Genomic DNA, 72,089 nt, shown 5'->3' with positions numbered 1-72,089 from the left:
CGGAATAGCAGCATCCCGTATGTGATGGGTCAACTCCAGAGGCACTGGGTGTGGCTATTAGGGGACTCTGGTTACCCCAACCTGTCATGGCTATTGACCCCAGTGAGGAATCCCAGGACAAGGGCAGAGGAACGGTACAATGAGGCCCATGGGCGGACTAGGAGGGTGATCGAGCGAACCTTCGGCCTCCTGAAGGCCAGGTTCAGGTGCCTCCATATGACTGGTGGATCCCTAATGTACTCACCAAAGAAGGTGTGCCAGATCATCGTGGCCTGCTGTATGCTTCACAACCTGGCTTTGCGACCCCAGGTGCCTTTTCTGCAGGAGGATGGTCCAGATGGTGGTGTTGTAGCAGCTGTGGAGCCTGTGGAGAGTGAAGAGGAGGAAGGCGAAGAGGACGACATACAGAACAGGAACACAGTAATACAGAAGTATTTTCAATGACACACAGGTAAGAGTACACACCGGCATATTACATTTACTTAAAGACTCCTACCTCTCTACTGTCTGACTTTTTCCCCCAGTGTATGGTAACTGTGTTGTTTCCCTTCCGTTTTCAGAGATGTGGGCCCCACTGCGTGACATCTGCTTTGTTTCCCCATGGACTACAGCTGTGTGACAGCGGTTTGTTGGCATCACAATGTGAATGAACATTTTGGCACGGTCATGTCTAATACATTTGTTCAAAATCACAGCCAGACTCCAGATTGTTTTGTGCAATAAGTGTGTTTATTCAAGTGCTCTAAATTGGATGGGTGGTTGCAATTCGGTGAGGGGTGATGGTGGAGGATTGTCCATGGCAGAGTCCAGACAATTAGTATCACAGGTGCATTGTCCAAATGCCTGTGGAAAGTGGAGCAGGGGCAGTTTAAGGTTGGACAGGGTGACAATGTGGGACAGTGGGATGACAATCAGGGCGGTATCCTTTGCTGGCGGGGGTCTTGACATCTTACTCTGTCTTCTTCCTGGATCTCAGGGCCCGCTTGCGGGGTGGTTCTCCTTCTGCAGGGGGTGGGGTTCTGGTGGCCTGTTGGTCTTGTGTCGGGGCCTCCTGTCCACTAGCGCCGGCCGAGGTGGTAGGCAGTTCTTGGTCCATGCTAGTGTCAGGGGCCCTTTGAGGTGCCACAGTGTCCCGCAATGTGGTGACTACCTGATTCAGGGCCACTACGATGGTACCCATGGCGGAACTGATGTTTCTTAGTTCCTCCCTGAACCCCATATACTGTTGCTCCTGCAGAAGCTGGATCTCCTGAAACCTGGCCAGGACCGTCGCCATCGTCTCCTGGGAGTGGTGGTATGCTCCCATAATGGAGGAGAGGGCCTCGTGGAGAGTGGGTTCCCTGGGCCTGCCCCCCCCCTGTCGCACAGCAGCCCTCCCAGTTCCCCTGTTTCCATGGGCCTTTGTCCCCTGGACTGTGTGCCCACTTCCACTGCCCCAAGGTCCCTGTTGTTGTTGGGGTGTTGGGTTAGCCTGGGTTCCCTGTAGTGGTGGACACACCGCTGATTGACGTGTCCTGGGGACAGAGGTATGGGCCCGCTGGGTGGGTGCTGTGCTGGTGTTTCCAGAGGGGGGAAGGTCTGCTGTGGCCTGTGGCTGTGTGAGGGGAACCGACTGTCCCGAGGTCCCCGATGGACCGGGCTGGTCATCTAGATCCAGGGAGACAGAGCTGCTGTCCTCACTGTGGGCCTCTTCTGGGGGTGGAGTGGACATTTGTGGACCCTCCTGCACGGTGACCTGGCGTTCGGGTCCTGCAGGGGTATAAAAGTATGGTTATTGCTTCTGTGTGTGCCATAGCGTGCAATGGGTGGGTGCCCGTGTACCCCAGTGCTGGCATTCCTTTGTGGGGGCTGTTGTGACGGTGGTTTGGGGGGGGGTTGTATGTGTATGTGCAGTGGGCATGCTTTGGTGATGGGTGTCCATGCTTTGTGGACGCATGCAGGGCTAGGTGTTGGGATGGGTGGGTTGTGATGGTGACACATTTGCAAGGAGTAGATGTGATGGGGTGGGGGTGAGGGTGGGGGTGGGGGTATGAGTCGGCATACAGGTGGGGTGGGGGGGATGAAGTAGTGAAGATGAGACTTACGAGAGTCCATTCCTCCGCCTACTCCTGCGAGGCCGTCAGGATGCAGGATGTTCAAGACCTGCTCTTCTCATGTTGTAAATTCTGGGGGAGGAGGTGGGGGTCCGCCGCCAGTCCGCTGCACCGCGATGTTGTGTCTGGATACCATGGAACGCACCTTCCCCCGTAGGTCGTTCCACCTCTTCCTGATGTCGTCCCGATTTCTTGGGTGCTGTCCCACAGCGTTGACCCTGTCCACTATTCTGCTCCATAGCTCCATCTTCCTGGCAATGGTGGTGTGCTGCACCTGTGCCCCGAACAGCTGTGGCTCTACTCGTACAATTTCCTCCACCATGACCCTGAGTTCATCATCAGAGAACCTGGGGTGTCTTTGCGGTGCCATGGGGTGGTGTGGGTGATGTGTAGGGTGGATTGTGTGGTGCTAAGTGTGGTGATGTGTATTGTTGTGTTGTGTGAAGTGCGTGCAAATATTGCTGGGTGACAGTGAATTGGGCGTCTGGGTGCTCGGATGTCTTTTCTCGGTGCGTGTTCACGAATCTCTAGGAGTGGAGGTTTGTGGGTGATGTGGGTGTGTATTTTATATTGTAATGGGTGTGTGGGAGTGGTGTGTGTATGTGTATCAGGTGTGTGTATTTTGAATTGTCCAATGTGGTAGTGTTTTGTACAAGTGTGTGTATTCTGAGCACAGCGGTGTGTATCGCCAATGGAATACCGCGGTTGAAAGACCGCCGCGTGGATTCGTGTGTCGTGATAGTGTGGGCGTATTTCTGTTGGCGTGACGGTGGAGGTTTGGTCATCGCCAGTTTCTCGCTGCCCTTTGGTGTGGCGGACTTTTGTGGATGTCTGTATTTTGGCTGTTTGCCTGTTGTGGGTCAGAATGACAGTGGCGGTTTACCGCGGCCGCGGCGGTGTTATGGCGGTCTTCTGAACGGCGGTAAGCGCCTTTTACCGCCGAGGTTGGAATGACCACCATAGTGTATTACATATTTTCAAGGCTAACATGCCTAGTCCAATTATATTCAAAACAGGGCACATAAAACATAACTTCTTCCAGCTGTAAAACAAATGTTCCAGCCATGAGAGTTTAAAAAGATAATGAATGGTGGTAGGGGTTATTATTTTGGAGTCCCCACTAAGGTCCCAGAGATGACGTAGACAGAAAGAGCACGTTGTGGTGAATGTTTTGAGGGTGGGCCCATTGTCCTAGGACCACCACAGACTGACTTATGAGCACAAATATTTTGTACAAGTAATGCCCTGCAAAGTATTATGGGGCAAGTTTCTGTGCCACAACTATTTTAGTATGTCTATATGATTGTAATGATTAGAACAGCCCCTAGAGGACACCACAATGAAAATAGCATTTGTAAGAAACATGGTCATGTAACTATAAAGTTAGCCCCTAGAGGGCATAACCACACAAAAAGAAAATGGCAATAAGTAATACAGTGTAACCGATATCTAATCCCCAGAGGTCATAGTGCATTCCACATTTTATGTCAAGACCGGAGGCTCTATTATGCGTTCTTTTCTTACTTTATTTTAAATAGCAGCAGTCAAGAACTACAGCTCCCAAGAGGAATAGCAACAGGCTGTCCTATGGGAGCAAAAACAGGAACTAAGTTAGGCGAATCAGAAGGAGCCCTCAACCATAGAGTATACCCTTGACTGCAAGCAGCCCTCTTTTCTTGCTGCTCGCAGTCAAGATAAGTATACTCTTTCGGTCTCTCTGTTTATTTAATGTGGTTTTTTTATAGTAGTATTGTATAATTTATTAATTCGTTACTTCTTTATTGCGATATTACTAGTAGTGCTTGCGGCGACCTACGGGGTGCCCCCCCTCTTTTTTCCTCACTCCTCCGTGTATCTGTTACTACTGGCTTTCGCGCCAACCGTTGCGAGTTCCATTTGGCTTGTTCTCCGTTTTTCCTGTCAGCGCACGTCTGAGCCTTCGCGCGGCTGACAACGGACCTCTCACCTTCTTAACCGCCGAGTGGCTCCCCTCTGGACGCTCTCCTGGAAAGCCGGTCCTCTTCGCTCTGGTGCCGGCTCATCTCTAACTCCCGAACGACTCTCCCCTTCGTCCCCGCCCTCGGGGAGGAGCCGGGCTCTGTCCTGAGAGCGTGTTGCTCTTGTTAACCCCTTCCTGCCTCACAGTCTCCATTTCTCCTTCTGGGTTATTGCTCTTCTACAATTTCACGATGGAACTTGATAGTTCACCTCTGAGGCCAGATTCCGATGAGGAATCATTCAAACAGGATTTAAATAATTTTATTCAATCCTCAGTAAAGCATGCATTAAAAGCATCAATGGATAAAATGTCTAAAAACATTGAGAACTCGGTTATGTCCATGGTGTCCAATTCTATGGCCCATTCTGCGGGGGAAGGCAGAAAACGAAAAATAACTACTTTCAAATCAAGTAAAGGCGCACAAGCAGAAAGTGAGCTTGCCTCACACCAGAATGAGGACTCGGTTCCTCTCAGGCGTCCTAAGAAGGAGGGGAATTCCGCCAAAAAACCGGCGTCACTTCTGAAATGCAAATCAAAAACTAAACACATTCCTGCGCCAAAAAAGATTGTTATATCAAAAATTTTGGACACAGATGATGAGGACATGGACGATTTATCCCAATCCGATAATCCGGATGATACGTTTTCCCCATCCTCTCCTCCTCCAAAACGTATCAAACTTTCTTCTAGTGGCCCCTCCACCAGTGTGGTAGATTCAGAGGGTATTCCCATGTTCGACCCGTCTTTGATTCATCATCCCAATTCAACCGAGTGGCTCCCGTTGGACCATGTGGGTGAATATATTTCTTCCCGATTGCGTCTACCTCTAGATAAACAGATGCGCTCCAAATTAAAATCTGAGTGTCCTAGACCTTCGTTGGACTCTAACATTACTGTCACTCCGGTTATTGATGAGTCATTCATTACGTTTTTTTACCAAATTCGGTAAAGATCCCCGTAAGGGGGTAGACAAGGCCTGGACCACGTGCCAGGATAAACTCCTGGACGTTGTCGGTCCTTCAGCAAGAATTTTTGACTTAGCGGAATCAGCAAGATTGGAGGATTCCCCAATCGACCCCTTGGACCGTTCCCTCTGGATACAAAGAGCCTTTTGCCTTTTAGGCAATGCGAACTCTGCAATTATTCATAAGAGACGCAAGGGTCTCCTTCTCAGAATGGACCCCAAACTGGCTAACCTAGCTACTCGAGATCCCGGCATCCAGGCTGATGGCAAACTCTTCGGGGATTCATTTATTAAGGACCTTAGTCGTTTCGTTTCTACCTTCTCGTCCCTGGATAAGGCCCAACAATCTTTAAAAAAGGTCTTCAACCAACGGGTTTTTGCCCAGGCCGGTAGAGGCAGGAGCCGCTTTACCGGCCGCGCATACCGAAATCAAGGCTCAAGAGGCTATCCCAACTCCTTCGGGTCCTATCCCCAAGAGTTTAGACCCCACTTTTACCCCCAAAGATCAAGGGGTTTCCGCAATCGTGGACAACGCTTCTCCAGGACGCCCAATAACCAAGGTAAGCCAACTTTCTGGCCTTCCCGTGGGAGGTTGTCTTCGTTTTTTCCTTCAAAAATGGAAGTCAATTACTTCAGACCCATGGGTCCTATCCACTATTCAGGGATATCATATCGAACTCCTTAATCCCCCTCACCAGTCCTATCTCCCGCCATTTCCGAAATTTTCTCTCGAAATGTCCTCTCTCATTTCCTTAGAAGTTCAATCCCTATTAAACAAAAATGCCATCCACTCTTGCACTCCAGATCCTACTGGCTTCCTCAGCTCTATTTTCCTCGTCCACAAAAAGAACAAGAAGCTAAGACCGGTAATCAACCTAAAAGCATTCAATCAATTTGTCGTCTATCGACACTTCAAGATGGAAACCATCATCCATCTCAGGGATATTTTACTCCAATTCGATTGGTTAGTCAGACTTGACTTGCAAGACGCATAACTGACAATTCCTATTCATCCTTCTCACAGAAAATATTTACAATTCCTTTGGGATACAAAAACGTATCACTTTTCCTCTCTTCCTTTCGGTCTATCGTCGGCACCTTGGTGCTTCACAAAACTTTTGAAACCGGTCGTGGCCTACCTTCGATCTCTGGGCATCAGACTTATTATCTATCTCGACGATATCCATATCATGCACCAGAGCAAGTCTTCCTTACTATCTCATCTCCAGATAACATCCACTGTCCTCACAGATTTTGGTTTCCTCATAAATCACGAAAAATCTGTGGTCATCCCTTCACAACAAATAGAATTTCTGGGCTTCCAGATAGACTCTGTATCGGCCTCTCTTTTCCTTCCTCCTGCCAAAGTCTCGGCAATCAAAAAAGAGCTGGTTCTGACACTTCAAAAAGATTCTATTTCCCTCAGAACTCTTGCAAGAGTTGTCGGCCTTCTCTCCTCTTCGATACAGGCCATTTTTCCAGGTCCACTTCACTACCGCGCCCTCCAGCGTCTCAAAATCCTTCATCTCCACCGAGGTTTGGCCTTCTCCGACCTTGTATCTCTAGATCAAGAATCTCAAATGGAGATTCAATGGTGGATATCCCATTTAGAGGCTTGGAACGGCAGATCCATCTTCCCCTCTGTGCCCGATCTTGTATTAGAATCAGATGCAAGTCTCACGGGCTGGGGCGCCCGCTGTGGTTCGATATCGACTGGAGGTATATGGTCCGCAGAGGAGTCCAGATTGCACATAAATTGTTTAGAGCTTCCAGCAGGCTCCTTTGCAATCAAAAGCTTTACAAAAAACAGAGCAAGATGCTCCATCCTACTCCGTATGGACAATATTTCCGCGGTTCGTTATATCAACCACTTAGGAGGCACAAGGTCCAGACCCCTGGCACTTCTGGCCAAGAGACTCTGGGAATTTTGTCTGTCCCACAAATTTTCCCTTCTAGCTGAATACCTTCCAGGCTCCCTGAATTCCAATGCAGACTGGCACTCGCACCATCTAACGGATTCCAGCGACTGGAAACTACACCGCTCAGTTTTTCTTCAAATCAAAAGAAAATGGGGTCCTTTGCAAATAGATCTCTTTGCATCCAGGCTCAACACTCAACTGCCACATTTCTTCAGCTGGCATCCGGATCCTCTAGCCATAGCTACGGATGCTTTCCTCCAAGATTGGTCCAGGACCTTCAATTATGCTTTCCCCCCTTTCATTCTAATCAACAGGGTTTTGAATCAGGTCAGACGTCAACAGGCGTCCCTTGTTCTGGTAGTGCCTTTCTGGCAATCACAAGTCTGGTTTCCACCCCTCCTCGAGCTAACGGTGGACTTTCCAATCTTACTCCTGATGTTTCCGTCCCTTCTCTTGGATCCTTTCGGGCGTCCCCACAATCTCATTCTCAACAAATCTCTAACCCTGACAGCTTGGAACATTTCCGGTCTTCCCAACAATCCTTCTCTATTTCGTCGGAAGCTTCAGAGTTCATCAACAACGCATGGGCGCCAGGCACAAGGCGAGCCTACAGATCAGCTTGGTCTCTTTGGTCAGGCTGGTGTGTGGGAAAACGTGCCAATCCCTTTTCAACAGATTTAAATTTAATTATCAATTTTCTAGCTGCCCAGGCGGGTATAGGTAAATCCTATCGGACAATAAACCTTTATAGATCTGCTATATCCATGAACCACGCGAATATTGATGGCAAACCAATCGGAAGCCATCCTTTAATATGCCGTCTCCTAAAAGATGTGAAACTATCGAGACCTCCGACTGCCAAATATTCCCATGTCTGGGATGTTTCTCTTGTCTTAAATTTACTCCTTTCCTGGCCAGACAATTCGAACCTATCTGTTAAAATGCTTTCTGGCAAGCTTACGATGTTACTGTGTTTGATTTCTATCAAAAGAGTGTTGGATGTCAGGGCTGTAGACGTGTCTGCCCGTCAGTTTTTACCCTCAGGTGTTTTGTTCCATATTTCTAAACGCACCAAAACTAATTTACATTCTGTCTTCTATCCTTTCTTCCCTGACAAACCAAAACTGTGCGTAGGTCTTTGTTTAAAGGAATATGAAAAAAGAACTGGTGACCTGAGAACGTCCTCTTCCAATCAATTGTTGATCTCTTTTCGCAAACCACACAATCCAGTGTCTTCTGCAACTTTGGCTTGTTGGGTTAAATGGATCATGTCCCTGGCGGGGATTGATACCTCCGTTTTCGGAGCCCATTCTTCCAGGGTAGCGATGGCCTCCAAAGCCTTCGCCCTGGGGTCCAGTTTAGAGGACATTCTCAGGTCAGCGGATTGGTCTAACGACAATGTTTTCAAAACTTTTTATTGTAAACCTGTTAGAACTGCATCTTCTTTGGTTATTGACAAGCTTTAAACTCGCATAATAGAGCCTCCAGTCTTGACATAAAATGTAGATTTTCCTAGTAATTTATGACGGAAAGTCTTAATTTTATTAAAGACACGGAGGCGAATATTATCCCACCGCAGTACCTTTATTAACATGTACTTTCTGTCTCCCTCCCAGCGACTCCTGCATTGCCTCCAGCTTCCGGATAACGCCACTGGCTCCATCCTATCCGTCTTCAAAAAGAAACCTCCGGACTTCTCCTGGCAACTTCCTCAGGATCATCTTCCTTCTTCAACGACCTCTCGGTTCATAGCTGTGGTTCAAGACTTTTGTTCTGTTTCCTTGGCTTTGGCAATCGTTGGTCTGATTTACCCACTACTTTATGACTCCATTTGACTAGCTCGCTCAAGAAAAGAGGGCTGCTTGCAGTCAAGGGTATACTCTATGGTTGAGGGCTCCTTCTGATTGGCCTAACTTAGTTCCTGTTTTTGCTCCCATTGGACAGCCTGTTGCTATTCCTCTTGGGAGCTGTAGTTCTTGACTGCTGCTATTTAAAATAAAGTAAGAAAAGAACGCATAATATTCGCCTCTGTGTCTTTAATAAAATTAAGACTTTCCGTCATAAATTACTAGGAAAATCTACATTTTCAGGTGTAAAAGGCCTATAACAATGATATTTCAAACAAAGTCTATCAAGCTGTAAAACAAAACTTCCAGCCAAGAGAGCAATTAAAAAGACACTGAATGGTGGGAGGGGTTATTATTTTGAGGTCCCCACTCATCTAGTGTGGGGACCCAGAGATGACCTAGACAGAAAGAGTGTGCTGTGCTGAACATTTTGGTGATAGTCCCATTGTCCTAGGACCACCTCAGGCTGAGTTATAAGCAAAAAATTGTATAAAAGTAATGCAAAGCAGTATGGGGCAAGTTTCCCGAGTCGAATTCGCTTTAAGGATTTCTGTTTTACGCAAAGTATTTACCAAATTTAAGTGTTTTAAGGGGAAAGCCACAAGAAATTACTCTTATTGGGAAACTGTGAACAATAGCACCAGCGCTCCAATACCGCTGATCGAGTTCAAGCTGTTGTGCCTGTTCGCTGAGCACCATGGGCGCTATGCAGCACGAAGGGGAGAAAAAAATAGTTTGCCCACACTGAAGCATATCAGCAATCGTGCAATAATGCATGTAACAGGGGCAGTCTACAAGGCGTGACAAAAACAGCCTCAAGGCGGGACAAACATAAAGCATTTACCAATGGCCTCAAGTGATTTTTGAAAGGCAAGCCTGGGAATGAAAGTATGTGATGGGTGTGAGATGGGCGTGGCTAAAAGCCCACATTACTTACAGCAGGTCAAAGTGCTTGCGCGCTCAACCTAAAAATAGTAAGCCTGGCTAAACGTATTGGGGCGCTGGAAGCCACAGATGTGGCACTTAGCCCAGAGGTTAACACAAGTACACAAGAGCAGCAAAGTAAAGTGCTGGCTGATCAAGTGGAGAGGTTGGAAAATAAATGTAAGAGGAATAACATCAAAATATTAAATGTGGCCAAGGGAGATGAGGGGAATGATGTGAAGATCTTTGTAGTAAATCTTTTGAAAGAAGCCTTTCCTCAAATTACTTCCTCCACTGACCTCATGCTAGAAATAAGGGTGTGGAGACCTTTACAAGTTGAAGCCAGGGCACAAGAAACCTAGCAGAATTCTGGTTACCTTCTTGACGTACTCAGTAAAAGAGGAAATCTTAAGTATGGGCCTTAACCCCTTGGGCGCCCTGGACGTAACGGTTACGTCCTGGGCAGCACCGCTCGGGTGCCCAGGACGTAACCGTGGACGTAACCGTTACATCCAGATAAGGGCCCTTTGGGGAAGCGCTAGCGCTCCCCTGGGGGCCACGCACCCCCCTCCCCTGGGCAGGGATGGAAGGGGAATCGCTTCCCCTTCCACCCCGATCCCCCTCTGACCCCCCCGTGGCATCTGATGAAGTCAGCGCGTGATCGTGCGCTGACCTCAGCAGAGGCCTGCCCCTCTGTGCTGGAAGCTCAGCTTCCCGTACCGATCGGAGGAGAAATGCTTTTGCGTTTCTCCTCCGATCACACGGAGGGGCAGAGAAAGGCATCAAAGGAAAAGAAAAGCCTTTCCTTTCCTTTGATGTCTTTCTCAGCATTTCTGCTGCCCGATCGTCATGCGATCGGGCAGCAGAAATTCCACTAGACACCAGGGCAGGGTGACCAGACGTCCTGGATTTCCCGGACAGTCCTGGTTTTTAGAGGACCGTCCCGGTGTCCCAGCGCTTCTCTTAATTTTAAACAAATGTCCCGGTTTTTTGGACAAAGGTCAGATCATTACATAAATGTCCCGGTTTTTGGGACAAAGGTCAGATTATCTAGAGAAACCCAAGTTAAAGGTATGCTCTCCTTTAACAGACACCTACAAATTATGCAATAATTAAAGTAATTTATCTGTTACTGTCAGGCAACACAGTCCTCTGTCTGGTCCCAGCAGAGAGACTGAATGGGGAGCAGAGAGAGGTGGGAGGGGGACGGGTCGGGGTGCAGGGTGGGAGGTCAAGCCATAGCTAATAGTATATACGTAGTCTTGTAAATGTGTGTGGGTATATACACACATATGTATAGGCACACAGTCGCAGAGCTACTCTAAAAAACAGGACAGGCCAGATATAAAAGTGAGTGTAAAGTCTTTAGTCCTTATTTTATGTCTGACCTGTCCCTGTTTTTGCTCCTCAAAATTTGGTCACCCTACACCAGGGAATCTATTTTTTTGCTTTGTGTGCATAAGGGGAGCGGCCCCTTGAGCAAGGGCCTCTCCCAAGGGGGGGGGAGTATTTTTTTGGCCATTTCTGCCCCCCCAGGAGCATATCGGCCTATTACAATTACGCTGATCTGCCCCCAAGGGGCAGAAACCCCTAGACACCAGGGATATATATATTTGTTTTTACTTTCTTTTTTGTATCTCTGGGGAGCGACCCCTTAGGCAAGGGTCGCTCCCCTAGGGAGAAAATTGTATTTAGGCCATTTCTGCCCCCATTGGGGGCAGATCGGCCTATCAACCACTAGACACCAGGGATTTTTATTTTTTTGCGTCAGTTTCACGGAAGGCGAGCGGCCCCTTAGGCATAGGTCATTCCCCTGGGGGGCAAATTTATTTTAGGCCATTTCTGCCGCCATTGGGGGCAGATCGGCCTCTTCTATTAGGCTGATCTACACCCAAGGGGGGCAGAAACCACTAGGCACCAGGATTATTTTTTTTGCGCCAATTTCACGCAAGGGGAGCAACCCCTTAGGCAAGGGTCGCTCCCCTGGGTAAGCAGAATTATTTTAGCTCTTTTCTGCTCCCCTTGGGGGAAGATCGGCCTATTTCTATTAGGGTGATCTGCCCCGGGGAAACCACTTAGGCACCAGGGATTGGTGTATGTGTTTGTGGGTGTTTTGTTTGGGGGGCAGCCCCTTGGGCAAGGGTCGCTCCCTATGGAGGCACATTACTGTTGGCCATATCTGCCCCCCTTGGGGGCAGATCGGCCTATTTTTGGAAGGCCCATCTGCCCCCAAGGGGGCCAAAGTTGTTCTGCCCACCAGTGGGCAGATGACACAATTACCCCCGATCCACACCCCAGGGGGCAGAGAGTCTACTAGATGCCGGGTAATTAAAAAAAAAAATTGTGTGGTGTTGGCTACCAACCAGTATGGGCATTGTTATGCCCCCACCCCAACTGAAGGGGGTAACAGTCTTTCAGCTCTCCCCCCGCACACTAAAACATCTTATCCCATGGCAAGCAAGAGGACATTTAATTATTTTGGGTTTTGGTTTTACATTTGGGCCATGAGTGCTTGGCTAACTCTCAAAATTGTCCCACTTGAAATGGTGAGGGCTGCACTTTTTGGACTTTGGGACGCTGCCATGTAGAAAAATCCACAAGACCTAGACACATATGAAAACTAAACATCTGGTGCTTCACATGCACCCCGCACCATTTTCTTACCCATAATGCCCTGCAAACCTCCAACATTGCTGGAAATCACACATTTCTTCCACATTTTTGTGATGGAACCTTCCGGAATCTGCAGTAATCCACAAAATTCCTACCACCCAGCATTGTCTCATCCATTCTGATAAAAATTCTGTCCCACTTGTCAGCCTAAAAATGTTTTTTCTCAAACTGTCTTTTTGGACCCGCAAGTGAGGTATCATTTTTACCGGGAGACTGACAGGAACGTTGGGTGGTAGGAAATTTGTCCCGGGGAGGTAATCCCACACAGAAATGTGGGGAAAACGTGATTTGTCAGCTAAATTTGTAGTTTGCTGAGGATTCAGGGTAAGAAAACAAGGTGTCTAGTTTTCAGAAATATCTGGGTTTGGTGGGTTTCCCTATATGGCTGCTGAGCCTAGGACCAAAAACGCAGGTGCCTCCCCTCCCCCCGCTAAAACAGGTAGTTTTGTATTTGATCATTTTGATGTGTCCAGAGAGTGTTTGGGGGCATTTCCTTTTGCGGGCACTAGGCCTACCCACACAAGTGAGGTACCATTTTTATCAGGAGACTTGGGTGACCGCTGGGTGGAATGAAATTTGTGGCTCCTCTCACATTCCAGAACTTTCTATCACCGAAATGTGAGGAAAACGAGTTTTTTTGCCAAACTTTAAGGTTTGCAGAGGATTCTGGGTAACAGAACCTGGTGAGAGCCCCAAGTCACCCCATCCTGGATTCCCCTAAGTGTCTAGTTTTCAAAAATGAAGAGGTTTGGTAGGTTTCCCGAGGTGTCGGCTGAGCTGGAGACCAAAATCTACAGCTAGGGACTTTGCAAAAAACACGTCAGATTTCAATGTAAAAATTTGATGTGTCCATGTTGTGTTTCCTGGCGCGAGTATTAGGCCTAGCCACGCAAGAGAGGTACCATTTTTATTGGGAGACTTGGGGAACACAGAATAGCAAAACAAGTGTTATTGCCCCTTGTCTTTCTCTACATTTTTTCCTTCCAAATGTAAGACACTTTGTAAAAAAAGACATCTATTTGAGAAATGCCCTGTAATTCACATGCTAGTATGGGCACCCTGGAATTCAGAGATGTGCAAATAACCACTGCTTCTCAACGCCTTATCTTGTGCCCATTTTGGAAATACAAAGATTTTCTTAATACCTATTTTTCACTCTTTATAATTCAGCAAATTAATTGCTGTTTACCTGGTATAGAATGAAAACCCATTGCAAGGTGCAGCTCGTTTATTTGCTCTGGGTACCTAGGGTTCTAGATGAACCTACAAGCCATACATATCCCCGCAACCAGAAGAGTCTACCAGACGTAACGTTATATTGCATTACAAAATCTGCCATAGCTGGAAAAAGTTACAGAAGAAAACGTGGACAGAAATGGATGTTTTTTTTTCAACTTGATTTCAATATTTTTTTTATTTAATCTGTTACTTTCTGTAGGAAAACCTTAAAGGATCTACACAAATGACTATTTGCTGAATTCAGACTTTTGTCTACTTTTCATAAATGTTTAGCTTTCTAGAATCCAGCATTGGTTTCACACCCATTTCTGTCTCTAACTGGAAGGAGGCTGAAAGCACAAAAAATGGTATAAATGGGGAATGTCCCAGTAAAATACCAAAACTGTGTTGGAAAATTGGGTTTTCTGATTCAAGTCTTCCTGTTCCTGAAAGCTGGTGATTTTAGCACAGCAAACCCTTTGTTGATGCCATTTTCAGTGAAAACAACACAAGCCTTCTTCTGCAGCCCTTTTTTCTTTCTTTTTTTTTTAAATCAAACAAAATGTTCCCTGTCTTTTGGCTAATTTCTTGGTCTCCTTCAGGGGGACTCACAAAGTCTGGGTACCTCTAGAATCCCTAGGATGTTGGGAAAAAAGGACGCAAATTTGGCGTGGGTAGCTTATGTGGACAAAACGTTATGAGGGCCTAAGCGCGCACTGCCCCAAATAGCCCAAAAAGTTATGAGGGCCTAAGCACGAACTGCCCCAAAATAGCCAAAAAAAGGCCTGGCACTTGAGGGGAAAAGGCCTGGCAGCGAAGGGGTTAAAAGGAAAACTTAAGGCATTTTCTTCTCTATTAAATCGGACATTTCCCGAGCTACTGAGGGCAGACAATCGGAGCTACGTAAACGTTTGGTGGAACTAAAGGTGACTGGGCGAATTCTCAGCTCAGATTTTCCGCAATGCTAAAAGTCTTATGGAGGAAGAAGCAGTGGATGGATTTCATTAGGCACATAAGGGTGAAAAGGAGGCAGGTGAATATAAACAGGAAATAGCTAAGAACGATCCCGGAGTAGGAGACCTATGCATTTTAGAAATTACGTTTAGAGGTTATGGGAGGGTTCCCGCTGATGGGGGAGCTTGTGGGAGAAAAAGAAAAAAAGCATGCTTTTAATGCTGCTTCTCTGTCTGACTTCTCTGTTTTCGGTTTTGAAACTCTTGAAGACAGTTGCAAAGGTATCCCACGGGTAAAATACATGTCCTACAACGCGGTAACAAACATGTATACACCTATAACTTGGCACCGGAAAATGAATAATAAGAAAAACACTTGTATCCAGAAACAAAGATTTTCCTCCTACTTAGAAACAGTTCTGTTTTAAATTATAAGTATATTGAAACATAGATAAAGAAGTATTTGATTAAACTATATTATAGGGCTTATATTTGCTCTGATGTATACCAAAATGTTCCGATAGGATGAAAAGTGCATTTACTTCTATCCGTTTCAAGATGGCCTCCTTATTCACGAGCAACACTGGCATTTATGCACCGGAAGTTGTATTATTTACCCGGATGTGAATAGGTTGTGATGTCCGCTGTGACCGACCTTACCACTGGAAGCAACTAGGGCAGGAAGCAGCCAGTGCAGACGCGAGTGTGTAGGTAAGCCAGGTAACGATAATTTTTCTGTCGTACTGAATTCCAACCGACTGTATTGGAGGTCGCTGCGCCAGAGGCAGAAGTTTGCCTAGTAGTCCCATGTCCTGCGTGCCAACTATCCACCCTTTTCCGACACCCTGCAACCAAAATATTTAACAGCATGGACCTGCTTACTTTTAGGGTGTCTTCCTTCAACTGTTTTCTTTGGTAAAAGTATTCTCTACATCCAAGTTTTTTTAAATGTATAAATAGCCGTTAGTTGATGAGAGGCTGACGGTTTGTTTAGCATCCCCATTGAAAAGCTTACAACCCCTAATTATTTCAAGATTGATCTGATTAATTGAACGCATGAGTGCCTGAGGTACACCGTACGTTTTCTACTGCTGAGTGTAATAATGGGTATCACAGTGGGATGCTAGTGTTCATGCGAGCTCGGCATTATTGTACCGTATTGCTTTTATTCAGTATTTAATGACCCTTATGAGATGCAGAGTGCGTTATCCGACAAGCGACATCTGCAATATAGGGTAGTGTTTGGTTCAAAGAGTGTTGGAGTGTGGCCTACGTAGGAAGCGTTTTAGCGTCCTATTTGCATGAACAGAGTGGTTCTCTTCTCTTAGGTCTCTAAGCCTAGGGGTTTGATGCCGCGAGAAGATGTGAAAGATGGAACGCATGCACTTTACTTGAATTTATTTTTGCCCCTTCTTGAGGGATATAAATAATATTCATCTGGGCCCCAGGAATATTAGAGTGTAGCTCACTGCATGCCCTGGATGGACGCAGCTGTAGTAGCTACTTGGCGTGCCAGAGATACTCAAAGTAGGATCCCCGAAGAAACGAGTGACTCAGCCACGCACTTTATACAGGCCGCCACGGTAGATGATCTTTGTGTTGAAGTGGCAAGGAGTAGCCCACTGACCTGCACACTAGGGCGATACAGTCCAAGTAAATATCCTTTCACAGAAGTGTGAGTTGCTACACTGGTAACGGGCATTTAGAGTAAACCTTCTATCGTGTCCACCAAGGAGGGAGAAGAGTAACCCTTTAACAGAACTGGTTGTGGGCAACCTGCATAAATGTCCTATACCAGAGATACTCAAAGTAGGATCCAGGGCCTCTTGCGATCTTTCTGACCCCGGGCTGCTTTTTACATGACAGAGCATTAACAGCCATAAAAATGTTAAATACACGGGCAAGCATTTATTTACATGCTAACTGAAGTAAAGAAGGTGTCCTGCTCCACTTAACTTCTGGAATGCCTTCATTTTTAAAGACATCGTGCAACAAACAGGTAAGAATGTGATAGTCACCTCAAAATTCAAAAAAGTTTATTTTATTAACCTGCTGAGACATTTCACCATAGTACATCAGATTGTATCAGTGCATTGAGTATTTTTTTTTTAAAGTGATCGTTTTCAAAAATGAAAGTAGAAACATTCATATCTCCTCCCACTCTGACGACAATGCCAAAAGCGAAGAAGCATGTGACTTGTCATGCAGACCTTTTTCTAGTTGGTTGGGTTGCCAATATACATGGACTTTATAGTTTATTAAATAAGGTACAGGAGAAGGTTTTGTACAGCGCACACATTTAACTTATGTATTTCAGGGTGCTTGTATATGTGAGAAAGAAAAAGGAGGCAAAGTATAACAAAACAATTTCCTAGGATCACACAACAGGCCTTGAAAAATCATAAAAATGTTACTCGACCGGCAGCTTGAGTAACATGAATAATCTACTCGACCAAACTGTAATGTACTTGACCCGTAAACTTGTCTCAAATTGTGTGATCCTAGGCAAATATTTTATTTTACAGAGTCGCCTTTTTCTTCATTCTCACGAGTGCACCTTTAAATATGAGAGTTCAGCATTTCTGCTGTACAAAAAAACTTTTTTAGGTTTGATTAGGCTAAACGTTTGCTCCATGCATAATTAGAATGTAGCCTATTTATAGGGTACACCCGATCGAGAACTTCTTAGTTTACTAATAGAATTCCCATCAGGGTAGGAGTGTTTCTCAGTTTGTTAAAACACTCACTTTTGAAAAATATTACTAAAGGGTCACTTGGTAGTCATTTACAGACAGTAAAGTTACAAGAAATGTCCAAAAACCACCTTATTAATGTGCAGCTTTACTGATAAAACTATATAATGCAACAGCAATAACCTGTGAAAATTGGGTTTCATAAAACATTTATCATTTGCACATCACCAAGTAAAGTGTTCTGATTTGTTTTCATCCTATTAATTTTTATTTGTCATCACACAGAAGTACAAACAATGAGCTTTCATAACTACTGACATTTTGAAATGTTTGTACATTTGTCTTAGTTATTTAAATGTAGTGTGTTAGGATAACTTTTACACTCTACAGCCTTTTATTTCACACTTTTTACAGCAGGTCAGATTGTTCACCTTAGAAAATCTCAGAAGTCTGCATTCAGAAGGGAAAAAAGACAAACTGACATTTGACCTCTGTTTCTGAACACAGAACAAACGTGACAAGAACAATATTTAAGTGTCATTATTGCTCCTTTAGTTTCTGACAGAAGAGAACACCTGTTCTTTGTCAACTGGCCAGAAGGTGCAAGTAGGACTTAAAAACAGCTCAACCTGATAAAATATGACTCGCCATAGCAAGTGGATTTTTCGAGGACTGCGCAATGTGGTCAAGTGGGGAAGCTTGGAGTGATCCAAGGTTTTCTGGTTTCTCAGTGTACAATTCTTTTGAATTGTGATTCAGTAATCAAGTTGCTTCCTTTGTACACTTGATTCTCCAAGTGTAGCAATAGCCAACAGAGAAAGCTTACCCAAGGTGCCATATAAGGATATAGATTGATACAGCATAACCCAGTATTGTCAATCTACGACTCTCTTAGAGACCAGGGTCTTAATTTTGATAGCAGTATTGCATGAAATCCTCAGTATTACTTCTTGATTCACTGCCCACACCAAGTACATGCTTTGCTTCCCATCTGCCCACCTTACACCGTGCCCCAGCCCTGCTGGCATTAATGTTGCCCTCAGGCACACCACAATCATACTTTTTGGCCCCACCGAAGTGAATTGTAACCATGCCTTATAGAAGTGGTCTTCAAACTTTTGAATGTTAAGCCACCCACCTGTGTTGGAAAAAAAATCGAGCCCCCCACAATTTTTCACAATGATTGTATTATATTGACAGTGTTTAAATTTGTCTAACATATTTAAATATTGCACTTAAGTTCTGTTATCCCTTTTAAAAATATAATCAAATACATGATTGGCAAACATACAATTCTGGTGAGCCAGGCCTTACTAAAGTGAGCACGGGACCCACGTCTGGACATACTTTTCCCACTTAGGGCTACTTCAGCAACACAAAAAGGTGATGGAGGAAGTCTCAGGATGCTTGTTTCCTGTCCAGGGAGGACCTGGCCTGGCAGTTTGGGCTGGACTGTTCCTGTGGTGGGGGTACAGGATCAACACTTATTTGTATATGGCTGGGTCCAAACTGGGTGGCATGGTGAGTAAAAGAACAATAAATTAAACCCTGATCTGTGACTGGGGTACAGAGTCAAGGCTGATTTGGATATGTCTGGCTCCAAACTAGGGTGGCACGGTGAGCAAAAGAACAATGGGTTAAACCCAGATCTGTGACTGGCGGTGAGTGTTTGAAAAGTTTCAGTACTCTGTCAATCATCCTTTTGTGTTGCTACAGTCACCCTAAGTCGGAAGGGTATGCCCAGATATGGGTCCCATGCTTACTGTGCCACTGGATTCAGGCTAGCCTGGCTGATGAAGGGTGATACCCTGAAACCTGTCCCAGGATGCTTGTTTCCAGTCCAGGGAGGGCTTGGCAGTTTGGGCTGGACTCTTCCCATGGGTAACTGGGTTAAGACTGATTTGCATATGGCTGGGTCCAAACAGGGGTGGCGTGGTGAGCAAAAGAACTATGGATTAAACCCAGATCTGTGACTCGGGGTGAGTGTTTGAAAAGTTTCAGAACTTCGTCCATCATCCTTTTGTGTTGCTTTAGTGATGCCCATCTTGACGCTACTGGCAATAAAACATTTTCTAACTTACACATCAAGAATTTTCAGTTCTATTAAGGGCACGGAAGCAAGAATTATGTTTCTCCTTCTTTGCTGTTTATTACACAAAAAACCACAGCAGCCAATAAAAATAAACTTTTGAATAAAACTACATTTCCCTAAACATTTAGAATGACCTCATGTCCTTACACCTGTCACAGTCATAACCAGATATATAAAAACAAAGGTGCCAAAACACCACCTCTTTCTGTGCCCAATGGTTGCACAGCTTAGGCTTCCAATTGTATCGAAGAGTTACTGCCATCTGAGGAAAATGCCACACATTCAGGCGGAACAAAACTCAGATCTGGAGACATCAGATGGCCAATCCGGTCCGGAATTCGAAGATGAGAATAGATACCAGCATCAGTTACCCGTTCTGATTGGATTCTGAAAGAAGACAAATAAAAAAGAGGCATTGTAACGCCCGGATTTCCTAAACAAAGGCCATCATAAAACACATCAAATACATAATGGTTGGGAAAACGTTACCAACATGATTATAAGTAATATCATTGCATTAACTTGTATGTTGTGATATCATAGGCTGGAATAATTCTCGCCTCCGTGTCCTTGATAGAATTGAACTTTTCTGACGTGCTTGCTGGAAAATGTTTTATTCTATGTTGGGACTGGAGGCTTCTGATTATACTTGTTCAAAGCTGTTGTAGTACTGTAGAAGCCACATCTAATATGGGTTTGTAATAGAAGGTCTTGAATGTAGAGTCTGCAGACCAATCCGCCCCTCTCTTAATGTAATGAGGGTGAGAATCTGGGCTGAAAGATTTTGAGGCCATGGCCCCTCTCACTAAATGGGCTCTAAACCTCATGTATCTGTGCCTGCCTCAGAGAGAATCCATGTCACCCAGCAAGCCAAGGTGGCGGAAGACACCAGGTTAAACTGTTTCTGGAGAGTGGTCAGGAGCCTCCCACCCCCATTAGACTGGCGAAATTCCCTGATACGATCTTTGTGCTTTTTCAGACAGTGAACAATACAAAACTTTTGGATCATCTGGGAAACGTAAGTAAGTAAACTGTCTAGAAAGAATTTTTGTCCTTAGAGACTCCATCAGGAGAAAAAACTCTGCCTGAGAAGCCTAGGGCCTTAAACATCCTCCTGTATGACAATAACATAGCAAGACTGTCAGCCTAGCTGACAGTTGTTTCCTAGACAGGTCTGAATTGGCGAGCCATCTCTGGAGGAATTTTAAAATGGTGTTAACGTCCCATAGATTGGAGTATTTCCGGAGGGGAGGATTGGATAAGCGAATGCCTCTAATCACTCTACTTAACAATGTGTGTTCTTCAATCAGTTTTCCTTCAGTAAGAGAATGGCCCATAAAAATTGCATGCCTAATTGACTGAAAGTAATCCTAAACCACTGTAAGCTATTTCCTCTAAGAAATTGATGACAGATGTAACAGGGGCCCCAAGAGTATCTAAACCCTGTGCGTCCAACCAACCCAACCATTTTCGCAAAGCTGATGCATAACGCTTATGGGTAGAGTCAGACCAGGATGCTGATATGAAGGTGATAGATTGTTCAGAAAGGTTTGGCACAAAACAACGTGTCCTGAAATGAACCAGGTCATGAGCTGCAAGTTGCCTTGAACCAGAAGAGGGTGGGACAGGCCTGCTGGATCCATCAGGAGGTCCAGAAACAAGGGAATCTGTACCAGAAGGTCTCTGGGCTTCTCCAGCAGTACTGGGAACAAGGGTTTAGCTCTCCATACAGGAGTGATCAGAATCAATTCTGCTCACTGACTGAGAGTTGGGGCTGGGTTCTTTCGGTATAATCGGAAAAGTAGGGAATGAAGAGGACCTCTACATTGAAAAACATCCGTTGCTAGGGCCGTCGGATCTAGTCTCCAAGAGCAGAACTGACTCAGTTGATGAGATAAGTGGGACGCAAATAGAGCCATGTGACACTGGCCCCACCAATCATGGAGAAGCCTGAAAGGCTGCCTGATCAAGCTTCCACTTGCTGGGATACCCGAGGTACCTTGAGTTCCAATCTGCTACTATGTTGCATTGACCTGGTAGACATTCTGCCGTCACCGATATATGATGTTAGAGACAATGATTCCAGAAGGTCTTTGGGATCTCTGCTAGGACTCTGGATTTTGTTTCCCCCTAATTTGTATATGTATTAAACTGAGAAATGTTGTCTATTCTCAGCAGAAAGTATGTGGGGCGAGGGGCTAGGATCTTTATTGAAAAAGACCTGGCTAAGAGCTCTAAGCAATTTATGTGTAGTTGAGCTTCTTCTTGGGACCACGCCCACCATTGGAGATGTTGCTGCATCAAGCACCCCACCAAATCTCCTTCTGGACTGAGCTTAATTTCTTGTCTGGAAAGAACTGGAGGGAAGTAGAAGTGTCAATCTGGAATCCTAGAAATTCCATCTCACGGTAGGGAGAGAGCTCTGGTTCAGTTTCCTTAATGAGGAACCCTAGATCCTGTAGGAGCTAGCCTGTCCAGTCAAAATGTTGAAGGAGGTCCTGAACGTCCTAGGCCAAGAGGAGAATGTCGTCCTTATGATCAGACAGACGCCTCTGGAATGGATATTCTCTACTACCGGGTGCATGATTTTGGTAAAAAAATCCCTGAGCAGAGGAGAACCCTAAAGGAAGGATTTTGAAGTGGAACTATTGACTCCTCCATGCAAACCGAAGAAATTTCCGATTTGGAGAAAAAATTGGGATAGAAAGATAAGCGTCCAAGTATTCTGCTTCAGACTGAGAGGAAACGCAGTGAAAGGAATACAGCGCTCTTAGTCTGAGTAATAAATATATTAAGGCATTTCTCAAGATTCACACACGCAAAAAATAACGTGAGCTTTTATTTCAAGGTCAGCCACACATGTGCAGTTCTAAAAATGATTGCAGCAGTAAAATAATAATGATCACAGAAACCGAAAATGCAATACTTCAACAATTTATTATATATATATATCAATAGACTGTATATTCATGCATGCACAACGCAAAGCTAAAAATAAGAATTAAAAATGCATCACCATGGGGCTTGACACCAACGGCGTCCCTTTGTCTGCCAACTTCAGGCCGCAGAACCTGGACAACCGAACAGAGGGAGACTGCCCGCAGTGGGTTTATTTTCTGAGCAGTGTGTCCCTTCTCAGGTGAGCTCCTTCTCCCGAGCCATCAAGCTTCCACTACCTTTTATATACTTTAAACAACCTTAAGAGGAAGATTCTAGAAACCCTCCTTCCATCAGGTAAGTTATTTATTGTTCAAATGCTGGCCGCACCAGGTCAGGTTTGAAAGAGCACGTTTAGACTGGCCACATCCCAACGTGCACTTCAAGCCCAAGCTGTTTCTTTCTTTACCATAAGCATTCTGAGCCTGGTACATCCTATAATTACTACTCTCCCATGTTATTTGCCCGTACATGGTAAGAAAGAGCGAAAACACATTACACAAGCTGTGTGCAGAAAAATACCTGCGCCACTAGTGTGACTATGTTTGCAGCTAAGCTCAAGACGGAGTTGGTGGTTAAAGACAGATAGGATTACACTAAGTTGAGGCGAAATATCCAGTTGCCTTCTCGAAGAATGTCTCTGAGGAGACTAATCCCCTCCATTTTGAAGGGAAGATAAAGGATCTATGTGTTGAATCCCTTCAGGTTGATCACTAATAGGGACCAACCCCCAGCTTTTGGTCACCACAAAACTATTGTTGCAGAATCCAGAAGGATCTGGATGACAGAGACCTATTGTATCCTTGACTAGCAGTTGGTATATTTCTTGTTGAATAAAGGATTGATCTAGTTTGGAAAATGGGTATGAGGAGGAAGAAGGATTTGTTGAGGCACCACACAAAAAACCCATCTTGAACCCGTTCACTGTTTTTAGGTCCTAAGGATTGGAAGTCGGAGAAGACCAGTTGTTCAGGAAAAAATGAGTTCTGCACCACTGATGGAGATTTCAGTCTTACCTCAAATTTGATCCTGATGCGTGGTTTCCTTGGGAGCGGAAGGATCCTCTGCCTCAGCCACCATGAGCTCTGGTTGGGTAGGTGTCTCAAACCTGAGAGGAATATCCCCAGCCTTCAGTAGCTGGTAAGGACTGAGGGTTTCTGAGAAGTTCGGCCAGATTTGCCCTTGATAACAAGCAGCCTTGACAAAAGGGCGGTGTTGAAAGACCTTATGGAGAGAAGATTGGATCTTTTCTAGGGCTGTGAATGTGTGGACCAACTTTCACCAAACCCTTAACACATTTGTCACCAAAAAACAATCCGTTGGGCAAAGGCCCTTGTTCTGCAGATGCCAGTTCGGTGAGCTTAGAATCAATGGGCCTGCGCTGCACTGAAATTGTGCAGCTGGCGTTTCCTAATAAACAGCACGTGTTGTGCCCAACCTGCCAGGGTATCAGGGTCAGTGGGCTTGTCGGTATCCTTTGCGGATACTACCATGTCTAGAATTTTGCATATTGGACCACCAGTGTCAAGGACTTTATCTTGACACAGCCTCCAAGACCTTTTGATCCCTTTTTATGGGATCCCTACAGGACCTTTTAAGGAATGTGACCAGGCTGGGGTCGAGCTCTGGGGTCTCCGCTACTTTGCCCGGGATGTCCGGGTGAGGACATTCTGAGCGAAGACAGTTCCAGGCATCTTTCTCAAAGCCTTTCAGAGCCGATCGTGGACGTAATTAGAGACTGAGGGAAGAGGAGTTCAGTCCGACGAGCATGGGTTGGCAATGTTGTTGGGGTCAAAGGACAGGTGTGAGGGTGGGAGAGGTCACCTGGGAAGCATTTGAGGACTTGTGTTTGTCAGTGCGAGGATGTTTGGCACAATCAGTGTAGTCATCAGAGACAGAGTCGTCGGAGAGGACATTGTTTGGAGGGGGAATGGCTTTAGAAGGGGAACTAGTTGACGGTTGTGACGCAGAGTAAGTGTGATCACTAGAGAGGGAATGGGACATGCAGGCGGTGTCTGATGACTGGGGCCAGTCTTTTTGTTGTGAGAGGGACCATTGTCCTATTGTGATGGGTGCCACGGGGGGGGCACGTCAAAAGGGGGAACAGACAATGCATATCTCTTAAAAGGCCCTATTGACTGATTGTGTGACAGATGTGTCTACAGCATGTACAATATCCCCTGCCAGGAGGAGGTCTTTCTCTTCTTGATTAGAGGGCAAGTTGGTTGCATCATTAAATTCTGCCATCCTTGTTCAGAATATGGTCCGAGAACAAGTCGGGATAAAAAAAATTGCTGCTGGTATGGGCAACCCAGCGAAAAGGCCATATAGGGAGGCAGACTGAAAGAGACTACCAATACAGAAAACTGTGAGGAAGTCTTAAGCCCCTCAGGGTAAACCTGTATAGCCAATTATCCTGCCCAGGCAAATGGGCGTGAAGGAGATGCTCAAAAGGCTTGACCACTCGATAGCTGAAGCGGGAGCTGGCTGTAGCTTTCCGAGCCTCGGCGTGTTCTTGTGGCGATCGAGCCGGGACGGAGACCCGCTGCTTGTTGGACCTGCATGTAGGTCTGTGAGCTGAAAGGGGGACTGGGAAAGTGTTTGGTGTTTGCCACTGCAGCCGATATATGCCTGTGAGAAAACATCTTCTTAGCTCCTGTAGTGTAGTGTGTGTGCTGTGGTGGCTTGACTCTTTGCTGGTGCAATGGCGTCTCACTTAAGTGGTGCCTTAGGAGAACACAGGTGGGGCAACATTCTCATCTCTCGGGGGAGGCAGGTGTTGGCCCACTGGAGGTTGTAGGGTAGAGGCAGGCATTCGTTGGGTATTTGCAGGAGAGCCGGGCACACAAAATCGTGACTCTCCAACATTTTTCATCACTCAGCAGCACTCAATACCAGCGTGACTCAATAAACAAATCCAAGGTGGTCATCACCCATCCTTTGACACAGTTCCCTTTTTTGTCATAAGATCAGCAACCCTAAGCATCTTAACAAAGTCCTCTTTTCAACAAATGTTTTTTTGCTTAGTACCTTTTTTTTTTTTTGCCTCTATTCTAGGTTTCTGGCCCAGTGGGTACCCGTCTCTTCAATTTGTATTTTCCAGTGTCGGTCTATGCTCACCGCACTGAGTCTTCAGTCACCAGTGTTTCCCTGGACCACCTTATACTCCTTTGGAAATACTCCGCAACTAGCCATTGGAGGTTTTTCTTCCTATTAGGCCCTTTCCTCTTGCGCAGCATAATGCCTATCAAATGATATTGCAGTAACCTCAGAAAAGCCACATACAATTTAAGGAGCTTCCCCCCCTGAGTGCAAACATTGACTGCGTTTCACTTGAGCTTTGAACATTTAAGCACACCATATGTGTTTTGTTTTGGTGATGTACATTCACAGGTGTCAGTGGCCATTAACTATTGTGCTTTGTGGAGAAGTATGAGGAGTTTGGGAGTCCAACGATCATGCTATAACACCTATTTGGACATGTCTAAGTGAGCTGCTGCTGGAGGTGTCTTCTGGCTATTAGTGGGAAAATATTTTGCTAAAGTATAAGACCTGTACTGTACTCGTATTTGATCTGTTGAGGTATAGTTCTAATTCTATATCAGGACTGGAGGCGAGGATTATTCCCCTCCTTTGCCTCAGAAAACCCAGAGTCAATGGGAAGGACCAAAATGGTCTCTTCCTCTATGTCCTCATTACTTGCCTGCATTGTGCTCAAGCACTGCGCCAAAGCGTGGATGTGCCTATCAGTCAACATAATATATAATTATAAATATATGTTCGATGGCATGTGTAGCTGCAGATACACATGCTGTGCATAGTCCGCCGTCTGGTGTTGGGTCGGAGTGTTACAAGTTGTTTTTCTTCGAAGAAGTCTTTTCGAGTCACGAGACCGAGGGACTCCTCCTCCTTTGTTTCCATTGCGCATGGGCGTCGACTCCATCTTCGATTGTTTTTTTTCCGCCATTGGGTTCGGACGTGTTCCTTTTCGCTCCGGGTTTCGGGACGGAAAGATAGTCAAAACTTCGGAAAACTACGTCGGTATTGTTTCGTTCGGTATCAGGTTAGATAGAATCGACACCGAATCGTGAAGAGCTCCGGTAGCCCTTCGGGGTAACTTCGACCCCCCGTCGGGGCCTGGTCGGCCCAACCGCGTGTAACATCGACACCGATGGAACGGACCCCGTTCCGATGCTGTCCTAAATGCCACAGCAAATATCCATATGCAGACCAACATTTGGTCTGTAAATTGTGCCTGTCGCCCGAGCACAAGGAAGAAACGTGTGAGGCCTGTCGTGCGTTTCGGTCCCGAAAGACGCTCCGTGACCGAAGAGCTAGAAGGTTGCAAATGGCGTCCACGCCGACAGGACAACGAGGGTTCGAGGAACAAGGAGAAGAAGAGGAAGCCTTCTCCATCCATGAATCGGACTCGGAGGAGTTCGACGTCGAAGAAACCGTGAGTAAGACGCCGAAACAAGCACCACACGGGCAAAACAGACAAGGCCCAGGGGACGCCACTGCCAACAGGCCATGGCTCAACCCATAAAATAGGTGACCGTCCATCGGCACCGAAAAAGGGCGAACTGGTGCCGAGATCGTCCGACTCGGGTCGAGACACCGGCACGCAGCAATCTCGGGACCGAGAAAGTGCTGCCGAAAAGGGTCGACGCCGAGACAGCGGAACCGAAGCTGCTCGACGCAGAGACAACGGCACCGAGGATGATCGACGCCGAGAAGGCTCGACTACAAAAAAGAGAAAATTCTCCTCGGAGCCGAAAACAAGCAAAGACACAGTTTCGGTGCCAAAACGCCCAGCAACCGAACCGACTGCCAGCTCGTATTCAGAGGAACAATCACTGTCCTCTCAAATGCGCAAACACAGATTTGAAGAAGTTACAATCCACTGACGTAGACCACACCCAGAAGCGGATCTTCATACAGAGTGAGACAGGGAAGATCAGCACTCTTCCCCCAATCAGGATGAAAAGGAGACTCGAGTTCCAAACACAAGAACAAACACCACAAGCAAAAGTGGTGAAGAAAGTAACTCCACCACCCTCTCCTCCACCTGTAACTCATACATCACCGGCACAAACTCCGTCACATTCACCAGCTCATACCACCATGAGCCAAGATGACCAGGACGCTTGGGACCTATATGACGCCCCAGTATCAGACAATAGTCCTGAGTCGTACCATACCAAGCCCTCACCACCTGAGGACAGCACAGCGTATGCACAGGTGGTAGCTAGGGCAGCAGAGTTCCATAACGTGTTGTTACACTCAGAACCTGTCGAGGATGACTTCCTTTTCAACACCCTCTCTTCCACCCATAGCACCTATCAAAACCTGCCTATGCTCCCGGGAATGCTAAGGCACGCAAAACAGATCTTTAAAGACCCTGTCAAAAGCAGAGCGATAACTCCACGGGTGGAGAAAAAATATAAAGCACCGCCCACAGACCCTGCTTTTATCACATCACAACTGCCACCAGATTCAGTTGTAGTAGGGGCAGCTCGCAAGAGAGCCAACTCGCACACATCAGGCGACGCCCCACCTCCGGACAAAGAGAGCCGCAAGTTCGACGCAGCTGGAAAAAGGGTTGCTGTACAAGCTGCAAACCAGTGGCGCATCGCGAACTCTCAGGCGCTCCTAGCGCGATATGACAGAGCCCATTGGGATGAGATGCAGCATCTCATCGAGCATCTACCCAAAGAATTACAGAAACGGGCAAAACAAGTAGTCGAGGAGGGACAAAATATCTCTAATAACCAAATACGCTCCTCTATGGATGCAGCGGATACAGCTGCAAGAACAATAAATACCGCAATAACCATAAGAAGGCACGCATGGTTGCGCACATCCGGGTTTAAACCAGAGATACAACAGGCAGTGCTCAATATGCCGTTCAACGAACAACAATTGTTTGGACCTGATGTGGACACGGCAATTGAGAAATTGAAAAAGGACACTGACACAGCCAAGGCCATGGGCGCACTCTATTCCCCGCAGGGCAGAGGCACTTTTGGCACATTTCGCAGAACACCCTTCAGAGGGGGGTTTCGGGGTCAAGCCACACAAGCCAGCACCTCACAATCAACACCGTCTACCTACCAGGGACAGTACCAAAGGGGAGGCTTTCGGGGCCAGTACAGAGGGGGACAATTCCCTAGAAACCGGGGAAAATTTCAAGGTCCCAAAACCCCTACAACCAAACAGTGACTCACAAGTCACTCAACCCCTTCACACAACACCAGTGGGGGGAAGACTAAGCCAATTTTACAAAGCTTGGGAGGAGATAACAACAGACACTTGGGTCTTAGCAATTATCCAACATGGTTATTGCATAGAATTTCTCCAAATCCCTCCAAATGTCCCACCAAAACACAAAACATGTCAAAACAGCATTTAGACCTTCTGGAATTAGAAGTTCAGGCATTACTGCAAAAGGACGCAATAGAACTTGTACCACGTACACAAAGGAACACAGGAGTTTACTCACTGTACTTTCTAATACCAAAAAAAGACAAAACACTGAGACCAATCTTAGATCTCAGAACACTAAACATCTACATCAAATCGGAACACTTTCACATGGTCACGCTACAAGACGTATTACCACTGCTAAAACAACAAGACTATATGACAACCTTAGATCTAAAGGACGCGTATTTCCACATACCGATACATCCCTCGCACAGGAAATACCTAAGGTTCGTATTCAAGGGAATACATTACCAATTCAAAGTGTTGCCGTTCGGTATAACAACCGCACCAAGAGTATTTACAAAATGCCTAGCAGTAGTAGCTGCACATATCAGAAGGCAGCAAATACACGTGTTCCCCTACCTAGACGATTGGCTAATCAAAACCAACTCCCTAACAAAGTGTTCACACCACACAGAGTATGTCATACAAACCCTCTACAAACTCTGTTTCTCCATCAACTATGCAAAATCACACATTCTGCCGTGCAAAACACAGCAATACTTAGGAGCGACAATCAACACAACAAAGGGGATAGCCACTCCAAGTCCACAAAGGGTTCAAAATTTTTACAAGGTTATACAAGCCATGTATCCGACACAAAAAATACATGCAAAGATGGTATTAAAACTCCTAGGCATGATGTCTTCATGCATAGCCATTGTCCCAAACGCAAGACTGCACATGAGGCCCTTACAACAGTGCCTAGCATCGCAATGGTCACAGGCACAGGGTCACCTTCTAGATCTGGTGTTGATAGACCGCCAAACATACATCTCGCTTCTATGGTGGAACAGTATAAATTTAAACAAAGGGCGGCCTTTCCAAGACCCAGTGCCACAATACGTGATAACAACAGATGCTTCCATGACAGGGTGGGGAGCACACCTCAATCAACACAGCATCCAAGGACAATGGGACGTACATCAAACGAAGTTGCATATAAATCACCTCGAGTTGTTAGCAGTATTCCTAGCGTTGAAAGCATTTCAACCCATCATAACCCACAAATACATTCTTGTCAAAACAGACAACATGACAACAATGTATTATCTAAACAAACAGGGGGGAACACACTTGACACAGCTGTGCCTCCTGGCACAAAAGATATGGCAATGGGCGATTCACAACCACATTCGCCTAATAGCACAGTTTATTCCAGGGATCCAGAATCAACTAGCAGACAACCTCTCTCGAGATCACCAACAAGTCCACGAATGGGAGATTCACCCCCAAATTCTAAACACTTACTTCCACATTTGGGGAACACCTCAAATAGACCTATTTGCAACAAAGGAGAACGCAAAATGCCAAAACTTCGCATCCAGGTACCCACACAGGCAGTCTCAAGGCAATGCTCTATGGATGAATTGGTCAGGGATATTTGCATACGCTTTTCCCCCTCTCCCTCTCCTTCCATATCTAGTAAACAAATTGAGTCAAAACAAACTCAAACTCATACTAATAGCACCAACATGGGCAAGACAACCCTGGTACACAACACTACTAGACCTGTCAGTAGTACCCCATGTCAAGCTACCCAACAGGCCAGATCTGCTAACACAACACAAACAACAGATCAGGCATCCAAACCCAGCATCGCTGAATCTAGCAATCTGGCTCCTGAAATCCTAGAATTCGGACATTTAAACCTCACCCAAGAATGTATGGAGGTCATAAAACAGGCTAGAAGGCCATCCACTAGACACTGCTATGCAAGTAAATGGAAAAGATTTGTTTGCTACTGCCATATAATCAAGTTCAACCATTACATGCATCTCCAAAGGATGTATTAGGATACTTACTACATTTGCAAAAATCAAATCTGGCCTTCTCTTCCATAAAGATACACCTCGCAGCGATTTCTGCATACCTGCAGATTACCCATTCAACTTCACTATTTAGGATACCTGTCATTAAAGCGTTTATGGAAGGCCTAAAAAGAATTATACCACCAAGAACACCACCTGTTCCTTCATGCAACCTCAACATCGTCTTAACAAGACTCATGGGTCCACCTTTCGAACCCATGCATTCTTGCGAAATGCAATTCTTAACGTGGAAGGTTGCATTTCTCGTTGCCATTACATCTCTAAGAAGAGTAAGCGAAATTCAAGCGTTTACTATACAGGAACCTTTTATTCAAATACACAAAAATAAAGTAGTTCTAAGAACTAATCCAAAATTTTTACCAAAAGTTATTTCACCGTTCCACTTAAATCAAACAGTAGAACTACCAGTGTTCTTTCCACAGCCAGACTCAGTAGCTGAAAGGGCACTACATACTTTAGACATCAGAAGAGCACTAATGTACTACATTGACAGAACAAAACTAATTAGGAAAACAAAACAACTGTTTATTGCATTTCAAAAACCTCATACAGGAAACCCAATATCAAAACAGGGTATAGCCAGATGGATAGATAAGTGTATCCAAACCTGCTACCTTAAAGCAAAGAGAGCTGCCCATTACACCAAAGGCACACTCAACCAGAAAGAAAGGCGCTACCATGGCCTTCCTAGGAAATATTCCAATGAACGAAATATGTAAGGCAGCCACATGGTCTACGCCTCACACATTTACTAAGCACTACTGTGTAGACGTGCTATCCGCACAACAAGCCACAGTAGGTCAAGCCGTACTAAGAACTCTATTTCAAACTACTTCCACTCCTACAGGCTGAGCCACCGCTTTTGGGGAGATAACTGCTTACTAGTCTATGCACAGCATGTGTATCTGCAGCTACACATGCCACCGAACTGAAAATGTCACTTACCCAGTGTACATCTGTTCGTGGCATTAGTCGCTGCAGATTCACATGCGCCCACCCGCCTCCCCGGGAGCCTGTAGCCGTATGGAAGTAATCTTCAACATTTGTACATTTGTAAATATATTACTTAAACTTTATTTTGTACATACTTATTCATTCCATTGCATGGGCACTATTACTAACATACACAACTCCTACCTCACCCTCTGCGGGGAAAACAATCGAAGATGGAGTCGACGCCCATGCGCAATGGAAACAAAGGAGGAGGAGTCCCTCGGTCTCGTGACTCAAAGACTTCTTCGAAGAAAAACAACTTGTAACACTCCGACCCAACACCAGACGGCGGACTATGCACAGCATGTGAATCTGCAGCGACTAATGCCACGAACAGATGTACACTGGGTAAGTGACATTTTCAATATATATATATATATATGTCCCTGAAGGTCACAAGTGTTTGGTACCTTTAAGGGCGTGCAGGGGCACAGTCGCAGGTCAGGCAGGAGGTTATGTGTCAGCCAGCTAGACAAAGCCAGGTTCTCTAATGTGCAGAAATGCACTATTAGCGCATTGTGTCAAGCCCTATTCCCCCCCCCTTCTGTCTGATTAGTAACTACAGACCCTGTTCGGGCGTCATGCTTCCAGGCAGGCGGGGGAGACACTTCCGCTGGGAAGGCGTCTCACTTTCAGAATGTGTGCTTTTCCCACAGGACCACTGAGACAGGCATCTTGCGGTTGCCCTGCCCTCTACAGGCTAATAAGTGCACTACACTTGGCGGGCCCCAATGAACAATACTGCCGCGAATAGAGAGGTGAGTGCGCTCCCGCGGGCGGGTGAGTGACAATAGAATTAGCAGTAAGGCACCATGTAAATGCATACAGTTAAAAAGAGGAATAGTTCAAACAAAACAAAGAGCACTTTTCTCAACCACTGAAGAAGGAACGAAAGAAGTACAGTAGGTGACGGATTATATGGACTGCTATGCTGACTGTTGATTGGTTGTTTATATGTTCTTTCCCTGGCATCTTGGGGAATGTAGTTGTTACTTTAAATACTGCTGCTGGAAAATAAAGGAGGTGTCCTTAATAGAATTGAAACTTTCCGTTACATTTGCTACAAAGTTTTCATTCCAAAGCTCTTCACTTATAGATCCTGGCCAGACACCTCTTTAGCTATCTTGCAAGCCTCATAACATAAAATAAATCATGAATAAAAAATACATACATTTCCATATCAGGTGTGACTACCAGCACTTTATTTTGCTAATGTTTTTTTTTTGTTTTGTTTTCGTTCTTTATCATTTAAAAAAAATCTTTTTTTAGACTCCCTGTGTGTTTTAGCTGTGTTCAGGTTGAAGTAATTTGAAACAAATTGTTGCTTTTTTGAGCTAATAAGAAATAATATTGTACTGTAATGTGGAATAAAGCTAAAGAGTTCCTATACATGCTTTAAGCGCACTTGTCTGTTCAATTAAAGTTATGTGGTGTTTGTTTTTCATTTAATTTTTTATTCCAAGCGTCAAGGTGCCACGTTTAGGCTGCATGGTTTTTTTTTTTGTATAATATACTTGTAGTAAAAACTGTAATGCAAAACCTATTGATTTAGCTAATGCTTGTTCTTTCTAATGACTTATGAGGCTTCCAGAAATATTATACAACATAAAATTGCTGACTGCCAGTACATCTCTCCATGAACGAAGCCACAGTGCTTCCGTAATGTCCCAGTGTACTTTGGCTAGAAAGCGAGGTCGCATTAGTTACTCATAGGTAAAGTTCAACAATTTGGCTAAATGACTGCCAAGTCAGCACTTCAGACATTAAAGGCAAAAGGCAGCTTGTGATGTGTCTCTGGGCACACTCAAACTCAAGTTTATAACCGAAAACTGTAGATTGTACAATTAATGTGAGTGAGAGATTCCCTTTTAAAAGGTCTCGCCTAAGACGGTGCATATACTCTTGCTTGCTAGATTATTGGTTACATTAAAAAAATTAAAAAGGCTTAAATCCTGTCCATTACTTACCATTTGTTGACTTCGTCACTCTCATTTCCTTGTTTCTTATTGGTCAGCGTGCATCAGTTTCATTTTCTTCTTTATTTGTTTGACCCTCCAATAAAGCATTTACCAGGTACTGATTAATTGCTTTATTAGTATCTTTCCGCTGCTCACCTCAGATTCAGCTGCTTTGTTTTCCCCTTCTTCTCTTGCTTCTGCTGTTGTTGCTGCCTCCTCGTCGTTGCTTGCTGGTTGCTGCTTGCATTTGCCCTCTCTATTGAATATGTTAAATGTAAAACTGGATCTTGAACCGACATTATTACATAGTTGATCAAATGCAGTATTTTAGGGAAGAGAATTTTATTGTAAATAAATTTGAGACGGAAAGCAAGTGTGTAGGTACTTTAGTTTATCTACAGAATTAGAGTTCTTTAGGAAGTGGTGGCTTTTAGCCTTACTCAGATTGGTTTGCAGTACATGTTGTTTTAACAATATTGCAATCTGACCTCTAAATGTATGTAAGTTGACTTGCTAGGTCGCAAAATCTAAACTTGCGGAAAAGTTTATGTACTGGTGTTTGTACTCTCTACTACAGTTTGCATGGATGTTAAGAGCAGCAGTCCGGGGTAAGAGCCGGCTTCTGCCTGTGGGCACCAACTGGCTCTGTTACTGAGTGTGGGGTTTTCCTGGATAGTGTGAAACCCAGAGCTTTACTTTTCTGCCAATCTTGTTGGTGAAAGATCCCGAGGCACCGCTCCCTGTACAGCATGCACCCTATCCCCGCAATGGAACAAGTGCTGCTAACTCCTTTTACAAGGAGCATTTACCATCATTTTCAGGTGGAAGCCTAGCGGACAGCACAGCTTTCTGGTTGGTTAGTGACATCTTAGGGGCATTCACAAAGTTTCCCTGGGAATGCATTCCGCCCACTGCTTACCGTCTGCTTTGTGGTTAGTGACTCACATTTGCTTGCTTTCTGTTAGCTGGCTCTATTTGTTTTAGGCTGCCCAGCTGGAGTTCGCTTCTTCAGTTGCCCAAACCATATTTACTATATTCTTCCACCAGAACTGGATTTCTGTAAATAGGCCATTAAATCTTATTCTTATCTTGCCACAGCTGTTGTGCATTCAAAAATAGATGTTAAATGTCAGGCTCTGTCTTCCAGTGACCCTGGGGTTTACTTTTCTTTTTCTGACTTAAAAGTCAAGGGATTTATGTGACAATCATGCTGACGTCTGGAGGTGTGCTTGTGGAAAGCTCTTATATATTTTTTTTTTAACAGACAACAAAATTTAAATGGCTGTAAATGAACTGTGTAAATATTTCAAAATATACCAGAATTCGAAAAGTACAAATGAAGCACATTATTTGGTAATTCTGTGTGGTGGAAACAAATATTTTAATACGATCCAAACAAATCAGTCAATACACTAGGTGATGACATTTCCACTCATTGTTTGTGCGCTGTGTACATTTATCAGTAAAACTGTATCTTTGTGCAAATGTAATGGGCATTTCAATTGAAGATGTGTTGTCTGTAATGGCAGTGCACTACCACACCATGCACACTCCACTCTACACCACTTGAGTATGCCACTTCACAGTACGCATCTCAACTCTACATCACTCTACACTTTGCGAATGCACTCTACCCCACAATACTGTGCATCACTGCACCTTATACCACTCCTCTCTGCACCACTTTACTCTGCAACTCTGTACTCTATGCCAATGCACTCTACCCTGTACCGCTCTATTATATGCTTGTGCACTCTATGTAAATCCACTCTTCCCCATTCTAATCTACTCTGCGCCCCTCTACTTTGCCACGCACCATTCCATTCTGCTCTGAAACAATCTACTGTGCGCCGCTCCTTTCTGTATCCCTACACTCTACGCCACCTCACTCAAAACTAATACACTACGCCACTACTCTATGCCAATCTAAGCTGCACCACTGCACTATATACCACTATATTCTACTCTGCACTCTACTTCATTGTACCCTATGTCACTTCACACCAGTAGCGGCTCGTGGGTCGCAGAAGGGGCGGGGTGGCGGGAGGGAATAAACATTCAATTTAATATCATTTGTTTTTTTTAACACTTACCTCCTCCGCCACTCCTCTGTCCCCCGACGCTCCTCTGCAGGCATAAGCTCACAGCCTGCCCTGCGCCAATCCTGAAGCTACACAGAGCAGCGTCAGGATTGGCTGGGTTCGCCCAGCCAGGGCACTCACAGGCAAACAGGGAGCCTGTGCAGGCTCTCTCCAGTCCAGCAACCGTGTTGCTGGGCTGGAAATAGCCTACAGCGCACATGTGTTTGGCCGGCCTGAGACCGCTGGCCAAACACACATGCGCTGTGAAGGGGGAGGGCTGAGCACTCCCCCCCACAGTTCATGTCACCCGTGGCCGCGCCCCTTTCAAAGAATACGATAATAAACATAGTATATTATCCTTTTTCTTTAAAAGGTTTGGGCGCTGCTGGCGGGGGGGGGGGCAACGCTCCTCCGCCCAAACGGAGGAGCCGCCACTGGTTCACACCACTCTATTCTGCTCTACTGCTCTCTACGCCACTCTACTCTGAACCGCTCTGTGCCCCTGCATTCCACCACAGTGCACTCTAAGCCACTCTACTGTACACTGCTGCACTCTGACAGTCTACTCTGCAACACAGCACTATCTGCCATTGCACAGTACACCTCTGCACTTTACTCTCGAACACTGTAGTCTGTCCCAGTCTACACCTCTGAAGTATAAGCTTCTACATTTTACCCTTCATCACTGCACTCTACTCTGCACCACTCTATGCCACTTCACTCTATGCCACTCTGCAACACTGAACTCTACGTCACTCTTCTCTGCACTCCTACACTCTGCTACTGCACTCTACCTTTCATCGCTCTGCTGCACTCTATGCCAGTGCACTGTACTCCACTCTACATCACTGAACTCTACCGCAAGCCACTATAATCCATTCTGCACCACTGCATTCTACGCCACTCTGTTCCACTGTGTGCCATTCCAGTGTGCATTATTCCACTCTACGCCTCTGCACTCTGCGCCACTGCATTTCACTCCAGTGCACTTAACATCACTTTACTCAAAACCAATATACTGTATGCCACTGCACTCTACGCCACTCTGCTCTACACCATTTCATCATACATCACTTTACTCTGCACCACTCTACGCTGCTGTACTCTACACCACTGCACCACTCCAAGCCACTTCACTCTACTCTGTCACTTCACTGCATGTCACTGCCCTCTACGCCATTCTTCTCTATTCTACCATACACTATGCCACTGTGCTCTACGCCGCTACTCTGTCCTGTACCACTCCACTCTACACCACTTCGCGGTACTCTGAAACAATTCTGCTCTATGCTACTGCACTCTGTCACTCTACTGCACTTTACTCTTCACCACTCTGCTGCCCTCCGCACTATTCTACTCTAAACCACTGCGCCAATGCACTCAACACCACTTTACTAAAAACTAAGGCACTCTATGCCAAATACTCTGCACCACTGCACTCTATACCACTCTAACCTAGCCCCGTGCCCACACACTGCGGGTAAGCAGCCTTTACTGTCCTTTTAGCCACTGGTGACCCTGAATCAGTTTTAGCGATTGAGATACAAGATTAGCCTAACTAGTAGTAACCTCTTGGGAGAATATATAGAAAAGGCACAGGTTCAACAACAAGTGAAAGATTAGAGCAGGTGTCTCCAACAAGTAGCTCGTGAGCTACTAGTTACAGCCAGGCTACCCATAAGTAGCTCTCCTGTGTCGCTCAGCCTATAAAAACTGAGAAGTGTATATTTAAAACAAACATGTAAACTTGCCTGGTGTGGTCAGTATTAAAATTCTAATAATATTCGTAGCTCTGGATGATTTCCATTGAACGTAAGTGGCTCTTTACTACAGAAAAGGTTGAAGACCTCTGGCTAGAGGCTTCAGTGAACAAACATTGGCAAAGCCAGTCGGCCTCTCTCCTGCGAGAACTACTGGCTTTGACAATGTGTGTTTTTTAGCCATGTACTGCAGCACTGCTGCTGTGAGGCATGTTGAAAGTAAATTATAATAAATCCCTATGACGCGTTCACCTTTGACAAAGCAAGTAGATCATGCATAGGCAAAACCTACTGGCTGTGCTGATACTTGTTTGTGTCCCGGGATGGAACTGTCATATCAATAAGGGGACCCGGATGTTTGTATAAAGGTCATGGACATAGGGTTGAATCCCATTGGTGCCAATTCAGCCTTAGTTTCTCTGTATTCACAAACAGACAAACTATGATTGAATAAGAAACATGTTGAGAAATTGTTTCCTGAGATAGGACCTGCTCGGTGGTTTCACCAGACGGCGAACAGTGGAAGAAATTGGTCAGTTATCATTGCACTGTTTCTTTGGTGAACTGGAACATATTCTGAAAGGGTTTATTCAGTTGTTTTTGTTCTGTTTTACTCTATATTCGCTTTAAATCTTAATTAGAGAGCCCCACATATGTTCTGGAATTTGCAGATTGGCTTTTGAAAGATGCTGACATGGTTGATTTGGCCCCTGGGGAGAGGACAGAAATTAAAATGGTTAGAAAGGTTTATTAAAGGCCTAGAAATTAAACCATGTGTTCTTTATTTGGCAGCATAATACCAACAATGGGCGGCCACTTTGGTGATCTGGCAAAGATCCGACATATCATCACCTACACTTTGTCTCCATTCGAGCAGAAGGCTTTTCCACACTATTTCTCCAAGGGCATTCCGAACACATGGAGGCGATTCAGAGGCCAGGTCTTTAGAGTAGTTCCTCGTAAGTAATACCCTACATTTGATTTAATGTTTATTTTATGTTTGCTTATTGGTACACTTGAGTCTAGCTAAGCTGAAGAATGTTAGGAATAATCAGGGTGAATATGACTTTCTAGCATAGGGCAAAATGCTGTACTATTCACCCTCTGAAAAATGTGACCTGAAACACTATATGGGAACTGAATATGCATTGAAAAAAGAAAACTTTTAATTGAAGCCATTCACAATTTATTATCATACAAATCATATTACACTACATATGTATCAGTAATAGTAAAACAAATGTCCTTAAAGACCTATGTTGGATCACAGTTGCAGATTTTATTAATCAAGGGCCAGTGTTTCTTGGACATGACAGTAATTTACCATCCTCGTCTTCAAGGGAATAGTGACTTTTTTTGTTGACTATATTCAATGAGTGCAGCCGAGTGATGCTGTGGGTAATACAACAAACAGCTAACAGGAATACAATAAAACAAAAGATTTACTTGATAGTGGCAGAATAGATATTTTCATTATATAGAACATTTGCAGTTAAGCAATCAGTGGCATTGATAGGTTGACCTGTCAGCCTTCTCCGACATCCGGTTGTTTGACTTGTTTACAACTTACAGTGTCCATTTGTTGTGGCAGAGCGCTCCATGTCAGAGCAAAACGTAGCCTCCCCCCTCTTTCTGCCTGTGACCAACTTCTGCTTGTTAAAAGGCTCACCAGTCTGAGCCATTCCACATCCTGAGACACCCTGACCCAGTGTCTGGAGGCGCCTGACACTTGAAAAGTGCAGCCTCCATTATTTGGCCACGCCTTCCCAGAAGGAGATAGGTGCTGGTCCTCTTCCATCAGTGCATTGATCAACATTTGACTTGCTACTGAGGAGATCCTGTGTACCAGTACAGGTCACTGCACCCAGCTCACTTTAAGTCACCCCATGGCAGGCCCTCCTAGTCTAGAGTGCAGGGTGCAAGTACCTGTGTGTGAGGGCACCCCTACACTAGCAGAGGTGGCCCCACGAACTCCAGTTCACTTTTCCTGGACTTCGTGAATGCGGGGACGCCACTTATGCGCGTACTGGACATAGGCCACTACATATGTCCAGCTACATAATGGTAACTCCGAACCTAGGCATGTTTTGTATCAAACATTTTGAAATCATACCCCAATACTGTTGCAAGTATTAGAAGTATGATCCCATACACTATGTTCTCATGCAATCTGGGGGCTCCTTAGACTACCACCAGTCCTCAAGTGATTTTTGGGCCGCCCAAGCTGCTGCCACCCCTCAGACAGGTTTCTACCCTCCTGCTGTGTGATCTGATCAAGCTCAAGAAGGCAGAACAAATGATTTCCTTTGGGAGAGGGAGGTAGCGCCTTCTCCCTTTGGAAATAAATGTGGCTGCCTTGGGAGGGATAGCCTCCCCAAGCCACTGGTATGCTTTGAAGCGCACATTTGGTGCCCTTCACACCTAAACCAGTCTACACCGGTTCAGGTACCTCCAGTCCCTGCTCTGGTGAAAAACTGGATAATGGAAAGGGAAGTGACCACTCCCCTGTCCATCACCACCCCAGGGGTGGTGCCCAGAGCTCCTCCATAGGGTTCCTGGGTTCTGCCATCTTGAATCCAAGGTTGGCAGCGACCTATGGGAGCATCCGAGTGGACAGGCCAGGCAGGGGACGTCCGAGCCCCCTCCTGATAGGTGGTCACCTGGCTTAGTGACCAGTCCCCCATTCAAGGCTATTCAAGGTCTCTCTTGCGTGGGTCCTCAGATTCGGGTTGCTAGATTCCAGCAGGACTCCTCTGCAACCTTACTTTGACTTCTAGCCATTGGAACCGCGACTGGACCCTCCAGGAACCAATAATCGGCATCCACGAAGAAGACTCTTCTTGCAACATTGTTTCCCCAGCTTCTGCAACATTTCCCTGGCTGTGCATCCTCTGTCTGCACGAGAAGGAAGATGGAATCTCCCTTGGAGTGAAGGAATCACTTGCCGCATCCGCAGGCACACATCTCTACTCATCCTGAGCTGCCTGGATCTTGCATCATGGGTGGTGGTCCGGAGTAGTCCTCTCTGCCAGCTGTCCAACTTTGGTGGGGGTAAGCTCTTGCCTTCCCACGCAGGACAGTACCCTGGTGCACTGTGTCTCTTGCGGCTGCCACGGCTTGTTTGCATTTCCTCCAAGGGAACTTAAGGCTACGTGCAGCTCCAGCCCTCAGCACTCCTTCCTGTGACGCACAGCCCTCTGCGTGGTTCTTCTGTAGCGTGGGACCCTTCTGTGTGCTGCGTGTGCTTCTCCTGCAACTTCTGTGTCCCCGTCCTGTGGGTGCTGCTCCTGCTTCTGTGGAGTCTGTCGCTGAGGTTCCCCTCCTGGGTTGAGTCCTGTACATTGCTGGTCCCAGCAGCTCCACTTTTCGCCAACCCTGACATTTGCCTTTGCCAAGGCTTATTGGTGCAATTCGTGCACCGACAACCGACTGCAACCCTCCTTCCAGTGTGGGACAGCATCTGCATTATTCAGGAACTCTTCTCCGGCTCCAGGGCTGCAGTGCTGACCTTCTCCTCATTACAGTCGACCAACTCCTGCAACTGCAGCAGGGTGGGTAGTAGCTCCTACTCCTTCTGGACTCCACTGTGACTCTTGGACTTGGTACCCTCTCTCCACTGGTCTTCCTCTCCAGGAATCCCCAGCTGGTTTCTTGCAGTCTTTCCTGGGTGTCTTCTTTCCCTTCCTTCTGGGTGGTTTGGGGCAATTCCAGTGATTTACTCCTGCTTTCCTGGTCGCTGAGACGGGGGGGGGTACTCTGTTACATACCTCTTTGGTTTTCTAGTACTCCCAACTCCACTCTACACATTCCACTTACCTAGGTGTGGATCCCGTGTTAGCATTCCATTTTTTTAGTATATGGTTTGTGCTCCCCCTAGGGTCACTATTGTCTAACTGCAATTGCACTGTTTTCTATGCCTATTACTGTTTACTAGTGTATGAAATTAATGTATCACTTACCTCCTATTAGAGGGTTGCCCTTCTAGTATTTCGTGGTATTGTGTGACCAAAAATAAATTACCTTTATTTTTGTACAACTGAGTATTTTCTTTCATGTGTGTAAGTGCTGTGTGACTACAGTGGTTTTCATGAGCTTTGAATGTCTCCTCGATAAGCCGTGGCTGCTCATCCACAGGTACACCTAGAGAGCCTGGCTTCTAGACACAGCCTACACTTCACTAATGGGGGATACCTGGACCTAGTATAAGGTGTAAGTACCTTAGGTACCCACCACACACGGCCAGCTTCCCACACTGTACAACTTATTTCTGTCTGTTAGCTTCATGCATCAGAGTTGCCCCTTCATTAGCTCTGAACGGCATCCATTATTTTTGCAAAATAAATATTTGGGACATTCCTGGGTATGTCTGTGCTTATTTATATTTTTGATATTTGTCATTATCAAATTGACAACATTACAGTATACACTTGCTACTGCTTTAGATGGATCTCCAAGACAATTTGTGTATCCTAATGAATTGATTTTTATTCCGGATTCTGATATTTCAGCATATTACTCAAAAGAGTATGTGGGTGTGCTTGCTCTCTTGGACAGAGTATAAACATCAGAGTTAGTTTTTTAGGGGGTAATGGACTTTGGCAATGTAGTAAGATGAAACAGTGAGCCAATTGTTATCATTTTTATTCAACGTAGCTTTCTTCAGTGCATATGTTAATGGGCTATCGTCTGCTCTGACTGAATTTTGCTGGATAGAGTTAGTAATGCAATTTCAATTTTACGTCTCGCATTGCTAGAAGCTTACGTTTGAGATGGATATTTCGTGCAAGACAATCCTGTAAAAACATCTGCATTGAGAATGAATGGTAACTGTGGTTTAGCTGTAGCCTGTACTGAGCTTTTGCAAGTTTCCTGAGCATAGTGGCTGCTTGCTGGCAACTTACAGTCCTTCTGAAACAAAAAGGTTCACATTCTTTATAGTGCAGTAAGATGATTCTGGTTTCTTTTTACATTTCACCTTATTTCATTCTGGTGGGTTGATATTGTTTTGTTAGGTCTGTTAATGGTGTGTATATTGTGGATCGGGGTACAAATATTCTGTAGTAATTACAGAATCATAAGAAACATTATGCGTTCTTCAAAGTAGTTTCTCTTGGTCTCGTCTGAATTTCCTTCACTTTTTAGGATGAATGGCTATTACTTCTGATACAGCATGACCTACTCAAAAATGCCTATTTGTTCAATGATTACTTAAGTCTTAAGTCTGAGCTTTCAGGCTGATAATATCACAGTTCTGACTCGTGTCTATATCGGGGATGCCATCAGTATGCTCCAGCTCTTGCAAAAGATTCCGGTTTTTGACCACCGTTTTAGAAAGAAGCTGGACTGCCGCTGGGGCTCCTGATATACCGCGAGGCAAGCGACTGAACCTGTAGAACCCAAGCAGAAAAATCTAATAGGAATTTGATAGGATGCACTTCTGAGGTCTTCAATAGTCATTCAGTTTGTGAAGCAGTCTCATAAGTCATCAACTCGGGGAACCCTGTACTGACTGAATATCATTCGTTTTGTGGAAGTCTATGAACATTCTAATTTTGCCACTCTTCATGCAAACAGCAGTCTTGAACATCTGAGGACAGTAATGATTCCAGTTAGCTATAATCCATCAGGTGTTACTGCACGTTTTCCAGCAGTTGTTCGCTGCATAGTGTATCGTTTGACATTCTGATATTTTTACACTGGGGCTGTTCAGCGTCCCACTCGCATGTTGAGAATATCTCAGCCTATTGCATCATTTTAGCTCTCAGATTTTCCTTTAGCTTAGGAACCTTTAGCTACCTGACCAGAGTGATGTCATTTATGGTAAACTATGCACTGAGAAAATGAACAGTCCACCATTTTTATTTCACAGAAAGTAAGACGGTGCTCTTTACCAATAATCCTCATGGTAGAGTATCTCCTTCCGATAATTTGCTTACTAGCTACTTACACTTGTTACATTCAGGAGTTAATGCATTCCCTAATGCCATCAGCTTGGTGTCTGGTAAGACCTTAATTGGGTTTGTCCTAGAGTATAACGTTTCCCATAGCTCTTTCAGGTGTTGTATTGAACTGCTTGTGCACCCAGGAAATCCATATCTAATGCAGTTGCATAGCTAGGTCCATACTTTTTTGAAACAAATTTGCTAGTTTCCGGTAATGTTGAAGTTGTTCCTAGTATGCATGTTTCCCACACCTCATTATTGCTGACCTTCCCTGTGAGTGCAAGCGTTTATGGGTCTGTTTAAATCTATTTGCCTGCATTAACTTTCTGCAGCATGTAAATATTCACCTTGATAACACTAGTTGTACTTGAGAGCATCTCCAGTACTTTAGTGATGAACCCCCTCAATATTTCCATGAGTAAATGTTTTATTGCCTGTAATAGGGGTTAGAGAAGAAGATAACCTGGCTTCTACTATTCAGTAGTTTTTAATTCCTCACTGTATGTAGGTAAGTATATTCCACACGCCCATGGATAGCTGGTTTATAGTGTTACAGTAGAGACAGAGGAACATTCGGTTTCAACACCGAGAAATAAATTTAGACATTCAAGATTTTCCATGTTGTTAATATGATTCATTCACGTTTTTACTGTCAGGACGAGCTTGTTAAGGCAATATAACAAGCTCCGTTTACATTGCGGACCGTGTTTCCAAAATAAAAATATACACACGTTTGCAAAATCAACTAATTTGTGGGCATTGCTAGTTCTCCCAGGATGCTTCTTATGTAAATGCAAATATGAAACATGCTTATTTAGCTAACAGTACTCCCCCCAATTGTTTTATCCACAGGGGAAATACATTTCTCAGTGGAGAGACCTCTATCTCTACACCCCCACAAAGTTTGGAGGTGTTCCATTCTGCTTCTCGCCCTTGAAGGAATTTACTCCATCCATAACCTGGAGAAAACCTCTGCCATTTGTAGAGTTGGAAAGATTTGGAGGAGTTTGCACATACGTTTGTGGCCATTCGCAAACTGTCAAGACTGAAAATGCCCTTAAATGTCCATACCCCACATCTTGTTTGGGATTTACTCCCCTCATAATATTATATTGTTGAGAGTTCATCTGATGTAGGAAGTAAATGGATTTTTAATTGCTAGGTCACCTTTTCCTTAAAGCCTAGCATTCACCTGCTAAGCTATTTGCATGCTTAAATTTAGAAGCACAAACTGCTTGGTCAGTCTGGCCCCCTTTTTCTTTTTGTTTTGCTCTGAAGCGATACTAATTCCATCTGATTAATTTAATGGTGGGTGCTCTGTGAAATCCCCAAGCCCCCCATTGAGTCGATGTTGCGGATCCGATTGTGATCCTGCATTGTCAGCTGTCCACCAGCCCCTAAGCTTCCCAGGCTGGACTTCATCTAAACGTGGTGTCCCAAACTAATCGTTTTCTTTCTCTTCACCTGTGCCTTTTTGGTCTCACAGTATGGCGACCTCCCTTCAATATGTATTTACACTGCATGATCCTTAACTTTCCCAGTCTGCAATTTTTGTGACTTGGTCTGTCCAGTTTCTCTTATTAGCCTCAAGGGCTGTCTTTGCTCTGGAGATAGGATTACTCCACTATCATGAGTTCATGTACTCTGTGAGTGGCCAAAGCCCCTTGGTGTAAATCTTGCAGAGCTCTGAGACTACAACTTTGAATTCTGTTGTTGCTCACACTGCACAATTACTTCACTGTCACCACTTTGTATGCTGGGGGGCCCCTCCAGTTTCAGGCTGCAACTTGTCTGGTGCATTGTTTCATTCCCGTGTATTCTGGAATACCCTAGCTGCTCAAGTGACATGTCATTGAGCTCTAACAGACCTTTAGTCTACATATCTGTTTTGTGTGCTGTTCAAGATCAATGGTTTACACTTTCTGCGGATGTTGATGCAACATAACAGCTGATCCTGGCCAGTCTTTTTAGCATTCGCCTGCACAGCGGTTGTGCTGTGCTTGTGAATTCTATTGTATTTAATATAAACCTTAAAAGGGGCTTACATGCCACCCTTCCTTTTCATTTATTTGTGTGCTTGCCACTTTTCCTCGTTTTCTATTGATTGTAGCATACCATTTCCTGTTGGTCTACGTGTGTTCTTCTTATCAGTGTCCCAGGGCCGAAGTACTCAATTTCATCTGCATCAAACTTTTATCATTTTAATTATGCACACACACCCTATCGGCACTCCTCCCACTCTCTGCTCTGTGACATTTTCTTCTTTCCCAGTATGGTTCCTCTAATTGCAATGATGATTTTGAGCTTCCCCCCGGCTCCCCTGCCTGCTGTGCAGGCTCTGTGCAAGATGAGCTAAAGCTCTTAACTCTGAATCTGTCTGCCTTCCCACTCTCGGACGGACCTGGGGATATTGTGTTGCATTGCTCTGTCTTCAGGAGGACAGAAAGCTGTTTAAGCGCTACTTACAGATAGATGCACCCACAGCTCTTAAATTTGAATAGTTGTGCATCATTTTCAGTGCGTATTCCTCACCACACCTAAATCATCCATTAAAACATACTGCAACATGCTTTCATACAATTTCGGTGCTGTTTCTGATGAGTCAGTCATCATCAGAAATGTTGTTCACATAAAATGGTGGCAATGTGCAACCGGTGCTGCCTTTAGGAGCTCTGGGGTGGGAAGAGGGCAAAAATCGAATTTGTCCTTGCCATTAAGTAGAGGCAGTCTAGTTGAGTTATACAAACAGAGCTTCTCTCGTAAAACTATTGTGACACAGCAGCGGCCTACTGTTTGGTTCACTGTTAATCATCTTATTGTAACCAGATATACAAACTTGCTTTTTATATAGTTCCTTTTGTTTTTTGTTTGCCTGTGATTACACTGTACTTTATAAAGGGGCAGGGTTGTTGCCAGTGGTCTTCAAAGTGTGGGCGCCCTTTGGGTATGGGGCAAGGGTACAAATATATATGGGGGAGGGGTGGTAAGGAGCATAGGCTGTGTCACTAGCAAGACTGAAATGAAAGTGAAAACACCAGCACAGATTTAAGAGTGAATCAATAGTCTCTGGGAGCTTGACTGAGGTTGCACATTTCAAGTGTACTTGTCGGTGCCTTTTCTTTTTTTTTTTTTTTTTTTGTCCTCGAGCCTTTACCTATTCTTGCTTCAAAGTATCACTAGTAACAGCACAATATATTCTCATTAAACAGGTCATAACACATTGACAGAGTTCCAGTAACTTATATTGCACAACTGCTCACCAAGCTATTGCTTACAACAAAAAACAGCTTATTATTAATCACATAGACGAAACCTATTACATTTACCAGTGCTTGTTTTCTTAGTGTAAATGCCATTAAATGTACTTTAGGCTTTCTGCGATTCCTATGTGTTCCACCTCATAGCTGTTGTTTCTTGGTGTTGACAATACACTACACCCAGTTTCCAGCTCTTTTTTGCTCTTGGGATGAGTTTCTTGTTGTTGCTCGGTGACCTCCCACTCTTTTGTGGCTGATTATGGGCTCTGAGTGCTGTCATAAGACCCTGTTTAATTTTTAGCGCTGTCTTTACTCTCATGTTCTGGTTCCTCCCTCTTTTGAAGACCGGAGTTATGTGCTGTATGAGATCCCCAGGCCACAGATCTTGTTGGTTTTGCTGGGCTTTGGCAGTTGTCATTTAGTTTCCATCTTTATCTTTGGTCTAATACTATGATTATTTCTTGGTGAATAGTTTCATGTTGTTTGCTCGGTGAGATCATTTGGGGGCAGATCGGCCTATTTTTGGAAGGCCCATCTGCCCTCAAAGGGGCCAGAGTCCAGGGAAGATTTTCTTTTCTTCAAAAAAAGAGGGTGGGGATATGGCCTTAACCCCACCCCAGATAAATGGGGCCAAAGTTGTTCTGCCCACTGGTGGACAAATGGGGCACAATTGGGGGGTGGGGAGGAGCAGGGGGCAGAAAGCCTACTAGATGCCAGGGAATAAAAAAAAAAAAAAAAAATATTGGAGTGGTGGCTACCAACCAGTATGGCAATGGTTATGCCCCCTCCCCAACTGAAGGGGGTAACAGTCTTTCAGACCTTCCCCGCACACTACAACATCTTATCCCACTGCAAGCAAGAGGACATTTGATTATTTTGGGGTTTTGGTTTTACATTTGGGCCATGAGAGATTGTCTAACTCTCAAAATCCTCCCACTTGGAATGGTGATGACTGCACCTTTTGGACTTTTGGATGCTGCCATGTAGAAAAATCTTCAGGACCTAGACACATCTGAAAACTTAACATCTGGGTGAGTCCAGGGTGGTGTGCTGCACATGCACATAGTACCATTTTCTTTACCACAATGTCCTGCAAACCTCCAACTTTGCTGGAAATCACACATTTTTCCCACATTTTTGTGATGGAACTTTCCGGAATATGCAGGCATCCACAAAATTCCTACCACCCAGCATTGTCGCATCTATACCGATAAAAACTCTGCCCCACTTGTCAGCCTAAAAATGTTTTTTCCAAACTGTCCTTTTGGACCCGCTTTGGTTCCCCCTCAATTTTGACATGAGTTTGGCTCTTCCCTGTCACAGGCACTTGGCCCACCTACACAAGTAAGGTATAATTTTTTTACCGGGAGACTGAGGAGAATGTTGAGTGGTAGAAAATTTGTCCCGGTGTGGTGGTCCCACACAAATGTTGGAAAAATGTGTTGGGTTTTTTTTGTAGCTAAATTTGAGGTTTGCTGAGGATTCTGGGTAAGAAAACTCTGGGGGATCCACGCAAGTCACACCCCCCCTGGACTCCCTCTGGTGTCTAGTTTTCAGAAATGTTTCGGTTTGGTAGGTTTCCCTATATGGCTGCTGAGCCAGGACCAAAAACGCAGGTGCCCCCCTGCAAAACGGGTAGTTTTGTTTTTGATAATTTTGATGTGTCCACATAGTGTTTTGGGCATTTCCTTTGGCGGGCACTAGGCCTACCCATACAAGTGAGGTACCATTCTTATCGGGAGACTTGGGCGAATGCTGGATGGAAGGAAATTTGTGGCTCCTCTCAAATCCAGAACTTTCTGTCACCGAAATGTGAGGAAAAAGTATGTTTTTGGCCAATTTTGAGGTTTGCAAAGAATTGTGGGTAACAGAACCTGGTGAGAGCCTCACAAGTCACCCCACCCTGGATTTCCCTGGGTGGGGTGACTTGTGTCTAGTTTTAAAAAATGCACAGGTTTGGTAGGTTTCCCTCTGTGTCGACTGAGCTAGAGACCAATATACACAGCTAGGCACTTTGCAAAAAAAACTTCAGATTTCAATGTAAACATGTGATGTGTCCATGTTGCATTTCCTATTGCAAGCACTAGGCCTACCCACACAAGTGAAGTACTATTTTTATTGGGAGACTTGGGGGAACACAGAATAGAAGAACAAGTGTTATTGCTCCTTGTCTTTCTCTACATTTTTTCCTTCCAAATGTAAGACAGTGTGTAAAAACAAAGACGTATATTTGAGAAATGCACTGCAATTCACATGCAAATATGGGGGCCTTGGAATTCAGAGCTGTGCAAAAAAACATTGCTTCTCAACACCTTATCTTGTGCCCATTTTGGAAATACAAAGGTTTTCTTGATACCCATTTTCCACTCTTTATATTTCAGCATATTAATTGCTGTTACCCGGTATAGAAAGAAAACCCATTGCAGGGTGCAGCTCATTTATTGGCTCTGGATACCTAGGGTTCTTAATGAACCAACAAACCCCATATATCCCCGCAACCAGAAGAGTCCAGCAGACGTAACAGTATATTGCTTTCAAAAATCTGACATCACAGGAAAAAGTTACAGAGTAAAACGTGGGAAGAAATGGCTGGTTTTTTTTCACCTCAATTTCATTTCTTTTTATTTCAGCTGTTATTTTCTATAGGAAAACCTTGTAGGATCTACACAAATGACCCCATGCTGAATTAAGAGATAGCAAATGGTGGACATCACTCAGCGACGCTGTGCGCGAGAGAAATTATAGTCTGTTCTGGTCACTGGCAGCGCGAGGCCCAGAAACCAGTGGTTTGGACATCACAACCAATATTGCCCCAAGAGACTGGATAGCCCACTTTAGTAGTCTGTACTCCCCTGATCATGATAGCCCCACCTCTGTTTGTACGGGCCCCCTCCTATTTCACTCGTTAGCACCAACCACCGCAGCACCCCTGTTGTTCTCCCAAAGTGATATAACTTACTCTCTAAGCACTCTAAAACGCGGCAGGGCCCCTGGTTCAGACTGCGTCCCAGCAGACCTATTCTCAACAGACCTAGCATCCTGGTCAAGATATCTCACCATTCTAGCTAACGCAATAGCATCTGGGGCGCCAATTCCCGACTCTTGGAAAGCGGCCATTGTTATTCCAATCTTTAAAAAGGGCGACAGATCTCTTCCCTGTAACTATAGACCCATTAGTCTAATTGACTGTGTCCAAAAAGTCTTCTGCCACTGCCTCCTAGGGAAGATAGAAGAATGGATAATTGACCACGATATCCTTAGCCCCCTCCAAGCCGGTTTCCGAAAGAAGATTTCCACCACTGATCAAGCCCTCAGATTCCTATTATTATATTGGAAAACAGTGTTCATCGGTAAAGGCAGCCTTTATGTAGCTTTCGTGGATCTCAAATCTGCTTTTGACCTAGTACCTCGCAACAAACTGTGGGTCACTCTCTCTCGGATGGGAATCCCGGAACACATCCTTGCCATTTTGATACGACTCCACGAGGACAACTACGCACAAGTCAGGTGGGGCAACAAGGGCCAACTTACCGATAGAATCCACGTCTCTAGGGGTGTGCGGCAAGGTTGCGTACTTGCCCCGACCCTCTTTTCCCTGTACATCAACGAAATTGTCCCCTCCCTCCTCAGACTGCAGGCTGACGCACCTTCACTTGGCACACAAAAAATCCCAGTCTTACTCTTTGCCGATGACACTCTCTTGATATCTAAGACCCCTAGTGGTCTAAGGAAACTCCTTGCGTGCTTCGAGCATTTCTGTTCATCCCAGGGACTCGAAATCAACGCAACGAAAACCAAACTAATGACCCTTAATCCCCACAGATCTTTCAAAGGGAAATTTACTCTAGAGGGCTCCTCACTCGAGAAGGTGGGCATTTTCAGCTACCTGGGCATAACACTCACTGACAACATGTCCTGGAAGCCACACATAGGAAAACAAGCCCTTAAATTAAGACAAACAACTGGGGCTCTATTAAAAAAACTTCCACCTCTCACACACAAAACCAATTCGCCCAGCATTACAATTATACGAAGCCCAGGCAGTTTCCTCAGCGCTCTACGGGGCTGAACTTTGGGGTTATACCAAAACCCAAGACCTAACCACCGCTGAAAACAACTTCTTAAGAAACCTTGTGTCCCTTCCGCTAAGCACCCCACTGTTCCCTCTTTTCAAGGACCTCGGCATCAAACGCATTGGTCACAAAGCCCGCCTGCGACCTCTGCTGTACTGGCGGCGTCTCTGGACCACTCCGGAACTTGTCATCTTCACCGAAGCTCTACAGGTCATCCTAAAAGCCGACCACCTGCACAGAATCCCCTGGCTACGATCCATCAAGGATTTACTCCACTCTATCGGGCTCGATGATCTCTGGAACTCACCAGCCACGTCAGTCTTTCCCTCGAAAAGCGAACTAAAGAAACTTTACTGGCAAAGGGCCAACAACTAAGACACTCGGGCTGCACTCCACACTACATTATCTTGTGAATTTGCCAACCTAAAAGAGTCATGCAAGTACGAAACTTTTTGGGACCTAATCACGGCCCCAAGGGAAAGGAAACTGTACTTCCAGCTCCGCATTGGAACACTCCCATTAAGACTTTTCACCAGCAGCTGGTCACACAACGAATCCACCGCATGCCCTGCTTGCAAAGCCCCCGTGGAGAATCTCCCTCACCTCCTTTTTGCATGCCCCGCGTATACTGCCCCCCGTAGGAAATGGCTGGCCCCGGCATGCAGACTACTGGGAGCACGCTGCTCTGCGCTAGCTCTGCGAATCCTTAGATCAGACACCAGGCCAACGCTAGTGATCGCTATCGCCAAATTCCTCGGAGCTAGTTGGCTTATTAGAGGGAAAACTCTCCTGGACAAAGACTCCAAATAAGACTGTCCCAACATCCTGCAGAGTGCATTTCACTTCATTTCATTTTTTCTAATTTCATTCCATTTTATTCTATCTCATTTTTATTCCATTTTAATTTTTATTTATATTTCATTCCCTTTTATCACCATATTTACCTGCAATTTTATTTTATCATGTGCATTTATTTGTATTTATTACTGCTCACGCTTTTTTGGCTCTTGTAGCCGCAATAAAGCTTCTTTGAATTGAATTGAATTGAATTAAGAATTTTGTCTACTTTTCAGAAATGTTTAGCTTTCCGGCATCCAGCATTGGTTTCTCACCCATTTCTGTCACTAAGTGGAAGGAAGCTAAAAAGCACAAACAATTGTACAAATGGGCTATGTCCCAGTAAAATGCCAACATTTTGTAGAAAAATGTGGTTTTCTGATTCAAGTCTGCTTGTTTCTGAAAGCTGGGAAGATGGTGATTTTCCCACCACAAACCCTTTGTTGATGCCATTTTCAGGGAAAAACCACAAGCCTTCTTCTGCAGCCCTTTTTCCCATTTAATAAAATAAAACAATTTGCTGTATTTTGGCTAATTTCTTGGTCTCCTCCAGGGGAACCCACAAACTCTGGGTACCTCTAGAATCCCTAGGATGTTGGAACAAAGGACACAAATTTAGCATGGGTAGCTTATGTGGACAAAAAAGTTATGAGAGCTTAAGGGCGACCTGTCCCAAATAGCCAAGAAAAAAGGTCTGGCATCCGAGAGGGAAAAGGCCTGGCAGTGAAGGGGTTGAGTGCTTTTCTATTACCTGCTAAATAATTAACGTCTTTCCCCATTCATGCCTATATTCTGACACTAACTTGGCTAATATGACGGTAAATACTAAACAAGTAAGCACCTTTGCCTACAGTGACTGTCCCTACTGGATATCGAGTGGTGCACACTCCACATAAGATAAGGCTAGACTGTCTCTGCCGCTACTGGGACACAATTGGCAGAGGTGTGGTGGAACATGGGGCAAGCTTGGTTAAGTAGTGGGGCGCGTACGACTGATGGTGTGCAATGCAGCTCCATTATCTCAATTTTTCCCCCTCCCCCTACCTTGCACAAGCACCACTTCGGCTGTTCTCTAATTTTACTAAGCAACATGCTTTGGAAGTTGTCCCATTATCTTCATTCGTGGCGAGGAGTCACATACTGGTCACTTTTATGACTGGCAGGAATTCACAAAAAGTTTCCAGCGGAAAACCTGCCATAGTCGCACTTTCCAAGCGTAATCTTAACAAACATTTGAGCATTCCAATTTTGCCTGAGCACACATACAGGTGTATGTATGCTCATGCGAAAATGTACTGAGCAAAATAATGTGCTAATGTTATCTTTTCTATTTTTTTCTCAACTTTTCATGACTTATTCTCTTCGCATAATAGAAACGTTTTTCCATCTGCCTTATCAGGAGTGAGGTTTATGAATACCCATGAACATTTAGGTTTGTTGATGTGAACACAATCAATTATTTCAGTCCTACAGCACCAATTTCCTGGCTTTGTTTTACTCGGTCCAATATCTCTGAATGAGGTAATACTTTTACAAGTTCAAAACCACTTTATGCAGGTGTATCCCAGCTGACGCATGAAAAGAATCGGGCACATAACATCTTGACTCTGACAAGACCTTGCAGAGTTAAACTAGTTGTGCACTTGAACCATCCAGCCAATGAATTTCAGAAGCTACTTCTTAATTTAAAGCAAGGACATAATTGGAGCACTGACATATCCAGGTCTCTTCCATAATCAGAAATCTTTCATGAAGAATATATTGCCATATTCAGTCCCACTGTGTTGTGAAAGGCGGACCAAATAGAACTAATACAGAAACAGGACCTCTTCAAAGAAAGTGTAAATATACAAAGTGTTGCCTTAATGTAAATATACAAAGTGTTGCCATAAATGTAACCATAGTGTATTTAGTGTCTGATTTAATTCGAGAAGTGGCGTAAGCAGAGCCTAGTTAGATTTAGCCTTCTAAAAGGTGTGATATAATGACAATGCTTATATAATTTGTCACCTCACCTCTTAGCTCCAAACTTAAAACGGTAGATTTTCTAAAAGACAAAAATATTTCTGAAGCAACTAGCTCCTTGGACAAGTGAATGTTTCAGAAAATTCCACACACTGATTTACTGTACAGAGTTGTTTCCAGTGCCATCTGAAATTCAAGAGAACAATATTCTGAATGTAGTACAGGTTCAGGTTTCTCTGCGCTATGCAGAATTTATTCTATTTAGGTTGCTCGATTTTCTGTTCTATCTTTTAGATTCATATTCAATACTTTAAGTAAAGTTGTCTTCCATCCTAGGAGTATTTGCTCCAATCCTATGTTAGCAAGCTTTGGCAAACCCAGTTCCTCAGCTCTATAATGCCGAACTGTTTATTGGCTTTGCCAATACTTTCTGTGCAATCTCAGGCATTTGCTTGCAGACCCATACACATGCATGCAATGGCTATTTCAAGTTTTCTTTGTTCCTAATAAATCCAATTCAAAGGTGGTTGCAAGTGTTGCAACACATTCACTCATGCGCTGTGGTGCGGAGCTTATTAGACCGAGCATAGCAGTGCACAAACGCTGCTCTTATCGACATGTTGTAATCTAGTCTGTGGACTTTAACCATGCCCATCACTTTCATTCGTTCCTGGGCCTGCCTTTCAAAAATCAGTTTATGGCGTTGGTAAATGCTTTTGTTTGTCCCGCCTTGAGGCAGTTTTCTTAGCGCTTGGAGACGGACCCTGTTAGATGGATTATTGCGCAATCGATGAGATACCTTAGTGTGGGGCACTTTTTTTATTTTGCCTAGCCACTTTGCGCTCCTGACTGTATGTTGTTTCTCCCTCTTCCTCTTCCTTGGTTTTGGGCTATTTCTTTGCAATGTCTGCAGGGTCTTTATTTGTTTATTTTTTTGCAGTTTTGTGTAGCGCAAACTTGATACAAAGTTATTACAGCGCTTCACATGAGCACCGATTTAAATTACACAAGAATACATTTATTTTTGGTTGCAAGGGGAGAAGAAGTGATTTGCTCAGAATCGCAGGATGTTGAGCCCGGCGCTGAGACTCAAACTGTGTTTCGGCACTCCAAAGTCAGCAGCTCTGGCCCTTATGCCACATCCCCTAGGGTTCTTTGTCTGGTGCGTGTTGGGGCAGTCTGGGAATAACTCGCTTTTTTTATATAGCATTTTGTAATACAGGTTCTGTCATAGCGCTGCAAAGCAGGTGCCATTCTTAACAAAATCGCTATAATTTATTTGCATCTGCTTCGACCTTGCAGAGAAGAAGAGGTGAAAATTCAATGTTGGGATTGTAATCTGTGCTATTCTTGTTCTGTCAAGGCCTCTGCAGTGGGTGCATTAACCAACTGACTTTAGTAGAGCTTAACACTAGGCAATAGCACTTGCTCTTGATACCCTCAAGAGGGTCACCAACTGTAGGAAGTTGGCTCTGTATGTGCTATTTCAAAGTAAGGAATAGCGTGCACAGAGTCCAAGGGTTCCCCTTAGAGGTAAAATAGTGGTAAAAAGAGATAATACTAATGCTCTATTTTGTGGTAGTGTGGTCGAGCAGTAGGCTTATCCAAGGAGTAGTGTTAAGCATTTGTTGTACATACACATAGACAATAAATGAGGTACACACACTCAGAGACAAATCCAGCCAATAGGTTTTGTTATAGAAAAATATCTTTTCTTAGTTTATTTTAAGAACCACAGGTTCAAATTTATCATGTAATATCTTGTTTGAAAGGTATTGCAGGTAAGTACATTAGGAACTTTGAATCATTTCAATTGCATGTATACTTTTCAAGTTATTCACAAATAGCTATTTCAAAAGTGGACACTTAGTGCAATTTTCACAGTTCCTGGGGGAGGTAAGTTTTTGTTAGTTTTACCAGGTAAGTAAGACACTTACAGGGTTCAGTTCTTGGTCCAAGGTAGCCCACCGTTGGGGGTTCAGAGCAACCCCAAAGTCACCACACCAGCAGCTCAGGGCCGGTCAGGTGCAGAGTTCAAAGTGGTGCCCATAACGCATAGGCTAGAATGGAGAGAAGGGGGTGCCCCGGTTCCGGTCTGCTTGCAGGTAAGTACCCGCGTCTTCGGAGGGCAGACCAGGGGGGTTTTGTAGGGCACCGGGGGGGACACAAGCCCACACAGAAATTTCACCCTCAGCGGCGCGGGGGCGGCCGGGTGCAGTGTAGAAACAAGCGTCGGGTTTTCAATGTTAGTCTATGAGAGATCAAGGGATCTCTTCAGCGCTGCAGGCAGGCAAGGGGGGGCTTCCTCGGGGAAACCTCCACTTGGGCAAGGGAGAGGGACTCCTGGGGGTCACTTCTGCAGTGAAAGTCCGGTCCTTCAGGTCCTGGGGGCTGCGGGTGCAGGGTCTTTTCCAGGCGTCGGGACTTAGGTTTCAGAGAGTCGCAGTCAGGGGAAGCCTCGGGATTCCCTCTGCAGGCGGCGCTGTGGGGGCTCAGGGGGGACAGGTTTTGGTACTCACAGTCGTAGAGTAGTCCGGGGGTCCTCCCTGAGGTGTTGGTCCTCCACCAGCCGAGTCGGGGTCGCCGGGTGCAGTGTTCCAAGTCTCACGCTTCTTGCGGGGAGTTGCAGGGTTCTTTAAAGCTGCTTCTTGAAACAAAGTTGCAGTCTTTTTGGAGCAGGTCCGCTGTCCTCGGGAGTTTCTTGTCGTCGAAGCAGGGCAGTCCTCAGAGGATTCAGAGGTCGCTGGTCCCTTTGGAAGGCGTCGCTGGAGCAGAGTTCTTTGGAAGGCAGGAGACAGGCCGGTGAGTTTCTGGAGCCAAGGCAGTTGTTGTCTTCTGGTCTTCCTCTGCAGGGGTTTTCAGCTGGGCAGTCCTTCTTCTTGTTGTTGCAGGAATCTAATTTTCTAGGGTTCAGGGTAGCCCTTAAATACTAAATTTAAGGGCGTGTTTAGGTCTGGGGGGTTAGTAGCCAATGGCTACTAGCCCTGAGGGTGGGTACACCCTCTTTGTGCCTCCTCCCAAGGGGAGGGAGTCACAATCCTAACCCTATTGGGGGAATCCTCCATCTGCAAGATGGAGGATTTCTAAAAGTTAGAGTCACCTCAGCTCAGGACACCTTAGGGGCTGTCCTGACTGGCCAGTGACTCCTCCTTGTTGCTTTCTTTGTTCCCTCCAGCCTCGCCGCCAAAAGTGGGGGCCGTGGCCGGAGGGGGCGGGCAACTCCACTAAGCTGGAGTGCCCTGCTGGGCTGTGACAAAGGGGGGAGCCTTTGAGGCTCACCGCCAGGTGTCACAGCTCCTGCCTGGGGGAGGTGTTAGCATCTCCACCCAGTGCAGGCTTTGTTACTGGCCTCAGAGTGACAAAGGCACTCTCCCCATGGGGCCAGCAACATGTCTCTAGTGTGGCAGGCTGCTGGAACTAGTCAGCCTACACAGACAGTCGGTTAAGTTTCAGGGGGCACCTCTAAGGTGCCCTCTGTGGTGTATTTTACAATAAAATGTACACTGGCATCAGTGTGCATTTATTGTGCTGAGAAGTTTGATACCAAACTTCCCAGTTTTCAGTGTAGCCATTATGGTGCTGTGGAGTTCGTGTTTGACAAACTCCCAGACCATATACTCTTATGGCTACCCTGCACTTACAATGTCTAAGGTTTTGTTTAGACACTGTAGGGGTACCATGCTCATGCACTGGTACCCTCACCTATGGTATAGTGCACCCTGCCTTAGGGCTGTAAGGCCTGCTAGAGGGGTGACTGACCTATACTTGCATAGGCAGTGAGAGGCTGGCATGGACCCTGAGGGGAGTGCCATGTCGACTTACTCGTTTTGTTCTCACTAGCACACACAAGCTGGCAAGCAGTGTGTCTGTGCTGAGTGAGAGGTCTCCAGGGTGGCATAAGACATGCTGCAGCCCTTAGAGACCTTCCTTGGCATCAGGGCCCTTGGTACTAGAAGTACCAGTTACAAGGGACTTATCTGGATGCCAGGGTCTGCCAATTGTGGATACAAAAGTACAGGTTAGGGAAAGAACACTGGTGCTGGGGCCTGGTTAGCAGGCCTCAGCACACTTTCAATTGTAAACATAGCATCAGCAAAGGCAAAAAGTCAGGGGGCAACCATGCCAAGGAGGCATTTCCTTACACAACCCCCCCCCCCAAACGAAAGAGGATGAGACTAACCTTTCCCAAGAGAGTCTTCATTTTCTAAGTGGAAGAACCTGGAAAGGCCATCTGCATTGGCATGGGCAGTCCCAGGTCTGTGTTCCACTATAAAGTCCATTCCCTGTAGGGAGATGGACCACCTCAACAGTTTAGGATTTTCACCTTTCATTTGCATCAACCATTTGAGAGGTCTGTGGTCAGTTTGAACTAGGAAGTGAGTCCCAAAGAGGTATGGTCTCAGCTTCTTCAGGGACCAAACCACAGCAAAGGCCTCCCTCTCAATGGCACTCCAACGCTGCTCCCTGGGGAGTAACCTCCTGCTAATGAAAGCAACAGGCTGGTCAAGGCCATCATCATTTGTTTGGGACAAAACTGCCCCTATCCCATGTTCAGAGGCATCTGTCTGCACAATGAACTGCTTAGAATAATCTGGAGCTTTTAGAACTGGTGCTGAGCACATTGCTTGTTTCAGGGTGTCAAAGGCCTGTTGGCATTCCACAGTCCAGTTCACTTTCTTGGGCATTTTCTTGGAGGTGAGTTCAGTGAGGGCTGTCACAATGGATCCATATCCCTTCACAAACCTCCTGTAATACCCAGTCAAGCCAAGGAATGCCCTGACTTGAGTCTGGGTTTTTGGAGCTACCCAGTCCAGAATAGTCTGGATCTTGGGTTGGAGTGGCTGAACTTGGCCTCCACCTACAAGGTGGCCCAAGTAAACCACAGTTCCCTGCCCTATTTGGCATTTGGATGCCTTGATAAGAGAGGCCTGCAGATTGCAGAGCCTTCAAAACCTTCTTCAGGTGGACCAGGTGATCCTGCCAGGTGGAGCTAAAGACAGCAATATCATCAAGATAAGCTGTGCTAAAGGACTCCAAGCCAGCAAGGACTTGATTCACCAACCTTTGGAAGGTGGCAGGGGCATTCTTTAAACCAAAGTGCATAACAGTAAACTGATAATGCCCATCAGGTGTGGAGAATGCTGTTTTCTCTTTTGCTCCAGGTGCCATTTTTATTTGCCAGTACCCTGCTGTCAAGTCAAAGGTACTTAAGAATTTGGCAGCACCTAATTTATCTATGAGCTCATCAGCTCTAGGAATTGGATGAGCATCTGTCTTGGTGACAGAATTGAGCCCTCTGTAGTCCACACAAAACCTCATCTCTTTCTTTCCATCTTTGGTGTGAGGTTTGGGGACTAAGACCACTGGGCTAGCCCAGGGGCTGTCAGAGCGCTCAATTACTCCCAATTCCAGCATCTTGTGGACTTCCACCTTGAGGCTTTCCTTAACATGGTCAGACTGTCTAAAAATTTAGTTTTTGACAGGCATGCTGTCTCCTGTGTCCACATCATGGGTACACAGGTGTGTCTGACCAGGGGTTAAGGAGAAGAGTTCAGGAAACTGTTGTAGGACTCTCCTACAATCAGCTTGCTGTTGGCCAGAGAGGGTGTCTGAGTAGATCACTCCATCTACTGAGCCATCTTTTGGGTCTGATGACAGAAGATCAGGGAGAGGTTCACTCTCTGCCTCCTGATCCTCATCTGTTACCATCAACAGATTCACATCAGCCCTGTCATGGAAGAGCTTAAGGCGGTTCACATGGATCACCCTCTTGGGGCTCCTGCTTGTGCCCAGGTCCACCAGGTAGGTGACCTGACTCTTCCTTTCTAGCACTGGGTAAGGGCCACTCCATTTGTCCTGGAGTGCCCTGGGAGCCACAGGCTCCAGAACCCAGACTTTCTGCCCTGGTTGGAACTCAACCAGTGCAGCCTTTTGGTCATACCAAAACTTCTGGAGCTGTTGGCTGGCCTCAAGGTTTTTGGTTGCCTTTTCCATGTACTCTGCCATTCTAGAGCGAAGGCCAAGTACATAGTCCACTATGTCTTGTTTAGGCTCATGAAGAGGTCTCTCCCAGCCTTCTTTAACAAGAGCAAGTGGTCCCCTTACAGGGTGGCCAAACAGAAGTTCAAAGGGTGAGAATCCTACTCCCTTCTGTGGCACCTCTCTGTAAGCGAAAAGCAGACATGGCAAGAGGACATCCCATCTCCTTTTGAGCTTTTCTGGGAGCCCCATGATCATGCCTTTTAATGTCTTGTTGAATCTCTCAACTAAGCCATTAGTTTGTGGATGGTATGGTGTACTGAATTTATAAGTCACTCCACACTCATTCCACATGTGTTTTAGGTATGCTGACATGAAGTTGGTACCTCTGTCAGACACCACCTCCTTAGGAAAACCCACTCTGGTAAAGATACCAATGAGGGCCTTGGCTACTGCAGGGGCAGTAGTCGACCTAAGGGGAATAGCTTCAGGATACCTAGTAGCATGATCCACTACTACTAGGATGTACATATTTCCTGAGGCTGTGGGAGGTTCCAGTGGACCAACTATGTCCACACCCACTCTTTCAAAGGGGACCCCCACCACTGGAAGTGGAATGAGGGGGGCCTTTGGGTGCCCACCTGTCTTACCACTGGATTGACAGGTGGGGCAGGAGAGGCAAAACTCCTTAACCTTCTGGGACATAATGGGCCAGTAGAAGTGGTTGACTAACCTCTCCCACGTCTTGGTTTGTCCCAAATGCCCAGCAAGGGGAATATCATGGGCTAAGGTCAGAATAAACTCTCTGAACGACTGAGGCACTACCACTCTCCTAGTGGCACCAGGTTTGGGGTCTCTGGCCTCAGTGTACAGGAGTCCATCTTCCCAATAGACCCTATGTGTTCCATTTTTCTTGCCCTTGGACTCTTCAGCAGCTTGCTGCCTAAGGCCTTCAAGAGAGGGACAGGTTTCTTGTCCCTTACACAGCTCCTCCCTTGAGGGTCCCCCTGGGCCTAAGAGCTCAACCTGATAAGGTTCAAGCTCCAAAGGCTCAGTTCCCTCAGAGGGCAGAACTTCTTCCTGAGAAGAGAGGTTCTCTTTTTCTGACTGTGTTGCAGTTGGTTTCCCAACTGACTTTCCTTTTCTCTTGGTAGGCTGGGCCATTTTTCCAGACTCCAGCTCTACTTTTTCACCCTGTGCCTTGCATTGTGCTCTTGTTTTTACACACACCAGTTCAGGGATACCCAGCATGGCTGCATGGGTTTTTAGTTCTACCTCAGCCCATGCTGAGGACTCCAGGTCATTTCCAAGCAGACAGTCTACTGGGATGTTTGAGGAGACCACCACCTGTTTCAGGCCATTGACCCCTCCCCATTCTAAAGTTACCATTGCCATGGGATGTGCTTTAGTCTGATTGTCAGTGTTGGTGACTGTATAGGTTTTTCCAGTCAGGTATTGGCCAGGGGAAACCAGTTTCTCTGTCACCATGGTGACACTGGCACCTGTATCCCTCACGCCCCCTACACTTGTCCCATTAATAAAGAGCTGCTGCCTGTATTTTTGCATGTTAGGCGGCCAGGCAGCTAGTGTGGCTAAATCCACCCCACCCTCAGAGACTAGTGTAGCTTCAGTGTGGACCCTGATTTGCTCTGGGCACACTGTTGATCCCACTTGGAGACTAGCCATTCCAGTGTTACCTGGATTGGAGTTTGGAGTGGAACTTTTCTTGGGACAGGCCTTGTCTCCAGTTTGGTGTCCAGACTGACTACAGTTTCGACACCAGGCCTTTTTGGGATCAAAGTTTTTACCCTTGTACCCAGGATTGTTTTGTGAAGAGGCTCTGGGCCCACCCTCCTGTGCAGGTTTTTGGGGGCCTGTAGAAGACTCTTGACTATTTTTATTTTTGGCTGTCTCACCACCTTTCCCCTGGGGAGGTTTTGTGACCCCTTTCTTTTGGTCACCCCCTGTGGAAGTTTTGGACACCCTAGTCTTGACCCAATGGTCCGCCTTCTTTCCCAATTCTTGGGGAGAAATTGGTCCTAGGTCTACCAGATGCTGATGCAGTTTATCATTGAAACAATTACTTAACAGGTGTTCTTTCACAAATAAATTGTACAGCCCATCATAATTACTTACACCACTGCCTTGAATCCAACCATCTAGTGTTTTTACTGAGTAGTCTACAAAGTCAACCCAGGTCTGGCTCGAGGATTTTTGAGCCCCCCTGAATCTAATCCTATACTCCTCAGTGGAGAATCCAAAGCCCTCAATCAGGGTACCCTTCATGAGGTCATAAGATTCTGCATCTTTTCCAGAGAGTGTGAGGAGTCTATCCCTACACTTTCCTGTGAACATTTCCCAAAGGAGACCACCCCAGTGAGATTTGTTCACTTTTCTGGTTACACAAGCCCTCTCAAAAGCTGTGAACCATTTGGTGATGTCATCACCATCTTCATATTTAGTTACAATCCCTTTAGGGATTTTCAACATGTCAGGAGAATCTCTGACCCTATTTATGTTGCTGCCACCATTGATGGGTCCTAGGCCCATCTCTTGTCTTTCCCTCTCTATGGCTAGGATCTGTCTTTCCAAAGCCAATCTTTTGGCCATCCTGGCTAACTGGATGTCCTCTTCACTGGAGTTATCCTCAGTGATTTCAGAGTTGTTGGTCCCTCCTGTGAGGGAACCAGCATCTCTGACTATTATTTGTGGAGTCAGGGCTTGAGTAGCCCTGCTCTCCCTAAGTAGGACTGGAGGGGGGGAATTTCCCTCCAAGTCACTATCTTCATCCTCTGAGTTGCCACCCTCAGAGGGGTTGGCCTTTTCAAACTCTGCCAAAAGCTCCTGGAGCTGTACTTTGGTAGGTTTGGGGCCCATTGCTATTTTCTTTAGTTTACAGAGTGACCTTAGCTCTCTCATCTGTAGATGGAGGTAAGGTGTGGTGTCGAGTTCCACCACAGCCACATCTGTGCTAGACATTTTGCTTCTAAAAGTTGGAATACTTTTTAAGAAACTAAAACTGGTTCTAGAATCTAATTCAAACTTTTAACAAACTTTTAAACTCTAAAAGAAATGCTAACAGGGACTAACACAAGGCCCTAGCAGGACTTTTAAGAATTTAGAAAACTTTTCAAATTGCAAAAATCAATTTCTAATGACAATTTTGGAATTTGTCGTGTGATCAGGTATTGGCTGAGTAGTCCAGCAAATGCAAAGTCTTGTACCCCACCGCTGATCCACCAATGTAGGAAGTTGGCTCTGTATGTGCTATTTCAAAGTAAGGAATAGCGTGCACAGAGTCCAAGGGTTCCCCTTAGAGGTAAAATAGTGGTAAAAAGAGATAATACTAATGCTCTATTTTGTGGTAGTGTGGTTGAGCAGTAGGCTTATCCAAGGAGTAGTGTTAAGCATTTGTTGTACATACACATAGACAATAAATGAGGTACACACACTCAGAGACAAATCCAGCCAATAGGTTTTGTTATAGAAAAATATCTTTTCTTAGTTTATTTTAAGAACCACAGGTTCAAATTTAACATGTAATATCTTGTTTGAAAGGTATTGCAGGTAAGTACATTAGGAACTTTGAATCATTTCAATTGCATGTATACTTTTCAAGTTATTCACAAATAGCTATTTCAAAAGTGGACACTTAGTGCAATTTTCACAGTTCCTGGGGGAGGTAAGTTTTTGTTAGTTTTACCAGGTAAGTAAGACACTTACAGGGTTCAGTTCTTGGTCCAAGGTAGCCCACCGTTGGGGGTTCAGAGCAACCCCAAAGTCACCACACCAGCAGCTCAGGGCCGGTCAGGTGCAGAGTTCAAAGTGGTGCCCAAAACGCATAGGCTAGAATGGAGAGAAGGGGGAGTCCCGGTTCCGGTCTGCTTGCAGGTAAGTACCCGCGTCTTCGGAGGGCAGACCAGGGGGGTTTTGTAGGGCACCGGGGGGGACACAAGCCCACACAGAAATTTCACCCTCAGCGGCGCGGGGGCGGCCGGGTGCAGTGTAGAAACAAGCATCGGGTTTTCAAAGTTAGTCTATGAGAGATCAAGGGATCTCTTCAGCGCTGCAGGCAGGCAAGGGGGGGCTTCCTCGGGGAAACCTCCACTTGGGCAAGGGAGAGGGACTCCTGGGGGTCACTTCTGCAGTGAAAGTCCGGTCCTTCAGGTCCTGGGGGCTGCGGGTGCAGGGTCTTTTCCAGGCGTCGGGACTTAGGTTTCAGAGAGTCGCGGTCAGGGGAAGCCTCGGGATTCCCTCTGCAGGCGGCGCTGTGGGGGCTCAGGGGGGACAGGTTTTGGTACTCACAGTCGTAGAGTAGTCCGGGGGTCCTCCCTGAGGTGTTGGTCCTCCACCAGCCGAGTCGGGGTCGCCGGGTGCAGTGTTGCAAGTCTCACGCTTCTTGCGGGGAGTTGCAGGGTTCTTTAAAGCTGCTTCTTGAAACAAAGTTGCAGTCTTTTTGGAGCAGGTCCGCTGTCCTCTGGAGTTTCTTGTCGTCGAAGCAGGGCAGTCCTCAGAGGATTCAGAGGTCGCTAGTCCCTTTGGAAGGCGTCGCTGGAGCAGAGTTCTTTGGAAGGCAGGAGACAGGCCGGTGAGTTTCTGGAGCCAAGGCAGTTGTTGTCTTCTGGTCTTCCTCTGCAGGGGTTTTCAGCTGGGCAGTCCTTCTTCTTGTTGTTGCAGGAATCTAATTTTCTAGGGTTCAGGGTAGCCCTTAAATACTAAATTTAAGGGCGTGTTTAGGTCTGGGGGGTTAGTAGCCAATGGCTACTAGCCCTGAGGGTGGGTACACCCTCTTTGTGCCTCCTCCCAAGGGGAGGGGGTCACAATCCTAACCCTATTGGGGGAATCCTCCATCTGCAAGATGGAGGATTTCTAAAAGTTAGTCACCTCAGCTCAGGACACCTTAGGGGCTGTCCTGACTGGCCAGTGACTCCTCCTTGTTGCTTTCTTTGTTCCCTCCAGCCTCGCCGCCAAAAGTGGGGGCCGTGGCCGGAGGGGGCGGGCAACTCCACTAAGCTGGAGTGCCCTGCTGGGCTGTGACAAAGGGGGGAGCCTTTGAGGCTCACCGCCAGGTGTCACAGCTCCTACCTGGGGGAGGTGTTAGCATCTCCACCCAGTGCAGGCTTTGTTACTGGCCTCAGAGTGACAAAGGCACTCTCCCCATGGGGCCAGCAACATGTCTCTAGTGTGGCAGGCTGCTGGAACTAGTCAGCCTACACAGACAGTCGGTTAAGTTTCAGGGGGCACCTCTAAGGTGCCCTCTGTGGTGTATTTTACAATAAAATGTACACTGGCATCAGTGTGCATTTATTGTGCTGAGAAGTTTGATACCAAACTTCCCAGTTTTCAGTGTAGCCATTATGGTGCTGTGGAGTTCGTGTTTGACAAACTCCCAGACCATATACTCTTATGGCTACCCTGCACTTACAATGTCTAAGGTTTTGTTTAGACACTGTAGGGGTACCATGCTCATGCACTGGTACCCTCACCTATGGTATAGTGCACCCTGCCTTAGGGCTGTAAGGCCTGCTAGAGGGGTGACTGACCTATACTTGCATAGGCAGTGAGAGGCTGGCATGGCACCCTGAGGGGAGTGCCATGTCGACTTACTCGTTTTGTTCTCACTAGCACACACAAGCTGGCAAGCAGTGTGTCTGTGCTGAGTGAGAGGTCTCCAGGGTGGCATAAGACATGCTGCAGCCCTTAGAGACCTTCCTTGGCATCAGGGCCCTTGGTACTAGAAGTACCAGTTACAAGGGACTTATCTGGATGCCAGGGTCTGCCAATTGTGGATACAAAAGTACAGGTTAGGGAAAGAACACTGGTGCTGGGGCCTGGTTAGCAGGCCTCAGCACACTTTCAATTGTAAACATAGCATCAGCAAAGGCAAAAAGTCAGGGGGCAACCATGCCAAGGAGGCATTTCCTTACACCAACCAAGCACATTGGTTAGATCCAAGCAAGAAGATGGTGAAAGGTGTTGTCTCCAAAATGGTGGAAAAGAAGTCGGGACTCCAGACCCTAGCACTTCGTGGGCTCAAGCTTGATCGCAAATAACATCTAGCCTTAGGAAGTAAATTGGGCCTCTTGAAATAGAGTTCACTTAGTGCGAACTCAATACATAAGTATTACAGCACTTTATATGAGCAGTTACATTACACAAGAACACATTCATTTTTGGTAGCAAGTGGCGATTAAGTGATTTGCCCAGAATCACAGGATATTGAGCCGGCACTGAGACTCCAACCGTGTTCCCCAGCTCCAACGAGTAGCTCTGGGCCTTATGCCACATCCTCTCCCCTAGGGTTCTTTGTCTGGTGCATGTTGGGGCAGTCTGGAAATATATATTTTGTTTGTATAGCGCTTGTATTACAGGTTCCATCATTTCATAGCACTGCAAAGCAGGTGCCATTCTTAAGAAAATCACTATAATTCATTTGCAGTTAGGCTGCCTTTTCTATTGTTCTCTTTGTATACAGTCAGTGTTTTTAAAAGTTAGGCTGGTATTGCCAATGTATTGAAATAATTCCTTTAAAAGTTTAACACACAAATACATGGCTGACCCTTTTTTCTGCTCTGAACTCTTCCCCCCCCCCCCCCCCCCCCCCCCGACCCCACCCACACACAGTTTTTTAAAGCTCTGTGTGCCTTTTTAAATATTTTTTGTAAGTGGCTTGGGAAAACAAGATGGGCAGCCAGCTTTGGGAAGTGGGGACAAGGGGATGAAAAGAAAAGGAGGATGTGTAGATATATTTTTTTGTTTTGATAAAGATGGGGTGGGGAGGTAAAGAACATGGACAAGAATAGGAGAGGTGCAGGAATGTTGATATTGAATGCAACAGAAGGAGTGTGTGGAATAACAAGAATACACATGCACCCCTATAGAGTGCCTACAGAAAAAGACAAATATAGTTCCCTAAATGCAAGCAATGTCAGCAGTGAAAGGATACAAGTCAGTCAAGTGAAACACTGAAATAAAAATTCTCGTGGGCAGACGTACAAAGTAGTATGTAGGAAAGCCATCAAATCAGGTAGACAAAGCCATGCGCCATCAAGAGACTGACCCCAAAGTCCACTATGTGTGTATTGGAAGCAACAGGTCTTCACAGCAGACAGTTGGAAATGAGTATAGCTGAGGGCTAGAAATGTGCCAGCACCCACATGTTTTTGTTTAATTTTGAAATTGCCTGTGCACCGGGACCCCTGAAAAACAAAGCCAAAGTGCCTATGCAACCTAGCATTCGGTATGAACCAGAGTATATTCTACGACAGCTGAGAACTTTTTTGGGGTAGGAGAACATCATCCCCATAAAACATTATCATGCTATAGACCACCACCTCTACCTTAATATTATTCTTAGCACTAGTTCCTTAGCATGTAATAACTACTAAATTGTTATGGATCATCTTCATTGTGTCTTAGCTGTTTTGTATTTTGCTATTGTAAATAAAAAGCAAGTGAGATATTTACGTGCAACCAAAATCTGTAGGAAACCAGAGGTAAACAACACTTTCTCATCAGTGAACTGCCTAGTTGCCATTCATGAGAAAACATTTTGATGACATTAAAGACAACACTGAAGCTCTAAACGTGTTAAAGGCAGCACAGTTTCTTCTACAGGTGTTTTGAAATTAATTGTGACTTCTATTAGCTTTGTTTTCCCTATGGCCAATCATCAACTCTGAAACTGTCCCTAGAAAATGCTACAGAAGGAAGCTTTCAACTTGCAGTGTTTTCCTGTGAAATTTAGAAAGCATATACCTAAATTACAGATAATACGTATGTTCTCATGATAACTACCCTAGTGGAAATGGTGTAATAGGCCGATGTTTTCAATAATCTTATTAAGGTAGAGGCTCGCTCCTTAGTTTCTGTACCATCAAGAGTCTGTAAATGTGCTTAACATGAGACAATCAATATTATAAAACTATGATACAATATGCTTTCAACCAGTCCTTGTGAACTGGTGTTGTGTTACTAGTCAATTAACTTATGTCTTGTACTTTTTTTCACAGCTTTTATCCTGATGTACCTCACCTACTCTTGGGGAAACCAGGAGTTCGCAAAAAATGGGAGGAAGGATCTCTCCCTGTATGAAAAAGACGAGTAAATGCAGTTGATTTGAACAAGTCGCGCAGCTTACAGTTGTCTTTTCCATGTATTTATTTTGTCTCTTTGAAGAGATCCATTCAATAAATTGAACAGTTCAAATATAGAGATTGGTGTGAATTTTGTCTTGCTGGCAGTAGTAAACTCCAGTAATTTATAGACAAATATACTTCTTCATAAATACTAGCACTTACTGAAACAATATTTGACTTTAACTGCACACCAGAGAGAATCAGTAGGTATCAGACATATGAAAGTGGAATGTGCGATATAAGGTTGACTGGTGTGGGGGTGATCAGTTTTCTGGGGAGGTGTTGTCAAGTTAGAGAAACTGGATTCTGGAGAAACCCAGCTACCCTCTCCTCTCCCCGACACAAGATATTTTTATCTGTCATTTTTTAGGGTCAAGCCTGTGAGTGCATGCGCTAGCGCATGCATCTCGCTTGAGGGACTGTTGTGTACAGTAAAGGGCTTGGAAGCCCACCTGTCGCTTTTTGTTTGTTGGCTTGCATGGCACTCTGCTTTACTGCCCCATAATTTCCCACTGCAAGCCTGGCATCGTTTTTGTTCCTGTGTGTGAAGCAGGGACCAAGCACTGATTGATTCAACTTAATCCGTGCCCACCCACTGCTCCCGATGTGATTGAGGTACTATTTTGTCCTTTCTAACTTCTAGTGCCCTGCAAACAGAAGGCATGTGACTGTCAAAGACGTGACCAGCAAGACAAACAAAATTGCAACGTTTTATTTTTTGTAGCTACCTTTCTTTTATTTTGCCAAGTCGTCTTTTCTCACTTTGCAATTATGTTTTTTTTTTTTTTTTTGCTTATCAGCTCTGTTCTCAAAAGATGACGATTATCTTTTTCTAAATATATTTCTGAAATGATGCTTTAACACTTAATCATGCAGTACACGCCAATCCTGTCCACCCCCACTTCAATCCACCCCTTTCCAACCGTCCCATCCTACCCCAATCTAATGTGCCCCACTTCAGTTTGCCCCACTCCAAAGCAATCTACACCACTCCAAAACTACCTGCCCCACTCCAATACCATTTGCCCCATTCCAATCCAAAACAATAACACCTATCCACCCAACTCCAAACTGCCCCACTCCAATCCAAAACAATCCGACCCACTACAATCTGCCCTATCCAAAACATTCTGTTCCACTGTAATCCAAAACAATCTACCGCTCCATCTCCCCCTCGTGCTCTCCCTCTCTCCCTCTTGTGCGCTCTCTGCTCACTCTCTCTGTCCCTCTGTCCACAAACCACTGCCTGTGGCATAGGTAAGTCACCCCTCTAGCAGGCCTTAAAGCCCTAAGGCAGGGTGCATTAAACCACAGGAGAGGGCGTGGCTGCATGAACAATATGCCCATACAGTGTGTACGTCCATTCTTAGAACATTGTAAGTGCATTGTGGCCATATTAAGTACATGAGCTGGGAGTTTGTCATTACGAACTCCTCAGCACCATGATTGTTACACTGAAGACTGGAAAGTTTTATATCAAACTTTTCAGCACAAAAAACCCACACTGATGGCAGTGTTAAGGTTTAATGTAAAATGCATACAGATGGATTACTTGAGATTCCCCCCTGTATTTTACGGAACCCTCTAGTGTAGGGCTGACCGGTCTGTGCCAGCCTGCCACTAACAGACAAGTTTCTGGCCCCATGGGGATGAGAGTCTTTGTGCTCTCTGGGGTCAGGGACAAAGCCTGCTCTGGGTGGAGTTGCTTCACACCTCCCCCCTGCAGAAACTGCAACACTTGGCAGTGAACCTCAGAGGCTCAGGCCTCCTGTTACATTGCCCCATGGCACTCCAGCTAGTGGAGATGCCCACTCCCTGGACCAAGCCCTACTTTTGGCAACAGGTCCGGCAAGAATATTGGGTAAAACAAGGAGGAGTGACCACTGAAGCTAGGTCCACCCCTAAGGTGTCAAGGACAGAGGTGACCCCCCTCCTTGCATAGGAATGTGCCCCCTTCCCCAAGGACCGTGGGCACAGGAAGGGTGTAGCCACCCTCAAGGACAGTAGGCACTGGCTACTGCCCTCTGACCCCTGTAACCCCACTAAACCTTGCTCACCAGATTCCTGGTCACTTCAAGAAAGAAGGACTGCAGAGCTGGCCCCAGCAGTAAAGACTCCAGTCAACAACTGACTTGGATGCAGCCCTACTGGCCTGTGTGCAGCTTCAAGACTCCTACAAAAAGGTGAAGCATACTGCAGGACCGTAAACCTCTACAAACTCTGAGGACTGCCTTCCCAGCAGAGGACCAAGAATTTTCGAGGACAGGAGCCCTGTCCAGATGAAACCTTCCAAAAGGATTCCAAAACCGCTGGTGGACCTGCGAGCCCACTCTGCACCGGGCCCCCACGGCCTGAGTCCAGGTGGCCCACTGGTCCAGACAAGGTCTCCAGGCGTTTCCGACCTAGAGTCCACCCTAGGTTGACCCCTACTGGCCAACACGACAACGGCTGCAGCCTGAATCCAGAGGACCACCCTGACCGCGGCCGGATCCGACGAAGATTCCCGGCGCCCAAAAGTAACTCTGCATCCGCAGCTCCCTGGCCTTAGTGAATCTGACCGATGGTCCAGCAGGCACCTCGCCCTACTTGTTACAGCCTATGGTTTTCCGGAACCGACCCTCCAGTTCCCCCACTGAAAAGCATTGGGTACTGATGCTGTATTTGCCTCTGTGCCACTTAGGGTGTATGTTTGGTGCAGACCTGTCCCCCCCCCCCCCCCCCCCGCCCCCAACCCCAACGTGTTGCTGGTGGTGCACTTTTGGGCTGAACTTGAACTTTGATCTGTGGACATCATAATCCCTGAAGACTGGGATCGTAAGTAGAGTACTAACCTGCTAACTGTGCTAACACTTTTCCTCCCCTAGGGCTGCCTTGAGAAATTGCAGTGTCGACTTTTAAAATTGAAAAGTGTTACTTGTCAACTGTTTTATTTGGAAAACCTAAACAAAGTACATTTGATACATATGCTTGATACCTACTGACAACTATACTTATCTGCAACAAAGACTTTAGGTTCTAGTAATAAAGTAACAAAATATATTTTTGCTATATAAAAACATTGGCCTGGAATCAGTCATTGAATGTGTGCCTCATTTCTTGACTGTTTGTGTACACAACAAATATGTTGCACTACCCTCTGATAAGCCTAATTGTTCGACCACACTACCACAAAAGAGAGCATTATTATTAGTTTAGCCTTTGTTAAGCCTCTGGGGAACTCCTGGACTCTGTGCACACTATATCTCGGTTTGGTAAAGTATATACAGGACCTTCTACAGCTATTTCAATAAAAAATTTGCAAAGGAGGATGGGGTAGAAAGGAAAAGGAAGGGGTATGTAAGATAGGCGGAATGAGCCGAACTGAGTATATCATGAAATGGTGTTGAGTGAGCTTTGTATTGTACCTTTTTGAGGGCCCCCCTTTAATTGGGTTTTGTTGAGGGAGAAAGTAAGAGACAGATATGTATAGAAAAGGGGTTGAGAGATTTTAGATTGTTCAGTACCTCTGAATGGGCGGGATTCATGACTAAGGTGGTTTCACTTTTTGCAAATATAGGTCTAATTTGTTCCATAGTTTCTTTTTTTTAATTTCTTAAGTTTTGCATTGAAAGCAAACACAGCACAGAACACAGATATATCAATCATCAACCGTAAGGTACAGGTATATTTTGCAATCTGATTATGGTACAACCAATGAAAGGTAGAACATTAAGTTATGCAATGTGAGTGTTAATTTGTTCCACAGTTTATGCAGAGATTTCAATTAAGATTCGTGTTAACCGAAGAGTCATCCATTTTTCCTTCAAAACAGACCCTCGCCCACCAAGTAGGGAGGGATACATTCTGGATTGATTTCCACTCACATTGTATATTTTTAATCTTTATCATTAAAAGTAGGTCTAGGTGGAACAGATTTGTTTCAGCTGTGCAGTAGGCCTTACGTAGTGTCCAGAATTTGTGAATTTGACTCAAAAGAAGGCATTGGAGCCCTCTCTTTGCAAGAAAGGTGATTCAAAACGTATAAACATCTCGGAGGTTGATAGGATCTTCATCACTCACTAGCTGTATGTTTTTTAGAAAAATCCCGGGTCTTTTGTTATTTCTGATCAAAATAAAGCACCTTTCCTTTAAAAGATGGTCAGAAAACATACTAGTTAATGTTTGTGGAGTAATTAAACAGCTGATATCCATTTTGACCACACCAACACAGCCCAAACAACCCAGAAATTTGCATAACCGTTTTTCAGCCTGATCCTTGATATTGTGAATCATGTCATTTATTTCTTTGGAGATCTCTAAACTCTGTTAAGTACTGTCCACTTTCTTAAAACCCAACAACATTGGTGTTTTACCCCATCCTAGAGCTAAAGGGACCAAGTTTGTAAATTGACATTTAAAATGTCAACTTTGCTGGATGCTGTCCACTTTTGAAATAGGACTTATCCTCAGGTATCTATCGCCATAAGAGGCATATTT

General features: G+C 45.4%; 1 protein-coding gene across 2 annotated transcripts; it reads left to right on the top strand.

Annotated features, from left to right (window-relative positions):
* Positions 1-15,213: 15,213 nt before the first annotated feature.
* On the top strand, positions 15,214-67,687 carry UQCRQ (ubiquinol-cytochrome c reductase complex III subunit VII). 2 transcript variants are annotated; one of them, XM_069244729.1, is made up of 3 exons: positions 15,214-15,301; positions 38,215-38,381; positions 67,488-67,687. In XM_069244729.1, exons 2-3 carry the CDS (start codon positions 38,228-38,230, stop codon positions 67,580-67,582), a joined length of 249 nt encoding a protein of 82 aa, XP_069100830.1. In that variant the 5' UTR covers positions 15,214-15,301; positions 38,215-38,227; the 3' UTR covers positions 67,583-67,687. The 2 variants fall into 2 exon arrangements, with proteins under 2 accessions (XP_069100830.1, XP_069100831.1); XM_069244730.1 differs by having other exon boundaries at positions 15,214-15,310.
* The last annotated feature ends 4,402 nt before the right edge of the window (positions 67,688-72,089 follow it).

Source organism: Pleurodeles waltl, chromosome 7 (genome assembly GCF_031143425.1).
Source record: "Pleurodeles waltl isolate 20211129_DDA chromosome 7, aPleWal1.hap1.20221129, whole genome shotgun sequence".
Lineage (NCBI taxonomy): Eukaryota > Metazoa > Chordata > Amphibia > Caudata > Salamandridae > Pleurodeles > Pleurodeles waltl.
Note: the sequence above shows the minus strand (reverse complement) of the source record. Positions and strands in the feature narration are given on the sequence as shown.

Bases quoted from the DNA above. Each gene is read 5' to 3' on its own strand.
- UQCRQ (XM_069244729.1), top strand. From the start codon at position 38,228: ATGGGCGGCCACTTTGGTGATCTGGCAAAGATCCGACATATCATCACC. The intron at 38,382-67,487 runs GTAAGTAATACC...TTTTTTTCACAG, and splicing joins GGTCTTTAGAGTAGTTCCTC to CTTTTATCCTGATGTACCTC.